The sequence below is a fragment of the Artemia sp. Qi Xiang Cuo genome, chromosome 2 (genome assembly GCF_049724085.1).
Source record: "Artemia sp. Qi Xiang Cuo chromosome 2, ASM4972408v1, whole genome shotgun sequence".
In the NCBI taxonomy this organism is placed as follows: Eukaryota; Metazoa; Arthropoda; class Branchiopoda; order Anostraca; family Artemiidae; genus Artemia; species Artemia sp. Qi Xiang Cuo.
In genome coordinates, this window is record NC_142795.1 from 92450213 (window position 1) to 92522301 (window position 72089).

General features: G+C 35.7%; 1 protein-coding gene across 3 annotated transcripts; it reads left to right on the plus strand.

Annotated features, from left to right (window-relative positions):
* Positions 1-19246: 19246 nt before the first annotated feature.
* Positions 19247-56199, plus strand: LOC148955809 (uncharacterized). Of its 3 annotated transcripts, none has more exons than XM_089104361.1 (7): positions 19247-19354; positions 22829-23109; positions 31472-31600; positions 42805-42966; positions 46929-47036; positions 53341-53424; positions 56047-56199. In XM_089104361.1, the coding sequence occupies exons 2-6, from the start codon at positions 22846-22848 to the stop codon at positions 53419-53421; spliced, it is 744 nt and encodes a 247-aa protein (XP_088960487.1). In that variant the 5' UTR covers positions 19247-19354; positions 22829-22845; the 3' UTR covers positions 53422-53424; positions 56047-56199. The 3 variants fall into 3 exon arrangements, with proteins under 3 accessions (XP_088960487.1, XP_088960502.1, XP_088960493.1); XM_089104367.1 differs by lacking the exon at positions 19247-19354 and adding an exon at positions 21685-21702; XM_089104376.1 differs by lacking the exon at positions 53341-53424.
* The last annotated feature ends 15890 nt before the right edge of the window (positions 56200-72089 follow it).

Consider the following 72089-nt stretch of genomic DNA (forward strand, 5'->3'; position numbering starts at 1 on the left):
ATCTAATAGTGTGATTTTCATTAAGATTCTATTACTTTTAGGGGTGTTTTCCACTTTTTTCGAAAATAAGGGAATTTTTTTAGGCTCATAACTTTTGATGGGTAAGAATAAACATAAAAATCTGATTTTTTTCATGTATCTGCTGGTATCAAAATTCCGTTTTTTAAAGTTTCGGTTACTATTGAGCCGGGTCGCTCCTTACTTACAGTTCTTTACCACGAACTGCTTGATTACTTGGCTATTTATAACGTTATTTACTATTCAACGTTATATGTTATTCAGTTATTTATTTATTATTATTCCTATTATTCCTTAATTATTATATTTATACTCCTATTTACAGCCTGATTATAATAACCAAAGTGATGATCAGTTTGGTCGTTCATATCAAACACTTCGTGGTAACGAACTGTAAGTAAGGAGCAACCCGGGTCAATAGTAGCCGAAACTCTAAAAAATGGAATTTGATACCAATAGCTATATAAAAAGAATTGACTTTTTATGCTGATTTGAAATACATAAATTTCATTAAGTTCATTCTTACCCATCAATGGTTACGAGCCTGAGAAAATTTTCCTGGTTTTCGAAAAAAGGGGGAAACAGCCCCTAAAAGTCAAGTGATCTCAATGAAAATCACATCATCAGATTCAGCGTTTTAGAGAATTTGAATGTATAGGTTTCAAGCTCCTATCTGCAAAAATGTGGAATTTTGTATTTTTTTTTACCAGAAGAAACATCCTGGATGTGTGTTAATTTATTTGTTTGTTTTTCTTTGATTTTTTTTTTCCCATGGGTGATTGTATTGACCGAGTGGTCCTAAAATATCGCGGGAGGGCTCATTCGAACGCAAATTAAAAGTTCTAGTGCACTTTTTAAATGACCAAAAACATTGGAGGGTAACTAGGATCCCTCGCTCTTTACGCTGAAGTTTAAAGCTAAAAAACCGGGACAGAGAGGTCAAAATTTAGCCTAAAGAGTGGGGTATTCAATAGGGGGCAACCCCTTTCAATTACAGAATAACTTCTGTTCGTTTTAAGTTTTAGTGTTGTTCCTTACTTTCAGTGGAAAAAACTTGTGTTTTTTTTTATTTAATTCACTAAAGCAGTGGTTTCCAACCCATTTTGAGCCGTACGTCACCTAAGAATTTCTAAAATCATGATGCCCCCATTGTGATTTTAAATTTTGTTATTCAAAATTTGACGTATATTAATTTGAAGGAAGATTAAAGGCCATTAACTTGGTATCTTTTTTCGGGTCGTCTTCTAGGCATATTTTATACTAAGAAGAAATATCTCCTCAATCCAACACCTTTTATCAAACAGTTCGTGGTAACGAATTGTAAGTAAGGAGCGACCCGGCTCAATGGTAATCGAAATTCTAAAAAACGCGAATTTGATACCAATAGATACATCAAAAGAATCATATTTTAATGCTGATTTCAAATATATAAGTTTGATCAAGTTTAGTCCTACCCATCAAAAGTTACGTGCCTGAAAATATTTGGCTGATTTTCGAAAAAAAGGGGAAAGACCCTTTAAAAGTTATAGAACCTTAATGAAAATTAAATAAAAAAAACAAGTTTTTTAAACTGAAAGTAAGGAGCGACATTAAAAATTAAAACGAACAGAAATTATTCCGTATATGAAAGGGGCTGTTCCCTCCTCAACGCCTCGCTCTTTACGCTATAGTTTTTTATTGTTTTAAAATAGATTTGTTAGAAATAGTAAAAATTTAGCGTAAAGAGTAAGGAGTTGAGGAGGGAACCGCCCCTTTCATATACGGAATAATTTCTGTAGCTCTTATGAAAGCACTAAAAAATCTTTGGCTTAAAGAGCGAGGCATTGACTATAAGGTGAACCCAATCATATAGCTAATATTGTTTTGTTCGTTTTAAGTTTTGATGTTGCTCCTTACTTTCAGTTGAAAAATTTGTTTTTTTCATTTATTTTCTGATTTTTTTTAAAATAATGATGGGAAATCCGGCGCCCCCTTCATATCAATGTCCCTTCCCCCGTGAAAACTTCCTTCATGAAAAGATCCTCCCATATAACTCCCGACCCACCCCCAAACCCCCACTACCAGAAAAATCCCCCCTGAAAACGTCTGTATACTTCCCAATAACCAATACTATATGTTGACATTAGTAGAGATGCCCCAATTGATCGTGACATTACCACGTGGTTTATGGTTTTCTCAGTGAGAATGAAAAAACAGGAATTTTCTCACTTGAAAAACCATGAATTTTCTCACATTTATAGATGTTTTCATGGATGGTTATGTATGTTGGTCGATTTATTTGATGTTTTTATCGGATGTCAACATCAAATTATGGATGTTTAATGGTTTTTGTCAGTGAGAATTTGAAAAACAGGAACATTCTCACATTTATGGATGTCAACAGTAATTCATGTCTGTTTTATGGTTTTCTCAATGAGAATGAAAAAACAGGAATTTGCCAAATGTTATGACTTTCCCGGAAACAGTTAGATCACGTGTTTCCTTCTCAGCCAATCAGCGAGTCGGATACATCCCCTTCTCAGTCAATCAGAGACGTGCTTACATATGATTTTCCCCGTTACATAACAATTCACCCTTGAGATTTCGTATATAATGGACATGCAATGTGATTCAATTATCAGAAAGTATTTTGACGCTGTGTAAACAACAATGGATAAATTTAACTCTTTAGAAGAATTGACAGCCGCGATTTGCAACGTAAGTAAATTTTTTATTTTCAAACGAATTTTCCTTGGACATCCTCCATTATATTCAGCTAAAACTTAAATATATTCCTTTAACCCAAATCCCCCCCCCCCAAACCATACAAACATCATTATAATCAATGGAAAAAATAAACTATATTCTTTTACCCTCAAAACCTAACCCTATCCACCTTTGTTTTACAACCAAAATTCTTGCAAAAAGAAATAATTTTCCTTTCGTTAAAGTTTGACTTTTCTCAATTGTAATCTTTTCTCTAACTGAGACATCCATCGCTCTGTTGTTATTAGCTCGCTCTGGTTTTGACACGAGACTCCAGTGCGTGGCTATAATTAGCTATCACCTTTTCCGGCTTACAAACGCGGTCAATGGAACTATTCTTCCGTCAAATTAAAACACAATGATGCAATAATTAAGCTAAGACCTACACAACCTGTGTGGAAGTAGAGAAACAACTTATTTTCGAATTAGGGTCTAACAATATCCCCCTCCCTCCCCCATTTTTTTACAACCCCAAATTCTCGCAAAAAGAAATAATACTCTTTTTATCGATATAATTCTTGCTTTCTCTATTTCTATCTAAAGTGACAACCCTTAGCTATTAATAAACCGTTTCTATTTAAGCCGCCGCTAGCTTGACTTAAACATTTCCGCTATGATTTAAACAGGTGATAATTACTGTCACCCTTTTAAAAGTACATCCGGCCTCATAATCCTTACGTTAGCGGCTTAACCAAAAGGTCTCACAGAAAAAAGGATAATTTTGATCAAATTAACATCATAGCTTCTTCATAGCAAATTTGACTTTTGCTTTACTGAAAAGGGCCCGGGATTTTTAAGAAAAAGATACATTGCTTTATTATGCGTAAATTGAATAGCATTTTTACCATATCTTTCGGTGTAGGAAGGGGGATATTTTCCCATGTCCTTTCTCAGGGATATTTTCTGTGGGGGTTATTTGCCGGGGGCTGTTTTTTTCTGGGGGTGTGATACATATATAAACTAGGCCGGCTTTTGAATGGCTAAGTGAGTCGTAATTCTTAGATTCAAAAGGACGCGATATCTTTCGGTGGGGGGGGGGGGATATTTTACCATGTCTTTTCTCAGGGATATTTGCCGTGGGGGTGATTGGCCGTGATCTTTTGGACGGGGTGTGTGATAAATATATAAGCTAGATCAGCTTTTGAGCGGTTCTGTGAGCCTTAATTCTTCTTTCTCAGATTCAAAAAAGGAGGCAATTAGTATATTTCACGAAATTTTTTTTATGTTGTGCTTTCTTAGTGATAAATGCCTTTTCTAGACAAAATTACATGGATGATGATACTAACTTTCTTTCTGTAAAAATGGGGGCAAATTGTTTAGATACTAATTTTTTCGCTTCCTTTTAAGGCAAATTGTGAAGAATGCGTGCCCCCTCCCTCCAAGAAAGCGAGGTTTAATAATGCGGGCCATACGAAGGCTACTGTCCGGCAATATGGTAGCTGGCCGAAGCCTCCAAAACAAGTGCAATCATCTGTACAAGAATGTAACGCCGCCGGCCCGTCCACCTTCCATCATACAGTGCCTGGGCCTTCAAGAGCTGCCCCACTTATGCAAGGTCAGGAAGTGGCCCTCCAGCATGCAATACCTGGTCCTTCGGGTGCCCAAGTGCAGCCGGGATATGCAAATGTAAGTATTTTTTCCTACCTTTCTATTTCTTCCAATTTTTTCAGGGATGCGCCACGAGTCAGGGGCGCATTGGGGGGATGCACCACGGGTCAGGAAAGTGCCACCGAGATGCGACACGAGTCAGGGAAGCGTTGGGGGAAGCACCACGGGTCAGGGAGGTGCCACAGGGGAGCGTTGGGGGAAGCGCCACGGGTCAGGGAAGTGACACAGGGATGCGCCACGAGTCAGGGGGAGCGCCGGGGGATGCGCCACGGGTCAGGGATGCGCTGTGGCTCCGAAAAGCGCCACGGTTGGTCCGGGAAGCGCGGTGGGGCAAGGTTTGGGGGGGCGGGGGGGGGCGCGCCGAAAAAAAAAAAATTTTAAAACTGAAAATAAACGAAAAAATTTTTGCCTTCTATGTCATATCTTATATTATCTTCAGTTGAATTAACCAAATTTTATTAACCAATAATAATCCAAATTTTAAAAACAGTAGGGGTGATTTGAACACTTTGAAAATAAGCTATTTTTTCACTTATAGATTGGGCGAGCATTGGTCCCCTACTCTCCGTCCAGTGAAGAAGGGGAAGAAGAGGAGGCACACGTGGAGCCCCCCAACAATTCACTATGGGATGATTTACATCAAATTCCAGATAATATTGACGACTTTTTAGGTGATTTTTTAAATGTAGATAATAGCACAGCTGAGCAGGGTAATGTAGATAATTCAGATTAGACTTAGCATTGCTAAGTCCAAATACTATGCAGCTTTTAGGTGATTTCGTCAGTGGATTGAGGGGAAACCCATCGCCCTCAGATAACATGAACATTTCCCCACTTCAATCAAATGAAGCGGCTCCCCATAGCCCTATTATTGAACATCTTGTGGGTGGGGATAATATGCAAGAGGAGAGGAGGATACAACTCTCCCAGACTTTCAGCTGTCCAACAGAATTTTAAATAATATAGTTGTTTTCACTGCAACGCTTGGGGATCCCTTTAATACACTTATGGCGGGAAAATTTGTTTTTGACCCTGTAGAAATTGTGCATGCATATGTAGACAAAATTCGTGCACTTCTGGAGAATCAGATTCAATTGTGGGGAGGTAGGGAATCAATTAAGGTTTCAATTGTTTTAAAAGTTTTTTATTTGAACGAGGGGAAAAGTGAGGTTTACTATCATTTTATACATTCCGAGATGCGTTTGGTTTATTCAAATTTTGAAAATTTTGAGGGAGCTTTCTTAGATTGGGTCGATCAAATTATAACGCATCTCGAGAACTATAACGAAAATGGAAGTGGCTCAGTAGTTTTATTTGTTGAAAATTTAAGCGTAAATATTTGTAAAATAAAGAAAGATTTTATTTTAAGAGGGGGGAGTGGGATGAAAGGGCAGTACAGTTTTAAAATATAATCCAGATCTAGTGGGTTGTCAAGGTGTCCAGCGGATCTGTTTTGAAACAGGTCAAAAGTGTTTCAGATATACTTTCCTCATATCAGCATTCGAGCCTCTAGCTCGGGACGCTACTAAGACGAATTTAGATTACTGGGCTATACATGGGAAGGAGGGGTCCGTTTTCCAGTTGTAGATTTTTCTTGTCTAGAGGGAAAATACCCAGTAACGCTTCGATCTATTGAAATTTTTGAAAGGGCTAATGCCCACTTAAATATTGGCGTTACTGTGATACAATACAAAACTGAATTTGAAGATGGGGTTCGCTCTAAAAAGAAGGGAGTGGTATTCCCCATAAGGGGTCCCTCAGTTCATTTGGTTAAACACTGGGTATGGTTGCTATACACACCACCTAGTCAACCGAACACAATCGGTCATTTTAACCCTATCACTGACATTAGTAGAGTTCTGGGGGAGGGTAAGAATACAGGGTGACCTGTTTCTACTGTCCAACATGCCTCTCTAGATTTTGGACTGAACTAAAGTTACAAAATCATATAAGGCATTGTAGACGGCATGGCTACCAGACAGTGGAAACGGTTTCAGGGGATAGGGCCATTCTATGCTTCAAAAATTTCCAGAATACACTTCTCCAATGCAACAAAATATCTTTGGACTGTGAGGCTAAGCTGGTGGAGGTGAACGATCCCCAATTTCCAAACCGAGTCAAAGAACACCAGGCTATTGCAGTGTCCTACGCCCACGCGCAAAGAGATAGTTCTAACACCATGCGGTTGTTAGAAATAGTAGAACCATTGGATGAGTGGGAGTGCATGGTCAAGGCACAGACTAAGCTACTGGTCACGAATAAGGATGACATTTATTGAGTTAGAAAGACCCATTATACAAGGGGGCTGTCCGCAGAGGATTATATTGTAATTAAAAATAAAAAAATAGGTTGTGGTGGCCAGTGAGGGTGTACAGAGGAGGGGACTAAAGGGAAACGTGGGGGGAGGGGGAATGTTAGACCTCATGACCATGTGGGGCAGTAAAGCGCCTCGGGGGCTAGTAATTTTAGAGGGGTTGCGCATCAATCGTGTAATTTAAATGTTAGCCAGCAGTTTTTTATCACCGTTTTTATTCATAATTCCAATTATGATTTAAAATTTATTTTACAGGCACTGGCACGTATGCAGAAGGAGGGAGGGGGAGTAGATTGTCCATGGGTAAATAGTTCATTTGCCTATAACATAATTCCCAAATCAGCTGAGAAGTTATTCCTTCTCAAACTGAAATGGCAGGCAGTGGATAATGGGCATACGTGCTGTAATAAAATCAGGTTTTTAGATTCTTTTAGTTTTTTCCCCAAGGCATTGAGTCAATTGATTCAAGTGCAAAAAAGCGACAATTTTGATAGCTTTCCCTTGCTTAAACAGCACTTTCCAGACAGTGAAATGTATGACCTGTTGACATGCAAAGGTATATACGCATACGATTATTACTGTTCTGGCGCACGCTTAAGTGAGGAGAAACTACCTCCAATTGAAGCTTTTTACAATTCACTGACCAACAGTGAATGCAAAGCCGCGGAGTATGAGTGTGCCAAAAAGGTGTGGTCTAAGGTGAGTTGTAAAAATGGATGGGATTATTGTAGTCTGTACTTGGCCAGTGACGTTCTAACTCTGTTGGATATATTCTGTAAGAAAACAGACCACATCTATTCAGAGTTCGGGTTAGATATAGGATATTATTTTTCTACACCCCATTTAGTAATGGATTTAATTTTAAAATATAGCTGGGAGGAAATAGGCCTAATCACCGACGTATATCAGCACCTTTTTGTGGAGCGTTCAATGAGGGGTGGGTATGTTTTTCATGGGGACCGCGTCTTATCAACCGATCCGAGCGGACAAAGCACCGGTGCAAAGTCAACTGCAGTGTTTTTGGACATGAACTCGTTGTAATCCTCGGCAATGTCACACTACTCTTTGCCGTGTGGGAACTATCAATGGCTTGATAATCCTTTTGAGTTCCCCGACATTACCACCGTCGAGGACAATGGGCCACAAGGATAGTTCTTTGAATTTGATGGTCACAGTCCACTGGCGCTTCACGACTCAGTCAAAGATTGTGTCTTTCCCTGTATCAATTAGTCGATGAGCTGGGACTCGCTGATCCCCAACAATCGTTCTTTGGGTGAATAGGTGAGGAGGCATTTGGCTCCCTCCCCACCAACACCTTTTTCATCGTTTGGCTCTCAGTAGGCTAGTGTTCTTCATTTTATGCTTTCGCATTGTATGTTGAGCAATGGCTTAAAAATAACCCAGATATGTCATGTCTTGCATTTTAATCAGCGACCCTATTTGAAAACTTTTTTCGACACCTTTGTCGATAAACGCTCTAGGGCAAATTCAATGGTGGAGAAGGAAATGTATAAGCTCATCCTAAATTCAGCGTTTGGCAAAATGTGTGACAGCGTACGTAATGGATCTCGCTGCGACGTCGTGACTGACCCTCTAGACTGTGCACGAATTATTGCCGACCCCAATTTTACATCATTCACTAGCATAGAGACTGGCATGGTTCTTCTACACAGGCGAAAGCGAAATGTAGTATTGATCAAGAATATCGCAGGCGGCAGTTCAGTACTAGAAATTTCAAAAAAGCTCATGTTGTCGTTCTTTTACAATGTGTGCAAGGTGCAATGGCCACGGGAGGGGAGGTTCAAGTTTACTATGGTGATACAGATTCTCTGCTGTTAAAGGTAAATGGGACTGAATTGGATTTATTGGGTGATTTGCAAAATGGGGTGCACATCAGCTCGTTGATGGATTTCACCAACTGGAATCCATCACTCTACCCCGAGTTGGTGAAACGTCAAGCCCCCAACCAACTATTAAAATTAAAATCAGAGACGGGGAGTGATTTGATATCCAGGGGGGTGGTCCCGGGTCCCAAAGTCTAGTGCGTGGAAACACATAGTGGGAATGAAAAGAAGGCGTGTAAAGCGGCGCCTATACATTTTGTAAAGAGTAATTTTAACATGAGCGTGTACAGAGAGTTCGTAGAAATTAGCCTAGTGCCGAGAGCACAATTGTTTGCAATTCGCTCTCTAAAGTATAAAAATTATACTGTGAGAGGAGATAAAACTTCAATATCATATATATCAGACAAGATCTATGTGCTCGAGACTGCTTTGACTGTTCTACCCCATGGCCACTATCGTATTTCAGATCGAGTTGAATTCATAGACTATCGCAATCAACTTGGTCTGGATAAACTACCCTAATCTGACTAACCACCAACCCAACCTATTCATAAATTAACCTAACTCAACACCCCCACCACTAACTCACCCACTAACCCATAGCAGTGACGACAACTATTCTTTTTCCACCACCGTTCCCGGGGGAGGGGGGGTCCCTTCCCGCGGTCGCCCAGGGGGGGGGTCCCGCCCGCGGCCGGCCAGCCGTTGGCCCCGCGGTCCCCGGGGGTGGGGGACATCACCTTTAAATTCATAATGTTCAACTGTGCTATTGTTCCCTGAGTGTGTGTATTTTCTGTTGTACAAAAAGTGTCAGGTATAGAAAAGTGTTTAAGTTGACATATAGTGTTGTACAGAAAAGTGTTGTTGATGATGGACAAAAAGTGTTGTTGTTGAACAGAAAAGTGTTTTTAAAGACAAAAAAGTGCTTATTTATAAAGTGTTATCATTGCAGTTCATGTTGAACAAATAGAGTTTTCATTTTGACCATGAAATTTTGTCAATTGTTCTTGTTGAGCAAATGTTATTATTTTTATCGTTGTTCATGTTGACTGCAAATATTCGTTTTCATGCTGTGCCGAAATAAATACTGTAATGAAATATTGTGTTTTTGTTGTTCTTGAATACATAGATTCATGGGGAAAATTATCGCTACTTATTCATTGAGCACATATGATTTACAGTTAGTTGTAGTCCGACTATTGTCAACAGCATGTATCAATTTAAAGCACGCTTCAGATCGATTCTGTGTGGTCCGTCAATGTCGGGGAAAACAACACTTTTAACTAAAATAATTCAAAATTGCGATAAAATGTTTTTGAAGAAGCCGAAAAAAATCTACTATTGCTATAGTATTTGGCAGGAGTCCTATGATAAAATAAAGGCTATTGCCACAATCATACCAATACAATTCATACGAGGACTTGATGTTTTCAATAGTATTGAATCGAACTCGTGGTTGATCATTGATGATTTGGCTGAATCCATTGAACAGTTCTCACAGGAAATGCTACAACTGTTCACCGTTCGCTCCCATCATGAACACATTTCCGTTACCCTAGTTCTACACAATCTGTTTCATCAGAGCAAATGTATGCGAACCCTTGCTTTGAATTGCACTGTCTATATTATCTATCGAGTCGTTCGTGATTATATCGCGCGCAAGAATCTAAAAAAGCAGATATAACCCCGCGCCCCTAAAAGTATGTTGTCAGCGTACACTCAGGCGACTAGCAAGCCCTACGGTTACATTTTGCTGGATCTTAATCAGAGCACGCCCGAGGATCTACGTGTAGTCACCGACATTTTCAACAATGAAATTACAGTATATCTTCCAGTGAACAGTAGAAAAGACTATTAGTCACCATTATGACACTGAAGAAATTACATGAACAAGAGCATCTGTTTTCCGTTTTAAGCACTTCAAAACGCTTGCTTAGGAAGGCTATACTTAAACATGGTGTTGACAATGATTTCATTAATCTAATATCTGAATTATGTTTAAATTTAACTGAGGGCAATGTTCAGCTGCCATAAGGTTTTAGACAACAGACAACGCAACATCGTTCCAGTGTCCGCGCATGGGATTTTAAAAAAACGGGAAAAAAATTTAAAAGAACACGGCTCCTTCAAGCAGGCGGTAGCTTTTTCACACTTTTACTACCGATAATTGCAGGACTTGTAAACAGTTCTCTCTAGTGAGAATGGCAAAACCCTATAAATTGACACCATTTGAACTTGTTCTCTTGCCCATCTAACATTTTGAGGACAATCTAAGCAAATTCATTAACGATGAGAATATTGCAGATGACAAAAAACTGCTTTTGCTTCAAGATGCATTGCGAAGTGTGGACAAAAATAAACCAGATCGTGAGAGACCCGTCGCCGATCCCTCTAAACAGGAAACATCTCCTCAAGATTCTGCAGTGCAATCAAAGGAGAAGGAATTGAATTCGATTGTATCGAAAATTGGAAACCTATTGCCATTGACATATCGAGAACAGAGTAAAAGAGTATTATCTTATCTCGTGTTGGAAACTGGCGATCAAGTTCAAGTCGAGAGCACAGGGAAACGAATTTTAATTCAGGGAAAAAGTTATAATCTAGTTGATTTAATTTGTGATATGGTGACGAATCGTAAAGGACTCTTATCCTTTGACGATAATCTATACACCTTTCTGTGTGTAACAAACTTTCCCAAAAGTCTTATTGGCAATAAGCAAATTCTAAAGAAACTAAGAGAATTTAGTCCTCCAACAACACCATTTAAAAAAGAAGAAGATTCAATATTTGAAGGTACTAGCAGCGTCACTGATTTTACAAAACCTGTGGCTGCTAGGCAAAAGCGAGGACGAATTGATTGGCCCGCCAGTGTGCAAGAGGGGAGTGGACATTACGCTACGTTTTTACGCTCAAAATGGATGAAGTTTTGAAAGGTGTCTATGAAAATATTGGTGAAGCGGGGAGTTTGAGTTCTCCCAAAACGCTTTCCAAAGCTGTCTCCGGCACCCCCACATTGAAAAATGCAAAAGAGTATCTAGAAAATGAATCGAGTTACACACTGCATCGAAATCACAGGCTTCGCAGTAAACAATATCGACAAACTAAAGCCTTTTTCCCTCTGCATATAATGCAAACGGATCTTTGAACTTTAGACGCACTTCAACAGCGTCACAATGTACCCTACAAATAGATTCGGCTTGCAATCGGTATTTTTAGTCGCTATGCTTCTGCCAGTCCGTTGGGATCGAAGAGATGTGTCGAAGTTGCACAGGGCATTGAAAGTATTCTCGAACATGATTCGGATAGAAAAATTCAACCGGATAACTTTAGTGAATTTTTTAATCCCCTAGTGCAAAGGGTTCTTTTGAAATTTAATAAAACACATTATCATAGTCACAGTCCGATAAAGGATGCATTGGCTGAACTATTAATAAGAACTATTCTTATTTTATTTTAAATATATTGAACATTGAAAAATACACCGGATTTTTTTAATTATTTATATAAAATCTTGTTGATTTATAATCAACGACCCCATCGATCTCTGTCCAACTCTACACCAACGGATGTTCACTACAATGAAAATACATTTGATGCTTTTCTAAAGCAATACTCCAAGGGTGAAAAAGAGAAAAAGAAGAAGAAATTGAATGTTGGTGATACTGTTCAAATTAATAGAACCACCAATATTTTTGAAAAGGGGAATTATTTATGGAGCACCGAACTTTTTAAAGTGTCCAAAATCCTATACACCATACCCATAACTTATCGACTGCGAGATACCAAAGATGATGAGATTCTCGGCAGTTTTTATGAATATGAACTGCAAAAAGTTAGAAACACTAGTGACAGTTATCAAATTGAAAAGATATTAAAGAGTCGTACACGCCATGGTAAGAAACAGTTGCTTGTTCGGTGGCTAGGATACAACTCAGATTTTGATTCTTGGGTCAGTGCTGAAGATATTAACAATGGCCAATGATTTCTATGTGACTTTCACGTCCAATTCTTCTGATCCTCTCTCCAATGAACTGAATAGAACAAGTGATTTTTGTTCGAAACTCTCACCCACCATTAATTTCGATGGAAAGTATGAAGTGGCTCTTTTTGACTGTATTCTCAAAAATACCTATGACATCCTGAGAAAGGATCGTAAATATGATATAAAAATTAGACCCTATGATTGGCCGCCACCTCCCGGGGATCAAGAACAAATTCAAAAAATCAATTGGATGGATTTTCCATATATTGAATTACCCTACGAGGAACTCATCTGTATGAATGATTTATGTCGTTCTATTAATAAAAGAATTTCCGCTCGTAAAAAGGGAGCTTTTCATTTCAGCTATTAAAAGAAGGAGTGCAAGATCTACATTAGTTCACCTATTGCCAACGAAAAAGTTATTCTCCATTATAACCTAAATGATTTTCTTGGCTTTAAGATAAATATAATCAATGGTAAAAGTGCAGGAAACACTAATTTCATTTTCGCTGACTACCCGCCTGCCTTCTCCACAGACACTTGTATATTTCTCTACGCTTCATTTGTGGAAACATCTCGAGTTGGTAATTCAAATGTTCCCCTCCTACGAGTTCTTGAACGAAAAACCAATCAAGAACATATTCATCACTACAATATAAAGCATCTTCAGTATATCCCCGTAAACACTTCCTATTTGGAGCTCTGTCAGTTAACACTAAGAACTGAATTGGGTGATCCCATAGCAATTTCAAAAGGTTTAGCTGTGATTATATGCCATTTTCATCCTATTGTTCAACAGCAAGAGTTGTAATAAAAAAGTTATATTCACGTGTACTGATAGTGACTACTATGTTAAAATCCTTTTCACAAGACACCAGGGTACTAAAACGGACTATAGCAAATCTCGTACTTCAATGTTTGGCTCCAATCGTGGCAGCTCATTGTCAAAGCTCTTTCGCTCTGCGCTACCATTGGCTCAACAATATCTTTTACCGGATGTGACGGATTTTGCATCCTCTACACTATACGATTGGGGCTCTGGCAAGGATTTTAAAGAACGTGCTTCGGGAAATCGTAGGTTCAGTGCGCGAACCCTTGGCGAGAGATTAAAACAAAATGGTAAAGGTTTAAAAAGGTCAAGAAACAACGCATCCCTCATCAGTCTCTACTCAGGAAGAAAACGAAATACATCCCTTTTGTCAAAGAAAAGAAGGAAAAAGCCGACACGTAGCGTAAACAGAAGCCCCAGGAAGAAAATTGTCAGATCGAAACTAGATTTCTTCTCCTAAAATGTCCTACCTACTGCATAAGGATTCCCAACCTTCAATCACCGCCTCATTGAATCTATTCAATGCCGAAAATGACGATGTGAGTGTCAAGCATGGATACTCTGAACAATTTTATCCACAACAACCTCTCTCTGACAATATCCACTTTCAAATTTATTCTAATGAAGACTACTTTATGTACTCGTCTACAACATTTATAGATTTGCAAATGAAAGTCCGGAAAACTAATAATTCAATGCCGATTTGGGGCAATGGGGTATCCTATGAAAATTATATACTATATAATTTATTTCGTCAAATTACTGTCTACATCAATGGCACGCTGGTGAGCACAAGCAACAATCTCTCCAATTATGCAAGCTATATGCAATTCATGCTGATGACACCCAAGTCATACAAGGAATTGAGAGGCACCTCCAATTGATATAAATATATTACTAATACTGATAGTACAGATGCACTTAAAAATGCTACAACTAGTGAATTACATCTAGTTGGAAAAATATATAATGAAATATTTAATATACCCCAATGGCTGCCGCCCAATGTTAAAGTGGATATAAAACTAACGCTTGCACCCTCCAATTTCATATTGAGAAAAGAACTTGCTGCCAATCCTGATGTAAGTCTCTCCCTCACCTCGGCAATACTTCATGTACGCAAACAACAGGTCATGAGTTCTGTTGCTTTGGCTGTGGAAAAACTGAGAGCCAATGGTAACAACATTAAACTACTTGTTCCACACCCAATCACCATTCCACGTCATATTGCCATGGGGTCACGCACCTTCACCGAGTCATCCTTTATCAATGGCGAAATTCCGTCGAAATTGGAGTTGGCCTTTGTAAAAAGTGCCAGTGCAATTGGATCATGGACTGAATGCCCACATAAATTCGAGATGTTTGAACTTTCATCTCTTGTGTGCAAAGTAAACGGTATCCCACTCTACAATCTATCTATTAATAGATCCTAGTGAACATTGTACGAGCTGACCATGCAAACCCTAGATCATGACTCTTAACTATTTGAAAATGGTATAACCGAAAATAGTTTTGCTAAAAAACGCGGTATCACTTTTTAGGATTTTTCGGTACACAGGATATGAGTATAGTACGTACAGGGAGTATGCGTTTAGAGTGTACATTTGCCGACTCATTGGCAGAGAGTATAGCACTAATATCGCTAAACCAATATGAAACCTATTGGGAAATCACTCCCGAAGGCAGTGTTCTACTAGACTTAGTGCCTTGAACACCAGTCAAATAATCGATGTATTTAATATGGACCCAAACATGTCCCAGTACAAATCCTATTGTCTGCCCTCGGACTTTCTTGGAAAAATTCAAAGTGTCAACAATACCTTGATTATTGTTAATAGCAGTCCGTCGACTGTGCTGACGGGTCATTGGTTATGCATCTTTCAAACAATGAAGACGATTGAATTTTTTGATCCTCTTGGCCTACCCTATACATTCTACACACCCCACCTCAGCAACTATATTGAGAGCAGTGGGAAAACTATTATTCAAAATCGGAAGAGGGTGCAGGATCTAAGGACTAAAAGCTGTGGCTTCCATGCACTACTATATGTTGTGTTCCGATGTCATGGATATACTTACAAGCAGTTTCTCCACATTTATTTTGACAATCCCCGTTTGAACGACTTTCTAGTGGAAAATATCCTCTCAGACCTATATAGTATTGATTTCAGTGCCCTAAGAGTAAAGTGCTTAAAAAATGTTTGTGGATTTGTTTATTAATAAAATGTATATATATACAACAATGTCTTTAAATCTTCACTTTAGATTTCTTCATCTTCAATGTATAGGAAACTATCATGAACCACTAATGCTGGTAAATCATTTGGATTCACTGTATATTGATCTTGATTGACTGCAAAGTCAGGGTTACATTTTCTGCGGCACAATGTAACTTCACTCTTGTCATATCTCTTTGTATAGTCAATGATACTATTTGCATTCATATTATGAAATTCAAGAGTTTCAATCTGTCTATTTGAAGCAATATCACATATAGTATTTTCAAGTGGTGAATCACATTCGGTAACTGCCAAATAAAAATCACTAGGTTTATAGTCATAGTAGGTGGTGTCATCACAACGATGACGTAGAAACCAAATTGTCTTGTTACCCCAACAGTTGAATCGTAGACCAGATTCCTCTTCCCAGAATAATTTAAATCCGCGACGATACCAATCTCGTAGAAATAAACTGAAAATCACGTTTGGGATTCTTTCCAATCATAGCGGGGTAAGTATTCTCCCACTGATCACATTTATCATAGTGACAATTGGAGCACAGGTGCCCTCTAGGATGAGAGTCACACACCTCCTCAAGACATGAATTACATCCTTTAATTTGTAGTGCATAGCCTCTATTCAATTTACAAGGATTATATAATTTACGCTTTTCACTATATTCATCAATGATTGTACAATGCTCACATTGATTCCAACTGCCAAGAGTGTACATGCACAGTGGACATATATAGAACATTTTTCGGTTTCCGATGTCAACTCACTCGCAGCTAAAACGAAACTGATCCTCTTCGTTCGATAAATTCAATGAGAGAAAATGGGGGAGAGAGGAGTAACTCTGTGACGTTAGCTCTTTCGAATGATGGGGGAGCCATATACATTGAATCCATTGGCAATGTTTTCAAAAGTATATCCACTATATGATTCTGCTTTGTTCCAATTAATATATCAATAAATTGGGTATAAGCATTTTAATAACATTTTAAAAGTTTCATAAAATAGTCCAATTGGGAAGAATCACTCCTCATTATATTGTCAATAGTTACCTAACAATAGGATATCCTACGTTTAAGAGATAACTTGAGGAAATCATCATCCAAAATCAAATATTTTTCTATATACTCTGGATTTGATCTAATACTCTCTTTCTCAAATCTATTCATTCTTCAAACCTTTCGCTCCGACTGTTGACTCTAGACTGACCTTGATTCGTCAGCTCTAACCAGAAAAGAAAGGGACATTTTCGATTTCGAAACAATTTTATTGAATAATTAGAACAACACATCAGAATGACTTAACGATACTGTTTATGTCTTCAATATGTTTCACTAATGCACTTAAAGCACATTGAAGTCTATTCACATGTGCTATATCAACTTTAGCAGCGAAACATAATTGATCCTCCATTTTAAATTTGCTCAAGGATATCACATATCTTGCATATACTGCATCCCATTCCAGACAAAGCCGCGATCCTTTCGTAATTTCCACCGCAATGTTTGGTGATATTGTACTATTATCATCAACTCCACTATCAACTTATTATAAGGTAAACATTCCACTCATCGACAATCAACACACACAAAAATAAATCCAAATGAGTAAAGTCAAAACTGTTCTTCTTCTCACTCCTTTGAATTCTAATCACAGACTAATAAAACTATAGCAAAAAAACCCGTTCCTTATATTCCCACCACCGCGAATATGTAACCAGCCCTCTGATTGGCTGAGAAGGAGGATGTATCCGACTCGCTGATTGGCTGAGAAGGAAACACGTGATCTAACTGTTTCCGGGAATGTCATAACATTTGGCAAATCCCTGTTTTTTCATTCTCTCTGAGAAAACCATATAACAGACATGAATTGCTGTTGACATCCATAAATGTGACAAAGTTCCTGTTTTTCAAATTCTCACTGACAAAAACCATAAAACTTCCATAATTTGATGTTGACATCCGAGAAAAACATCAAATAAATCGAACAACACACATAACCATCCATGAAAACAACCATAAATGTGACAAAATTCATGGTTTTTCAAGTGAGAAAATTCCTGTTTTTTCATTCTCACTGAGAAAACCATAAACCACGTGGTAATGTCACGATCAATAGGGGCATCTCTACTGACATTGGGTAAAGTTCATAACTTTTAACCCTCCCCCCGGGGACTTCGGGGGATTAAGTCATCCTGAAAGACATAGTTATCATATTTTCGACTATGCTGAACATCTCAAAATTATGATCGGATGACTTTGGAAAAAACATGAAAGTAGGAGGGAGCCTAGTTGCCCTCTATTTTTTGTCACTTTAAAAGGGCATTAGAACTTTTAATTTCCGTTCCAATGCGCCCTCCCACGATTTTCTCGGACCACTGGGTCGATACGATCACCCCTGGGAAAAAAACAAAAAACAAATAAACACGCATCCGTGATCTTTCTTCTGGCAAAAAATGCAAAATTCCACATTTTCGTAAATAGGAGCTTGAAAACTCTACAGTAGGGTTCTCTGATACGCTGAATATGATGGTGTGATTTTCATTAAGGTTCTATAATTTTTAAGGGGGTCTTTCCCCCTTTTTTCGAAAATCAGCCAAATTTTCTCAGGCGCTTAACTTTTGTTAGGTAGGATTCAACCTGATTAAACTTAAATATTTGAAATTAGAATTAAAATCTGATTCTTTTGATGTATGGATTGGTATCAAAATTCCGTTTTTTAAAGTTTCGGTTACCATTGAGCCGGGTCGCTCCTTACTTACAGTTCGTTACCACGAACTGTTTGATCACACCATCATGTTCAGCATATCAGAGGACCCTTCTGTAGAGGTTTCAAGTTCCCATTTACAAAAATGTGAAATTTTGTTTTTTTTTCCAGAATAAATATCACGGATGCGTGTTTATTTGTTTTTTTTTTTTTTTTTTTTTTTCCCAGGGGTGATCGTATCGACCCAGTGGTCCTAGAATATCATGGGAGGGCTCATTGGAACGGAAATTAAAAGTTCCAGTTCCCTTTTTAAGTGACCAAGAAAAATGGAGGGCAACTGTGCCCCCTTCCATGCTCATTTTTTTCCCAAAGTCATCCGATCAAAATTTTCAGATTGCCATTTTCTTCATCGTGGTTGAAAATATAATAAATATAGCTTTCAAGATGGCTTAATCCGCCTAAGTCTCTGGGAACAGGGCTGTGATTTTTGAACCTTGCCCAATGTTGACATATAGTATTGGTTCTTTGGACGCATACAGACGTTTTACTCGGTGATTTTTTCTGGTAGTGGGAGTAGGGGTCGGGGGTTATATGGGAGGATCTTTCTATGAAGGAAGTTTTCATGGGGGAAGGGATATTGATATGAAGGAGGCGCCAACCGTCTAGGGATAAACGGAAAGCAGGTCGTCCTTGTCTGGTGGGAGGACGTCATAAAGAAAGATTTAAAGGAAATGGGAATTGCGTGGCTGTGTTGCCCTCAGGCGGCTTGGCGCTGCGGTGGTAGTAGTAGTTTTGAATGATAATAACAAAAAGACTTTTTCAAAAACCTAGGGGAGCTATTGGCTACCCCTATCATCCTCCCTAATTAGTGCTCCTGTAAAATATGGAGGCTGCAAATGATCAAGAAGCAAGTAGTCCCTTATCATGGCTTCCTAGCGGTTTTTGTGTTATGAAAAGCCTAAGGTAGTGTTCCAGTGAAACTTGTGATTCAACTTTAGCTATTTACCTACCCGCAAATTGGTAATTTTGATCTTCGTCAGTAAGTCAAGTGCATCTAACGTCTTTACAGCTATTTCGGTGAGTGGTACCTTCTTACGGTTAGTGTTCACTGTCTTGAACGGGATTTTTTTTTTCCTGGTGGGGTATGATTCTTGGTCTGGTATCTTCTTTTGAAATAACTTAACAATTCAACTGAATCTGTTCACAAGTGCTTTCACAGGATTATGCAAAAGTGGTATAACGTTAAAACTGCACGTGTGAACGCTCTGAAAGACACAAGGGAAAGGGGTTAATTTAAACCTGTACGGTTAATTTATATATCTATATTTGAAACAAGCAATTTGGTCTCATTGGTAAATTGACAAATAAATTTTCATAAATGTTTTCTTTATGTCAAACTCATCTCCATTTCAAGAACTAGAAAAAAATATATTCAACTTATCACGTTTTCAAAATATATTCAAGTTTCTCAAAATATATTCATGTTTCAAAATATAATGTTAGATACCACATTTGCACCCCAGCCTTCTTCCCCCTGTTTGGACTAGATCAAGCTCTAAGCCAAATACAAATTGCTCCCTCCCCCAACAATTACACCCCAACCTCCTTTCCTCTATTGGGACTAATAGGGGGGAAAGCCAAACCATAAAGCTCTAAGTCAAACGCAAATATTAACGTGAAAGCACTTGTTATAAGGCAATAATATGCAAATAATTCCTATGAATTGCAGTCTTAGGATTATTTCTATTTAACTCCACGATTCTCCGGGTTTTGCAAGGGCTATATCCTGCCCCATTAGGGTGGAAGGAGTAGTCACATTTGTTGCGATATCAACCATTATATTTGAAAAGCATTTTTAATGGGGCACATAGTGGAATCACTCATTTTGTCACATTTTTCCCTTCTCAGGGGGATCCTTCGTGCAGGATTCTTGGAGTTGTAAAGTCTGTCAACTAGCCTTCAAAACAAGTTTATTTTCTATAAACTTTACGTTCCTGCTTTCTCCAAGTAGCCTCTTCAAAAGAAAGATTTTATTGCACAATTTCTGCCATTACTGAGAATTTGCGGACAAGTTTTATTCCCTTTTTAAAGTGGTAATATGCCTCAGCCAAAAAATATATTACTTTCCTTTTTCACCAAGTTTTTCCTTTTGTAGTTAACACTTATTAGTAAAAGAAAATGTGTAAATTAAGAAAAGGAAGAAAACTACCAATAAGGGGGGGGGATCTGTATGAAAATTAAACCATCCAATTCAGCATGTCCGAGAACCCTAAGTAAGAATTTACAAGATTTCATGCTTAGAAATAAGAAATGGTGCATTTTTTAGAAGACCATCATTCAGGGATATTCTTTTTTTTTTACAAGAGGTGACACACCGATCTAATGGTCGTGGGCTATCAGGAGAAGACTTTTTTGTGATCCGATAAATTATGATGTAAAAAATAAGTTTTGACATTTCCAACCTTCTCCCCCGCTTGAATGTTTTTTGGGAGTGTACTATTTCCAAGAGTGACTATAATTTATGAAACATTTTCTGTTTTGCAAAACTTCAAATTTAGCGTCAAAATCAAAGTGTTGAGGGAAACGGAAGCTTTCACCGTATTTAGGATAGCTTGAATCGGGCTTAGGGAAGGGAAGGAATTCTCCTCCTCCTAAGCCCTCACTCTTTAAAGTTTGAAAAGATAGATATTGAGGATATTTTCAATAGTTAATATTGAAGTTAAACTTTAATATAAAGAGTGTAGATCTTACTGGGTGGCAACCCCTTTCTTGTACAGGATAATTGCTGATTGTTTTATAATTAACCCTTTGCTCTCTTTTCTCATGTAAATGAGACTTTTATGTCTTTAATTCTCTGTAGAAACGTTCTAGTAATGGTCGTGGTGATCGAGAGTAACCGTCGGATAGTTCCGGTCGGGAACGGAAACTAATACCCAAAACGGGAGTTGTGATACGAGTTGTGATACAAGTTGTAGTCAGGGGCAGTCATGGTTACTTTCACTTTGGTGAAAATCAGACATGATTTTGGAAATAACTACTTCTTGTGTTTTGATTTTAGCTTCCTCATAACAGTATTATTCTCTGACTTGCAATCAAAATGCGAATTAAACATAATAGTTTAAAACGTCGCTATTGGTATGAGAGCTGAACCTAAGATTCTAACCTGAGCTTCTACCCAATTATTTTAGTAAATTATCTTTAATTACTGAATTAAAGCCATATGGTTGTTTGTGGCTATATGCATATCCTAGGGTCAATTATGCTTGCCGAATGTGCTGTGCTGATTGTTAGTTTATATATGTTCATATATTTATCTTTTTACCGTATAAAATGTATTGCGTTTATTAATTCATTTCAGTTACTTGTTATGTAATCAATTGGCTTAAGAAACCTTAATAGCAACTTTAGCAACATTTGTAAAACATGTAAACTACTCATTTTTTTTTTTATTTCGAACTATTTTACAATATTATTCGAAACGTGTAACCCATAAGCTTAGAAATCCTTGAATACCAACTTTGGTAAACATTAAGGGGATTCGATACCTTAAAGGAACATCGTATCTCGTTCATTATAAACTTTAGTACTTGTCTGTTAAACAGAACATCCTCGAAAAGCGAATTTAAATAATCATAATGAAATACTTTAGTTTATACAATGCTTAGTTTATAAAATGATATAATTTGGGTGTATGAATTTGCATATTAAGGGGGCGGGGGTAAATTAATCTAACTTAAACTAACCCAACATAACCTAACCTGATCTAACCCCCAACCCCTTCATATGTGTAAATATATAGCCCAAATTATACAAGTCTAATGCGTTCTGTGGCAAGTCATTTGTCTTTGTAGGCATGAAACCAGTTTTTCTGTTTAACAAAAAAAAACCTAAACTTTTTTAGTTTTTGCGGCCAAACCGTTTAAAATTGATTGGGTGGTCTTGCCACCGCTTGTACAGCTCGGGTAAGAGGTTTGAATAAATGACAGAATTAAAGCCAACACCCACTCTCCCAGAAAATTTCTGTTTTGTGCCAGAGATACGCCAGAGGGTATTTAGTTTTAAAGAAATTTATATCACTAGAAAGCGTCATCTTTTTTGGAATAAACGGAGCAGAATTTTCATTTTAAAAGTTCAAGAAAGGGCAGTCCCTAAAATATTAAAGCATGCCCGCAAAGAAAACACCAAAATTAGCAAAAAAAAATGTCACTTGATCAACTTTGCAGCTTTTTGAGTTCCATGTTGTGCTACCCACTTTAACTGAAAACCTTGCTGATACAGCATCACTGTATTTTCGATCTAAACACAGACTCTCAGCAGCTTTCAATTATAAATAGTCCCCTGGGAGAATTCACTAACGGACCCTTTGTCTTTGAGACGGTCAACCGACATTGAGGCTCACAGAATGATTTCTAAGCTATTCAATCCTCTTTAATAAAATTACAAAGGACCAGATAAATCTAGATCAGACAAATAAAAGGTGAATGAGAGAGACAGAGAAAGGGACCACACTGTTATCTCAAATAAAGTAATTGCTTTTCTTCATTTTTGCAGGTAAAAAGGCAGCAAATATGATGATAAAGACGTTGGCATTTTGCTTATTGATCGCTTTAGTAGCTTCTCGCCCCGCTGAGGAGAAGCCAGAGGCTACCAAAAAAGTTGCGGATGAAACTAAAAAGGTGGAAGATGCAAAAACAGATTTGAAAAAGGAAGCAGTAAAAGTTATCAAGAAGGATGTCGAAATTGATGACTCAAAAAATGAAATAACACCAGTTATTAAGGAGGAAACAAAAGTTGCAGATAAAACAAAGGATGTAAAAAAAGAAGTAACTAAGGTCTGTATTAACAGTTAAGTTTTATGAGCCTTAATGCCATTTTAGAATTTGAATTTATGTTGTGCTCAAGGCCATTTCCAGAGGATTACGGGGTTTAAACCCCTCTCCCCCGAAATTTTCGTCCGACTGGTAAAAACGTAACCTAACATATATACAAATTTTTCAATTTGTTCAAAACAGAATTTTATAACCCCACACTCCGAACACAATTCCAAGATACGCCCTTTTTTGTGCTCTTATAGTTTATTTCCTTGTTGCCAAGACATTATTTTACTCACAAAAATCTAATATAGCTTCAGGAGCATATTGGGCTATCTTAGTTAGCTTTTGTTTTCTATACATTATATTATTCGATTCATAGGGTTTACCAATATGGTTTGGTCAACTTGGACCACTTGTTTTGAACAAGAATTTTCTAATATCTAATTGTTTCCCATATTTCTTATATTTTTCATACCAGAAAAAATCCCTCCACATTTAAGACTCTAGAAACATTTGAAGCTCTGAAACTTTTCCCCATAAAAATTCACCAAAATAATGAGTGTTATGTCCACTATAAATCTATGTAAACCCGTGATTACCAACGTGGGGCGCATGCGCCACCAGTGGGGTATGGCAATGTTTTGGTGCACCCTTCGGCTGACTATACTTCAGAGCCTTTATTTTGAAAAAAAAATTCTGTGAATGACGTCACATTCATATGCATTTAAAAAGCAAAAAAGATACAATATAGCACTGACGTCATACATTTTATAAAAGGTGTTATATTCAGACAATATTTCTGTTCGGCACCCTTCGGCTGACTATACTTCAGAGCCTTTATTTTGAAACAAAAAAATTTCATGTGAATGACGTCATATCCAAATGCATTTAAAGAGCAAAAAAAAAAAAAAAATAAAGCACTGACGTCATACATCTTATAAAAGGTGTTATATTCAGACAACATTTTTCTTTAGTATAAAATATGCCCAGAGGACGACCCAAAAAATGATACCAAGTTAATAGGTTTTTAAGTTTCCTTCAAGTGAATAGACGTAAGATTTTGAACAACAAAATATAAATATCACGAGGGGGGCCTCAGGATTTTAGAAATGTCTTGGTGGGACATGGCCCAAAATCAGCTGGGAGCCACCGATGTAAACTATAATCGTTGTAAACTGTAATCGATGTAAACTGTAGTTGATGTAACCTGTTGTCGATGTAAACTGTAGTCGATGTAAACCGTCAACTGATAAAAAACGATGTGACCCAGACTCCATAATTTAGTGATTTTGTGATAAAAGTAGGATCCAAGTTCACTAAAACTCATTTAAGCTAAAACAAGATTCTCTAGTTCCGCTCAAGTCAAATTTGGCTCGAATTTTAATCGTCTCAACTCGAACCCATCCTTTCTAATGAAATGAAATTAATCATGGGTGTTATTATTATTAGACAACTATGGTGTCATATTGAAACTCATAATACAACAATGGAAACAAAACTTTCACTTTGGGCATGAATATCTGTCGGTTTTGTTAAATATAATTGTCATTTGTAGTGACACTGCAAATTTGGTGTAGCAATATCTATTAAGTTTCACCGTGAACTATAAAAGTCCTAGATACGGTTTCGAAGAGCTTGAAGTTGTAATAAATGAAGTTGATTGAGAACTGAAGCTAGAAATTGCTCTTCGGACAGGTGCGTGTTAGCTCTTTCGTTTCATACAGTTTATGGCTCAGTTTAAGAAATTATAAAGAGAAATCCTGCACATTAGTATCCATTATCCTTCTATGTCATTTAATGAAATCACATATATCGCTTCATTTTTTTAACTAGCCGCTAAAGCTGCAATAAATCAGAAATTACCTTTGGTACTTCCTTATTAACTAGCACACACTCGAGAATTTGGATCGCGAAGATCAGATAATAACCGATTTTTACTGTTTTTATACCATATTAGCTCGGTCAGAAAACTACATTGTAGCTATATTTTAATTAGATATTTAATTGGTATTTTGGTTTAGGTTAGGTTGAGGTTATTTCTGAGAGGCGAACGGCTTTCAGAAATCATGTATATCAGATGGCCCGTGCCAAGAGTGCCAAGCATAGCGAAACTGCGCTAAGTGCAGTGGAATACAGTTCCACCCCGCTTGGCACAGTTCCAGCACAGATTCGGCACGCTTGGCACAGTTCTATCATACTTCCTTATTAACTAGTACACACTCGAGAATTTGAATCGCGAAGATCAGACAATAACCGATTTTTACGGTCTTTATACCAGACAATTAGCTCGGCTCGGTAGAAAACTACATTGTAGCTATATTTTAATTAGATATTTAATTGCTATTTTGGGTTAGGTTAGGTTCTAGGTTAGGTTTATTTATTTCTGAGAGGTTAACGACTCTCAGAAATCATGTATATATGGTGGCCCATGCCAAAAGTGCCAATGGCGGAACTGCGCTAAGTGTAGTGGAAAACAGTTCCGCCCCGCTTGGCACAGTTCCACCACAGATTCGGCACGCTTGGCACCGTTCCGCCATGCTTGGCACAGTTCTATCATGCTTGGTGCAGCTCCGAGGCTTGCTTCGGTGTGCGGGAAGTCGGTCTTCCCACAAATGTATGTAAGCTTTTTCATTATTCCAAGGAAACACGGTTCAAGTTACTGAAGTTTTTTTTTGCCAATTTATTTGTTAAGCCATTGAGTCCTATTGCAACTCTTGTTGGCCTTCGGTTGCATAAGGCGCACAATGGTGGGCGTCTTTTAAACCATTTAAAATCAAACAAATTACAGACCGGCAATCGTAAAGTAGCATATATCCCTTCGATTCACTCTTTGGCTTCTCAGCCTTTGCCCACGTTCTGATCTTTTTATATTCAACTTTATAACCATGAAGAATAAGAAAGAAGATACGGGAAAATTGTCTTGCACATCTATCATAGAAATGAGTATAAAGTTAATATCAAACAGAAGGTTTTAAATTCCCCCCTTCCAACCTATTGATGTATCTTCCTACCCTATGAATCAGTCCATGACTGAACTGATGACCTATCTCAGAACCTCTCATTCGAGTAATTTGTCTTCTAAATTTCCCTTTATGATCCATTTCTTATTCTGTTCTTATAGAAAGGCAGGGTTATTTTCAGCATTTCCACAAAATTGGACAAATGACATTGCGTAAAGCTGAAATTTTTCCAGTCCAGACAAGGTAGCTCTGGAATAGTTCAGGGAAATCTTGGGAGGCTAGCAGGCCTGGTGATGGCTGAATTCTGCTGTTTCTTATCCTCTCCAACATTTTAGTGTGCATTAAAGGAAAATGAACAGTAGTTAAAAGTAGGCTAGAAAAAAGTGGTGAAATCGCAAGATAGCCGGTGTTTTTTCTTTTAACCCTTATCCCAGCTTCCACTCTTATACGCTTCACATACACAATAAGCTGAACAATGAAGATATGAAGCTGCCTGAGAAGGAATGGATAATTTGTGAGCTTAAATAAACTGCTTGATTTGTCACATTTGACCTACTTGTAATAAGAGAAAGCTGTTTATTTAAATCTCTTTTGTCCTCTCATGCTATAGCTGATCATGAATATTCATTGTTGTCCATTCTGGGAAAGGATAAACTTTCCATAAGCTATACCGTCATATTATTCTATCGTATGAAAAATACACCTCATTTCTTTGTTTCAAGTCAAATTGCATGAAACTCTTATCATGTGATTTACAGTATTTTAATAATCATAAGAGAAATTGATAGTTCTAAAGAGAAGAGAAGAGAAATTCTTCTCTTTCTAAAATAGAAAGAGAAGAGAAATTAATAGTTCAGTGAGCTGTTTCGTTCATGGACAGATTGAGATCACCCCTGTTTAGCTCTATGGAAATATGAAGAACGGCACAAAATTTTCCATGACTGTTTTTTATAAAAAAAAAAAATAGACCCCTCCATTATGGTCTTTTTGTGTCTATTTATGGTTCCGGGTATTCTGCTCCTAAGCCAATCTGTGAATCGCAGAACAGGTATGAAGTATGAGAGCTTATTCTTTTTAGCTGAAAATAGAGCCCAATCAAAGGCACTGCTCCTAGCTCACATCAGCAGGGATCACAGGGTATACTGGTCAAAGTTACCAGATGCCTGGTATTAGATAGTGTGGCCACAACGTGAAAACACACTGAAGGAGCCATTGCAAAGTCACCAGATGCCTAGTATAAGATTAAATAAAAAAAACAAGTTTTTTAAACTGAAAGTAAGGAGAGACTTTAAAACTTAAAACGAACAGAAATTATTCCGTATATGAAAGGGGCTGTCCCCTCCTCAACGCCTCGGTCTTTACGCTAAAGTTTTTTTATTGTTTAAAAAAATAAAGTTGTGAGACAGAGTCAAACTTTAGCTTAAAGAGCGAGGCGTTGAGGAAGGGACAACCCCTTTCATATACGGAATAATTTCTGTTTATCTTAAGTTTTAATGTCGCTCCTTACTTTCAGTTTAAAAAACTTGTTTTTTTTTATTTAATTTCTGATCGTTTTTTAGTTAATGCAGCTTTTATTTGCATAAAAATTTTACTTTTCTTTTGCTAAATGGGTGTCTTTACAAATTAACTTACGTAACTAACTTCTATATTCGTGTATTTTTCTTCTGGCAAAAAATACAAAGTTGCAGATTTTTGCAGATATAAGCTTGAAACCCATGTACTAGGGTTTTCTGATATGCTGAATCTGACGGCGTGATTTTCATTAAAATTCTTTCACTTGTAGGGGATGTTTCCCCCCACTTTAAAAAATCGAGTAAATTTTCCCAGGCTTGTAGCCTTTGATGAGTAATACTAAACTTAACAAAATTTATATATTTATATTCAGAATTATAATTAAATTCTTTTGATACATTTATTGACATCAAAACTCAGTTTTTAAAAGTTTCGATTAATATTGAGCCGTATCGCTTGTTTTTTTATTGTTTTTTTTTATTACGTATATGTTATTACGCATATGAGGGGGTTCTCCCCTTAGTCAATACCACGCTCTTTACGTTACAAGTTAAAAAAAATTTGATTCACAAACCCCTGAATCACAAAGGCCGTTTAATTATAATAGATAGCTCTTTTGAAAGAACTAAAAAAACTGTAGCTTAAAGAGCGAGGCATTGACTTGGGGGAGAACCCCCTCACATACTTTATAATTTATGCTCGTTTTAAGTTCTAATATTCCTTCTCACATTTCAGTTGAAAAAACTTGTTTTTTTTTTATTTAATTTCTGATCGTTTTTTAAATTATTCTTGGAAATCCGGCGCCCCCTTCATAGAAATTTCCCTTACCCCAAAGAAACTTTCTCCACGGAAAGATTCTCCAGAGTAACCCCTTCCTCTAGCCCCCCCGTCCAGAAAAAATCCTTCCTGAAAATGGTTGTATACTTCCCAATAACCAATAAATAATGCTGGCAAGTCCGGAGCCCCCTTCATGGCAATTTCCTTCCCCCATGAAAACTTCCTTCATTAACAGATCCTCCAACATAACCACCGACCCACCCTTCCCTCCCACTACGAGAAAAAAAAAAACCTCCTGAAAACTTCTGCATACTTCCCAATAACCAATACTATATGTTAACATTGGGTAAAGTTCATAACTTTTAGCCCTCCCTCTGGGAACTTCGGGGGATTAAGTCATCCTAAAAGACATATTTATCATATTTTCGACCATGCTGAACAAAATGGAATCTCAAAATTTTGATCAGGTGACTTTGGGAAAAAAATAAGCGTGGGAGGGGGCCTAGTTGCCCTCCATTTTTTTTGGTCACTTAAAAAGGGCACTAGAACTTTTAATTTCCGTTCCAATGAGCCCTTCCACGATATTCTAGGACCACTGGGTCGATGCGATCACCCCTGGGAAAAAAAACAACAAAACAAACAAATAAGCACGAATCCGTGATCTTTTTTCTGGCAAAAAATACCAAATTCCACAATTTTGTAGATAGGAGATTGAAACCTCGACAGTTAGGTTCTCTGATACGCTGAATATGATGGTGTGATTTTTATTAAGGTTCTATAACTTAGGGGGCGTTTCCCCCTTTTTTTGGAAATCAGCCAAATTTTCTCAGGCGCGTAACTTTTGATGGGTAGCACTAAACTTGATGAAAATTATATATTTGAAATAAACATTAAAATCTGATTCTTTTTATATATCTATTGGTATCAAAAACCCGTTTTCTAGAGTTTCGGTTACCATTGAGCCGGGTCGCTCCTTACTTACAGTTCGTTACCACGAACTGTTTGATAGTGTGGCCACAAAGTGAAAACACACTGAAGGAGCCATTACAAAGTCACCAGATGCCTAGTATAAGATAGTGTGGCCACAAAGTGAAAACACACTGAAGGAGCCATTTTTTGAGCGAAATTGTGCAGAAGGTGCAACATCTCAAAAAGTGACGCATCTCGTGAAAATACACCTTAAATGGCAGTGGTAATACTGGGATGCCAAATCTGCTGGCGTACATAACAACTAGAAGGCATAATCTCTCACCCTCTCGGCTAGTTCATGAATGTGCTTCTATGTGCACCCTATACACTTGGATTGTTTTCATAAGCTCCTCACGATTTTAAATTCTCTAAAAATGTTCTATCTGTTTTCTAAACTGTGCTTTTGATATTCAAACCAAAGCAAGAAATTATACTCAACTTTGTTGATTAGGCATGATTTTTGTAGTGTAAATCAGCTATTTACAAAGTCCACTTAACATTAAAACATAAAACGAACAGAAAATATTACGTATATAAGGGGGGTTGCCTCTCCTAAATAGCTCACTCTTACACTAAGGTTTTTCTAACTTTTAAAAGAGCTTATTATTCTATTAAACAACCTTTGTGATTCCGGAGTCACTCCTAAATAAATAGAACAAAAATCAAAGTTTAGGTTATTATAAGGTTATTATTAGTTAAAAAAAGTAAAATAATATGCAAATTTCATTTTAATTATTCATGCCAAAATCAAAACCTGCATTAATTCAAAAATATTCAGAAATTGAATGAAAAAAAACGAATTATTTTAACTGAAAGTAAGGAGTGACATTAAAACGAACAGAAATTATTCCGTATATGAAAGGGGCTGTCCCCTCTTCAAAACCCCGCTCTTTACGCTAAAGTGTTTTGTTGTTTTAAAAAGTAGAGTGGTGAGAAAAAGTCAAACTTTAGCGTAAAGAGTGGGGTGTTGACGAGGGGACAGCCCTTTCATATACGGAATAATTTCTGTTTGTTTCAAGTTTTAATGTCGCTCCTTACTTTCAGTTAAAAAAACTTGTTTTTTTTATTTAATTACTTAAGAGAGAACCAAAGAAAACCAAACAAGTAAAAGGAAAAATGAAGATAAGTTTACAAAAAGAGCATTTATCTGATAAAAAGTGACTAACAACGCTCAATGAAAATTAGTACTAATTGAAAAGCGACGCAACTTCTAAAAAACGCAAAACGAAACGACGCAAAGCGAGGTATTGGTGTAGTTTTGATGAGAAACGACAGCAATACCACTCGCCAGCATTACGCCTGAGAATGGGAGGCTACATAGATATTCTTTCAATAGTTTTTAGAATTTTTGCTCTTTAGCATTTGCGTTCTGTTTAGGCCAAAATGGCTCTTTGGGCCAAGGTTGCTGAAATTGCTCTTTAGCAGGACAAAGCGCCTGTTTGATCCTGTTTAGTCCAGACAACTTTTTGATTCAGGGCTTTCTTAAATGGAGAGGGGCCGTATCCCCTCTCCCTTCAAGCCAGTTTTTCTAAGCTCAAGTTTAAAATCCAAAACTTTGAAATTACGTTCTCATTAATAGCTGAATTTTATGGCGTATTTTTCATAAAGATTATTTACTTTTTTTAGTCATTTTTGCTCATTTTCTAAAACTAGGTAAAGTTTCTTACGCTTGCAACTTTTAATCGGTAATTTCAAACTTAAGAGGCTATCAATTTTTCGAAGTGACCGTAAAAAGCAAATGGTTTTGATATATGTTGTTATAAAAATTCATTTATTTACTGATTTGTTTACTATTAGCATGAGTCGATCGATCTCACTCTCTAATGCTATATTAAAAGAAATGCTAAAATGGTTAGGTTTACGATGGAGGATGTCAGATTGTCAAAGATTGTGCTTTTCGGCTGTCCATCTTGGGCCAGCCGAAAAACAGGTCATCCCGAACGGGATGGGAAGCTGTTATGAATTCAAAAGAAATCGGAACTTGAAAGAGTGAAGCTAGGAATAAATTAGGGTAGAGGAGCGTCCTGTGCAGTTCTGCTGTACTTAGGTAACTTGGTGTTCCAGTGAGTTTTTACTAATAGTTGTAGTATTAATTCTTAATTTGCAGCTCGTTACGCCAAACTGTCTGATTTTAATAATTCTATGATTATATTTTATTTAAGGAGGCTAAGCCGGAGAAACAAATTGATGACGCAAAGGCCAGTGACGACAAAGCAGATGATCCTAAAGAAGAAGATGCGTCAGAGACTACTACCGAAAATTCAGACACCACTGCTGCTCCCACAACAACAGTAAGTTCAAATTTTATTAAAAAAAAAATCAAAAGAGACAGCATAAAAGAGAGCAAGAGAGAGAGAGAAAAAAAAAGAATGGGAGGCCTAGAGGTATTAAGAGAAGGGAAAAGTGGAATATGAAAAACCGGAAAGAATAGTAGTTATTGCAAGGCTTTGTCAGCACGGCGACTCCACACAGCCACTGGGATTTTCTCCTCAGTGCACGAAAGGATAGTTCTGATTTTGATCCTGAATTTATTCCAAGTTTCAGTGTCGGTCTGTTCCAGCTTTATATGCTATCGAATGCAAACGTTGGTTAGTCTTTTTAAGACTAACCAACTTATTAAAATTAAGACTTATTAAGACTATTAGTCTTATAAACGTTGGAAAAGCATATCCAGCTTTATATGCTATTGAATGCAAACGTTGGTTAGTCTTATTAAGACTAACCAACTTATTAAAATTAAGACTTATTAAGACTATTAGTCTTATAAACGTTGGAAACGCATATCCAGCTTTATATGCTATCGAATGCAAACATTGGTTAGTCTTATTAAAGCCTTTAACTTCAAACGCAATAGTAATACGTGATTTGATTTAAGTACTTCCACCTTTTTTATCGTAAAATTGTAAAGACCCTCGCAGAATGCTATAAATTATTGAGAATCCCATGTTTGACATGGTGGGGTACTAATTAATAAAGAACACAATTATGTATAACTTTAGCATGATTTATTCACTTGTAATCGCCACTGAAAAGATATAAATATTTTTTCAGGTATTTTGTATTTTACTCTCCTAGCTCAGAAAGCTAGAGTTTTTTTTTCTGAGAACACAAATCAACTGTTCACTAGAAAGTAGCTTACTTAATTGGGGAAAACATTTTAAAAATCAACTCTTTCATATGTCGTGACTTTATTTTCTACATTTACCTTAAAAGGGTGTCAATTGGTGCTATAGTTGTGCTAAAATGTGAATCTTTAGAGGGGTTGCCCTAATGAGAGGTTCATTCCTCTTCCAAGAGTTTGTATCTGTATGCAGAATAAATCATAAAAATGATCATAATGGGGAAGCAACTATTACATATAACAGACCCAATTTTAAGTTTCAGTCCAGAACCATACTTCCTCTGGAGAAAGCTGACATTATGACATTGTCGATTTTATGCTAAACAACAATATTTATTTGCCATTTTTAGTTTTGATACAAAAAATAAGCTAGTAAAACCTATTTCAATTCATAGCTCTTATTGTAGGTTCAATAAATGGAAAAAAGGACATGGCACCAAGCTCCACAGTCAAAACTAGTATTGCTAACCTCTGCTTCAACCCTTCGGTCTTCATGGCCGAAGTTTAATTTTTAAGCTTTGCTCAAATTGGACTGCAACCTGTCACCTCTTTAAAACCTCGTGATCCCAAGGCTTCATTGGGGTATTCCAAATCCTCTAAGCTCAATAAGACTGATGAAAACAGAAGATAAAGACAATTATTAGTGGTAGGCTTCATAAGAAAAAGTAGATGCTTATCATACCACCCCGTCATAGGAAGGGGGGGGGAAATTATGAAGTTCAATTCCTTCTCTATTCCTCAAACTGGTTTCACCCTTGTTGAAAACTGAAATACTTATTTTCCATTTTCAGCGCTGAAGCAAAGAATGACTTTTACTTAGTAATTTCTGTTTCAACTAACAGCACTTATTTATTAGTATTTACAATAACTGTAAGAACTATAAATATTTATTGAAGATTTTTATTCTCTCTCTCCATGAGATTAGATGACAATCAGTTATCCTTCAAATTGGCATGCGTCCAAAGCTTCTCAAAGCTATCCCACATCTTCTAGACTCAAAAAGTTTGAAGGAAACCGAATGTCAAAATAATATTTCGATAACATTCGTTGCGAAAGATCTCAGAGGGAAAATTCTATGCTTATTATCATATTTGGTAACAGAGTGGGAATTTAATTTCTTCCCCTTTCTCCCGCAGGTTACAATTAATGATGGACAAACAAACGGGAGTATGGCGAGTGGAAAGAAAAGATAAAAACTAAAACGAAGCGGATGTTTCGTCTGTATGAAAACAAGGCGTCTTCAACGCTGATAAAACAAAGATAAGAAACTAAAATAACCAAAAACAAATAAAATCCAAAACAAAAAAATGAAAACAACCAATATTAATATCTACAATTGTCGCAACTGTTCTTATAGGTCATAGAAAAAAATAGAGTTGCTTCGATGAGAACCGTTCTCCCCTTTGTTTGTTCATCGTTGATATTCTCTCTTTTCTATTCTTGGTTATGGCTGGCCAGTTCGGCTTAAGATCTTTCATTGGAAAATTACAATGTACATTTGCCCTTTTAGTACTGAAGAAATAAATGTCTTTAGCTTAGTAAACGTGTTTGAAATTTGCACTTCTTCTGCTCGTCGAGATTCAGATTTCTCTGCTCCAAGATCTCCCTTTCTTTTATGGAATTTACTCGTCCTACAAGGCACTCTTCCAAGTAAAAAAAATACAGTTAAGTCACGCTTGTTAATCTTACTAGCGTGCGTATTCACAAATTCACAGATGATGATCTGATCCATCGTGAGCAGCTGTCTGACAGTTCCGTTACTTAATAATGATTGAAAAATAGGATTTACTATCTTTTTTGTGCGGATTGAAAAACTGGATTGTAGTTTCCTTTAAGTACTCAAGGACATGTTGATGGATCAAATAAAGAGTGTGTCAGACCTACCTTAAGGCTTTAATCAATATTGTCTATGGATGAGCTTGACCCACTTATTTTTATGGTCAACTGTGGGTGCAGCTATGCTTTGGAAGGCATGATTTTAAATTGGTGGCTCAAAGGCAGTAGGCCTATTGTTAACTACAAGCCAACAAGCAAGCACATCGGGGCCATTATTAATGAAAGGTGATGGACGAAATCCTATATATTTTATTATTTGATAAGTTTAAGAATGATTCTGAAATGCCTAAAACAGGATAAAACAGGAAAATCCTACACAGGATTTTGTACAGATTTTTACCCTGAATTAAACTACTGTTTCTATTAAATCATTTGATATTGAGCTAAATTATTATTGTTTTTATTGTTTAGATTAATGTTTTGTGAGAGAAGAAATCTACTGTGAAGGCGTTTCATTTGTGATAGGTATTGACAAGTATTTGATAGGTATTTGATAGGTATTGATAGGTATTTCATATTGTGATAGGTAGTGACAGAGCTGGATTTAGTAACGCCTCCTTGCTGTCTAAAAAACTGTAGTACTTCACCTAATCTGAAAATGTTAAACTGCACATGGAAGAATAGCACCAACATTTTGCTTACACAATTCTTCAAAGTTAGATCGTGACGGAGGGGGGGAGGAGAGTTCCGGATAAACATCCATAAGTAAAATTTCGTTAAAATTTATTATATATGATAAGAATTATGATTTTACAACTTTAAAAGGCGCATTTTTGCAATTTTTGAGTTTCCTTTGCTCAGCTGATCTCTACGCTCTCTTCCCTATGTCCTTATGACTGCTGCATCAAGGCAGAGCTTGGATATGACTTAACTACTGATTTGGCTTTTCTAAATTGGTAACGATATCTTTAAATAGGATAATTCACGCCCCATTAATTTTATCTAAAGTGCTGAAGCCTATGTAGGCATGTCGTATCATTTTGGTGAGCCCTTATTGATAAAATGTTATCACTTTTTCCTCAGCAGAATTTCTTTTGCATAGGTGTTACATATAAACATATATGTTCTTGTTAAGAACATATGTTTTCTCGAACCTAAGCTGTTCTACCACTACTACTACTACTACTACTAACAAATCACCGCAGCACCAAGCCGCCTGAGGCGAACAAAGCTACGCCCGTTCCTCCTCCACCCCAATCTATTCAAAGCCTCCCTTTTTACATCCGCCCACGAAGTTCCCATTTCCTTTAAATCTTTCTTTATGACGTCTCCCACCCCAGACGGGGTGGGAGACGTAGAAGTAGGAATAAAACGAAAATGGAAGGACAATTGAATAAAGACTGCGTTGTGAGTTTAGAGTGGCTAAAAACAGTTCCAGTGCCCAACACTTTGCTAATTTAAACAGTGTGTAAGAACAGTTCTAACGCCCAGTCCATAGGTGTCCAGTGCCTTGCTAATTTACACTGTGCTTAAAGGCGGTTTTGGGGGGCGGTCCATTTTTCCCGTACGACTAAAATTTGAGCAGCATTGCAGTAACCAACAGGAAGAAGTGATGGGAACCCTAGGAAAGATTAAAAATACATATTTATGTAATATTTGAAAATGACTTCGATTATTTTTAGACAGACTATTTATGTTCTCGAGGAGATGTTTACCCCTATTGTTTGTTTTAAAAAAAATAGAGTTGTGAGAAAGTCAAACTTTAGCGTAAAGAGCGAGGCGGACAGCCCCTTTCATATACGGAATAATTTCTGTTCGTTTTAAGTTTTAACGTCGTTCCTTACTTTCAGTTAAAGAAAACTTGTTTTTTATATTTAATTTTTGAACGTTTTTAAATTAATGCAGGTTTTGATTTTGGCTCACCGTACATGAATAATTAAAAAAAATTGCATATTAATTTTACTTTTATTTGGTTAAATGGCTTTCTCGAAACTTGTTTAATTTTATTTACGAACGTTTTTATTAGTAATAAATATACGTAACTTACGAATTAACTTACGTAACGAACCTCTATATTCTTATATTTTTAATACGTATATTAGGGGGCTCACCTTCTAGCAAATACCTCGCTCTTTAAGCTAAAGTTCGAATTTTGTTCCAATTCTTTAAAAATGACCACTTAATCACAAATGCCGTTAATTAGAATAAATAGCTCTTATGAAAGTACTGAAAAATCTTTTGGCTTAAAGAGCCAGGTACTGACTAGGGGGTGAACCCAATCATATACGTAATATTTTCTGTTCGCTTTAAGTTTTGATGTTGCTCATTTCTTTCAGTTAAAAAACTTGTTTTTTTTTATATATAATTTCTGATCTTTATTTAAATAATGCTGGGAAATCCGTCACCCCTACATAGCAATGTCTTTTCTCCCATGAAAACTTCCTTCATGGTAAGATCCTCCCACATAACCCCTGATCCACTCCCCCCCACAACCAGAAAAAATCAGCTCTGAAAACGTATGTATACTTCCCAATAACCAATACTATATGTTAACATTGGGTAAAGTTCATAACTTTCAGCCCTCCCCCTGGGGACTTTGGGAGATTAAGTCATCCTAAAAGACATATTTATCATATTTTCAACCATGCTAAACAAAATGGCCATCTCAAAATTTTGATCGGGTGACTTTGAAAAAAAATGAGCGTGGGAGGGGGCCTAGTTGCCCTCCATTTTTTTGGTCACTTAAAAAGGGCACTAGAACTTTTAATTTTCGTTCGAATGAGCCCTCCCACGATATTCTAGGACCACTGGGTCGATACGATCACCCCTGGGGAAAAAAAACAAACAAACAAACAAACAAATAAACACGCATCCGTGATCTTTCTTCTGGCAAAAAAAGCAAAATTCCACATTTTTGCAGATAGGTGCTTGAAAACCCCGAGGTGAGATTCTCTGATACGCTGAATATGATGGTGTGATTTCCATTAAGTTTCTATAGTTTTTAAGGGGTCTTTCCCCCTTTTTTTCTACAATTAGCAAAATTTTCTCAGGCGCGTAACTTTTGATAAGTAAGGCTAAACTTGATGAAACTTATATATTTGAAATCAGCATTAAAATCTGATTCTTTTGATGTATCTATTGGTATCAAAATTCCATCTTTTAGAGTTTCGGTTACCATTGAGCCGGGTCGCTCCTTACTTACAGTTCGTTACCACGAACTGTTTGATGGAATTATCAAATTATTAAAGTCCCTTGCTTTATTGTATGGACCAATTTGTTGAAGTATTAAATCCCCCTCTTGTCTTCAAGAATAAATTATTGATCATTTTTATGAAGCGTTTTTGGTTGTTAAGCTTTATCCATTATTTAAAAGTGAAAATATTTCACGAGGCTAAGCTAATCCTTTTTTTTTCTTTTTTTTTTTTTTAGTGCAAAAGCATATTTTTGTGCAAGCTAAATTTCTAAACTGCCTAGTCGGGTGATTTATTATTTTCGACGAAGTAGGCTCACCGCATCAATATCCGGTTCTTTTTGCGAAAGTGAAATTAATTGAGCAGAGTCGACCTAATTTCTTAACCGTACTGGCTTATCTTTGTGCAAATCAAGCAAATTTTTCCCCTGGATTTATTACCTGAATGGGTACCAGACAAAATAGAATAAGTATTGGCATATGCGATTAGGCAAGGCGTATCCAGGGGGAAGGGGGCTATTGTGTTTGACCCCCCCCCCTCTCATAAGGAAACTTGTTTTAATAGGAAGAAAGGAACAGAAATACGTATAGACAAGTTTTTGTGTGTTTTGCAAATTATGTTTTATCCCCCCTCCCAGAAAAAAAAATCCAGTATATGCCCATGTGAGGAAGTTAACAACAACTAGGCATCCAATAAGATTGGTTGCAATAAAAAGCAGACATAAATAACTGTTTGTGCCTGCTTCGAACACCTTAGAAAATATTCAATGGTGGCATGGGACAAAAGCTGAAGTGTCAGGGTTTTTTTTTTGGAAAAGGGTGGGGTTGCAATCTAGGTTATTAATTGTATCTTATTGCAGGTAGGATCCTTGGTCCTATCAAAGAAGAAAAATTAATACTCCACTGCATGCAGGCTCATTTTCCCCTAAGTATCAAACATTTCTTGGTAACGAACTGTAAATAAGAAGTGACGCGGCTTCAATAGCAACCGAAACTCTAAAAAACGGAATTTTGATATCAATATATATAATATATATGTAAATATATATATATATATATATATATATATATATATATATATATATATATATATATATATATATATATATATATATATATATATATATATATATATATATATATATAAAATTATCTTATCCTACTGATATATAAGATTCATAAAGTTTTGTGTTTCTCATCAAAGGCTATGAACCTGAGAAAATTTGCTTGATTTTTTAAAAAGGGGTAAGTCACCCCTTAGCAGTCATAGAATCTTAATGAAAATCACACCATCAGATTCAGCGTATCAGAGAAGCATACTGTAGAGGTTTTAAGCTCCTATATGCAAAAATGTGGAATTTGTATTTTTTACCAGACGAAAGATCCCGGATTCGCGTTTATTTGTTTTTTGTTCAGTGATCTTATCGAACCCAAGGTCCTACAAAATTGAAAGAGGGCTCATTTGAACGAAAGTTAAATGTTCTAATGCTATTTTTAAGTGACCATAAGAATTGGAGGGCAACTAACCCCCCTCATACAGTCTTTTTTTAAAAGAGCCTGAAATCCCTCGAAAATACCGTAACAGCGAAACTGACGTCATTTTTGAGGGGTTTCCGGCTCTATTACCGCAAGTTTGTTTTCATACTAAAATTTCACTGTTATAACTAATGAAAATAAGAAGTGAAGGTGAAAAGGTGATGTTGGGTAGCGAGAAGATCGATCACCTTGACAGCGTTACTTACCTAGATGATATTATTAGCAAAGACGGTGAATGCAGTGTAGATGTTGAAAGTAGAATAACCCAGGCTCAGAGTGTTTTTTCACAGTCAAAAAAAGTTTGGAAGGATAGGTTGATAAATTTGCGAACGAAGGTTTAAGCTATTGGAAGCTACAGTGATGACGGTGGTCAAGCATGGCTCTAAAGCGTGGGTGCTCAGAAAAACGAAGGAAGATTTGCTAGATGTTTTCTAGGGAAATTGTTTTGGTTTTCTAGGGGATAGTTTTGGGTACACGACTGCCTGACCACATCTCATACAGTTGGGTGAGAAAAAAATTGTTGTTTAATCCCGGTTTCTAGGGTTATTATGAGAGAAATATTGAGATGGCTAAGACACTTCCTTCGGATGAAGGATGACAGATTGCCAAAGATTGTCCTTATCGGCCAGCCTTCTAGAGCCAAACAGAAGGCAAGTCGCCCCTAGTTGGGGCTGGAGGATTTCATAGGGGAGGATTTAAGAGAAATAAGAACTTCTTGGGAGGGCGTAAAGAGGGAGGCTTTGAATGTGTGCAGTCGTGTTGCCCTCAGGTGGCTTGGCTCTGTAGTGAATTATTAGTAGTAGTATGGGTAGTATTCCTGAATCAGATGCAAATGACAATTTTTCCCATTAGATATTTTTTTAGAAACATATTCTTCAAAATTCTGGTTACTGTAGGCTGTTTTGAACCCTTTTGGCCCTTTAAGGGCTCGGAACATAGTTTTAATCCAAAGCGATTATTAAATTATGAAAGGAAACGAAAAAAAGTATCAAGCGATGTATTTATTTTCATCCTTACTAAATTATGTTGCACGATTAAAATGTTATTTTTTCAGCTGAAAACAAAATTTGAAAGTGAAATAATTTTAGGTGAAGAGTTTTCTCCTAAATTAAGATATGATAGATTCTTAGGGAAAACCTGAAGAAAAAACTATGTCAAGATAGATGGTACTACTTGTTTTCTGTCTCCCACCGTCTTAAGTGTTTTCATTGTCCTAACGAAATTGCTACTAACAAATTTATTTACAGCCTTGTTTCTGCAAGCTATTAAAGAGCTTGCAAAACAAATTAATAAACAGTTAATACTTATTTCCTCCAAACAATAAATTATTGTTCCTGAGCGCAAAACTAAAGTTTTTTTTTTTTAAGTACAAATTAAATATAATTCAAAACTACTTTAATTATAAACTTAATTCTTATGCGTGCATGAAGTTTTCGATTCTTCTTTATATATTTGCCTTTACTTGACAATTTACCGTTTTTGAAATTCGTTTTTCCATACACTTCTGGTAAAAAAAAAAAAAAAAAAAAAAAAATTAAATCGTCAGTCAACTCATGTGCTTTTATCTATTTACAAATTTCTTACTATTACTTTTAAGCAGAAATTTGAACGGTGGCCGAATTTTGGCCAGATTCCAGAATAGTGACAAAAACTCAAACTGTTGAGCATTTTGATAATTTTTGGCACATTTTGTGATATATCTTGTATATTTTCTGATTTGGGGAGGAGGGGGTTGGTATATGTGACTCATCTCTTAGAGTAAATTCTATGCCTGGATCTTTAGCTCCAATTGATAAGCTATTCGTTCTTGCACTTGAAATAGAAATAGAACTTGATTTAATGAATATTTTCCCTTATCAGTCGTCATTGATGGTAAATATTTTACCAACAATCTCAAAATTTTTGCCTCATTTGCAAACCATATTATTTTTTTCCAACCTTAGGGCTATGGTTACAAAGCAAATAACAGAAGGATTTGGTTTAGTTCTTTTCTGCTTCTGTAGGTTAGAGGGTCATCAGCTATAACGGGTATTGAACTTAAGAAATTCAAGTTTGAGTGTAAATCTGAGCTGTCGTGTTTTTATAGCAATTCAATTTTTTTAGACATTAACGATTAAAATGGATTCAATTACCAGCTTTATTTTTATTTATTTATATTTTAATGCATACACTGATTTTATATAACATACTAAAGATCGATTTTCAGAACACTGATTTTTATTCTTTTATTTTTGGGATTGGCTGATTGCCAGTAATGAAAACCAAAACTAAACTTTTATGAATGAAGTTGGTTTTTCTTGTGAAGTTGTTTTATGAATGAAGATGTATTTTATAAATGCATATTTTTTTTGACTATTTTATTATTGCTTAATTGCTTAAGTCTTCCCTCACCAAATGCTGCATAAGGCGACAATAACGCCTCTCTACAATGCTGGATACCCAGTATTTTTCTAAACCTCTGAAAGATCTTAACTGAACACTGAAAAACATGGAAAGTGGCCTTTTAAAACGAACCATCTGATACTGGATACCCAGCAACAAACATAGTGAGGAAGACGACCACGGGCATCCTTCGTTGTTTGAGTTGTTTTGTTAATGCCCAACGTTCACATACGTACTTTATTACTGAGAGGATGTTACGGATAAAGCTTCAAAAAGTAGACTGTGTTCTTCCATTTCTGTTTTCAGTGCACTTATTGACAGACCGACTCACACTGTAATGTTCAAGAGCTCAGTTGTGCTCTGTTCTAGCTTCTCTCTTAAATCAGACAAGAAGGCTGTGTCGTCAGCAAAATCACTATCACACAGAGTGAGGCTCAGTTTCTGTAGGATGCGACATGTGAAGTTGAATCTTCAAAGGATATTACCAAGGTTTGAGATAATCAAACCTTGAGATAACATTGAAATAATCATCTCAATTTTTTCAATAACAAAAAAAATGATCATCGTGATTTCTTTGCTTTCTAATTATCTTTGAAAATAACACAGACCATGGAGAAATTCAAATTACAGATGTATCATATGTATAGTTAAAACTATTTTACATCCTCCGATTTTCGGTTTAGGGTATCACATTGTCTGAAGCCTCCATAAAAACCATAGCAAGGAATCAGGCCTAAATGAGAAATAATCAGTGTGGCATTGGGTTTGGTCAGTTGATTTTCCCGTAATGGTAAAAATTTTCAAGTATTTCTACACATATACCCTATTTACTTTAGTTCCTCAGATCTCTAGTCCTTAAACCAGACCAAGCTTGGTTTTATCTGGAATTGTCTGTGAAAAATCTGAAGGCGGAACCATTTTTGGGCTTCTAGTCTCTTTAAATTTTGTATTTACAGAACCCTCAACCCAGGCAATACAGAATCCTCTTGACGGTGGTTATGATGACAATGTTAACAATGATGACAATGAGCAATTGTTTAAAATCAATCAGCAAGAACTGGCACGCAACCTATTTGGTAATGCAAATATCACAAAACAGATTATGTCAAAAGTCTAAGATGACAACTTTGTTTCTTCTACTCCAGTTTCCAAATGTCCTTTAGGTGACCATTTTTAGTGGTCAATGAATGATTGGATTAATACATAAATAAATTAAATAGTCTGTCATTAACTGATAAATGAATGGCCAAATGATCGATGACGAATGATTGATGAATTTGGTCTTGGTTTTCAATATCATTTGCTTCTGTACACAATAAAAGTTTGCTGTATATTTCAAGCTGTATATTTTAAGCACCTCTAATCCTCTTCGCTTGATGAGGAAATCTAATTATTTTGGAAATTATGCCCCGATCATCATTTTCAAAATAAGTTAAGTTAAATAAAAGATTCAAAACTCTACTCGACTTAGAAGTGTATTTATATTTTAGGCTAAACCAACTCGTCGTATTTCTGGTTTGATCTCTGGCATTCGCAAGAATGCTGCCAACTTACGTAACAGAATAAAGATAAACCCATTCAACAGAAGAAGAGGAACTCCAAAAAAACAGACCGATTCCAAAACTGCCCCCGCTGAAACCAAGGATAATCAGGTGAGTCCTCACTAGAACTTATATATATATATATATATATATATATATATATATATATATATATATATATATATATATATATATATATATATATATATATATATATATATATATATATATATATATATATATATATATATATATGTTAGCTCCAGCATTTTGATTGGAGGGGGGAGAGTCAAGGTGCATGGGCTATATAATGAATTTTTTTTCCAAAGTATGGGGGACAAATGCCCTTTAAATACTAGAAATCATTATGTAAAGAAAAGCTTCAGTTCTAGAATAATACGCACATATCCCCGCATTTATTCCCCATCGTCAGTAATTGCAAAATTATACAATAAATGTTTTACTCTATTGTTTTTCTAAAGTTTGATCGATGAAATTTATTTCTTGTTAAGTGTATTAATAACAAAATCAATATAACAGGTGCTGAAGGTGATGAAAAGAAGCTATAATGCATCCTTATATCAGGTTGCGTTCACTCAATTTGATCTCTAATCCCGGATTTGCTTCTCCTACATAGAAATTAATTATTACAAATTTCTTGAAATCTATGTAAATTAATTGAATAGAAATATAAAGAGAATAGATTTATGTAAATGAATCTACAGAAATAGAATGGATGTATATAAATTTATTGGTGGGTAGATACAGAATCAGAAAAGAAAAACAGTTTGTGGTAACAAACTTTAAGTAAGGAACGACTCAGCCAATAGTAACCGAAACTCCAAATAACAGAATTTTAATAACAATTAATGCATCAAAATATTGTTTTGTTTATGGTGATTCCAAGTATATGAAATTTTTAAGTTAAGTTTTAGTCATCAAAAGCTACGAGTGTGGGAAAATCAGAGAACCTTTTGCAAAATGTTTAAGCTCCTATTTACAAAAATATGGAATATTGCATTTTTACCCAAATGAAAGGTAAAGGATGCAAGTTCTTTTTTTGTTTCTCCGGGTGATCTGATCAAGCCAATAGTCCTAAAAGATCGAGAAAGTGCTCTTTTAATGCAAATTAAATGTTCTAGTGCCCTTCTTGAGTTACTACAGAGATTGTGCGAGTGGAATGTGCCATTTTCTGATATTTTGAGGCACCAAACTACGATTTTCTTCAAATGGGGACAAATTAGATATTGATTGAAACTTCTGAGACAGCCAATCATTTTGAAAGCATCAAAAACTTTATATAATGAAACTTCCAAGTTGCACAGGATGGTGATGCATTCGTTCCAGAATAGTTCATACTAAAACAATGGTCCATAAAATAGTCCATAAAACAACAGTCACATAGTCCATATTGAAACAAGATAAATGGTTGTTAATAAGGATGTTAATCATAATGCTTGATTTAACGTGGTTGATTCAATTGATTTTTCCTGAAAAATGTGTATAGTTGCGCATCAATTATTATGAAGTCGGAACGAAGGGTGGTAATGTGGGAAAGGGGGGGGGGGGCAGTTGCCTCAAAGAGTGTATTTGAATGCCCAAATTATCTAATTTCCCATCGGTATTCATATAGATATGAAAACAATATGAGAGGATAGGAATTAATCTCAGTCATTTGAACATTTTGCCCCAATTCTTTAGTAAAGACTGCTGAAACAAAAGGTTTTGAACTAGAACAAGAAGCTTCTTTAAAGCACTAAAACTTCTGTGCAGAGGGCAAGAGGCTAAGAAGCAGAAAACACCCTCAAATACGGAATAATTTCTGTTTCCTTTAAGTTTTAATGTTACGCCTTGCTTTACTACTACTATTACTACTACTAACAACTCATAGATGCACCAAGCTGCCTAATGTCAGCGCAGCTACACCCGCTGCTCCTCCATCTTAATCTATTCAAAGCCTCTTTCTTTACAACCTCCCAAAAAGAAATTCCTATTTTCTATTTCCCTGAAATCTTTACTATTTTCTATTTCCTATTCCTATTTCCCTGAAATCTTTAATTACATCCTCCCACCCCAACCAAAAGCGACTTGCTTTCCGTTTAACCTTATACAGTTGACCAAAATGGTCAATCTACCAATCTGTCATCTTTCATCCGCGGAACGTGCCCTAGCATGGGCGTAGGAAGGAGGGAAGGGGGGGGCAGCGGCCCCCCCTAGACCTTCAAATTCACATTAGATATGGCTGAAAAAGCAGATGGTTTGGAAAAAGCAGTTGATAAAACTCCATCACACTATCGACTGCCCCCCCCCCCTAGAGAATATGCTGCCTAATCCTGCCTACGCCCATGTGCCCTAGCCCTCTCAACCTTTCTTTCATTATAGCCCTAGAAAGCAAGATTGAGCCGCATTTTTTGCACAGCTTACTGTTTAAAATATAATCAGGAAGTCGGATACCCAAAACAATCCGAAGGTGAAAACCATAGCCTTTTTATTATTTAATTATTATAAAGATCAGAATGTTCCTCAAACACCTTGACTGGTGATCTTCATTTGAGCCTCACTGATTGAGTAATCAGTATAATGTTTATAATAGCACCAAAAAGTTTTTTGTTATGGTTGCATTATTCTCTTTATTTGTTTAAATCAAGAAATATTTTTATGGATTCTTACGATAACAATTGGTTTATGCATGTTTTATAATTATGCCATAGGTTTACCACTTGGTATTGTAACAGTCAGTACTGATAATTAGGTAAAATTGCAGGATAATGGCTGTCCTGAAGTATACATGCTAAAGCAAAAGGAGAGGCGTTTTTAAATTGTTAATTTTATGCTCTTTTTTATGGTTAAGATTGTGTTTAAAGGTACAAGCACAATTGGGGTGCACTATAGGGTGCAACTGGTGTGCCACACTTCCATCATACAGCCTCATGGTCAATCTCAGTGTTAGTTTAGGTAGATGAAGGGGATGTTCAATGCATACTAGATTCCGATTTTTTTTTTCCTCGAAAATCGTTTTTTTTTCCTAAAAATAACTCATAAGAATAGCAATAGCCTTTTCTAGAAAAGTTAATATCAAATTATATAAATACCAATAACAGAAACCAACAAGAAAAACAACACTATAGTACCAATTTATTTAATTAAGGTAATAAAAACTAGAAAGTTTAGGTTGGATTGGATTTTAAAAATGAACTTGGGGTGACATATTGCGTCTTTATGCTAAAATTGGTTTCGACAGAAAAGCCATGTCATTTTTGTCCTAAATTTCAGAGGGATGAGAGGTGGTTTAGTTTATAGATCTACGGAAATTTAAAAATAAAATTTTTTCTTCCCTAAAGCTTTTTTTAGATGGAGCTCTTTTCCACCTCCTTTAAGGTGTAGTTAGTTTATTTAAACTATATTTAAACTAAATACCTCGATTTTTTGTAGTTAGTAATTGGCTTTTTGAATATTCGTGTTCTCCCCAGTGATAATTTGAGAATCAAGTTTATGCATGCTTTCCTATGTCCTCAGGCTGAAAAAAAAACTCGAATGATTGCTCATAAATTACAATTAAAAAACAATTTTATTTTCAGTTTCTATTTCTTCCATTAGAATAAATAGCTTGATAAATAACACCATTAAATTAGCGCAAACGAATAGGGGCTGTACGAGGGGGCTTTTTCTGTTCTCTCTTTCCAAAAACTACTAGAACACAAAATCTTAAGAAATTCTTGCTACATCTAGATGTACGTTGACAATTTGTTGGATCATGATGTTGCAGTCAAGGGTGTATCCTGAATTTTACTTCCGGAGCGGAGGGAATTGTTTCTTGCACTTTTTGGGGGGAGGGGATAGGAGAGGTGTTTTATCGGGGGGGGGGGTGTAAAAACAAATTTAAACACACATTCAATATTTGCTTATGTGCATATTTGATACGTTTTCAGTCATACGAAACTTTTGAGGGAGGGGAGAGGGATTTCAAATTCAGAGGCCTTCCCCTAGACGCGGCATTGGTTGCATTTTAAAAGATCCATGCTTTGTATTTTGTATACTTCATTATAATTTTTAAATTTTTGTTTTGTTTACAGCCCGAAACGAAAGAGAAAGTAGCTGAAAACGACGAAGAAAAAGAAATGCCAGTATTGCCACCTAAAGAAAGTAGAAACGTCCGCGAGAGTATTACTGGAGTAGCAAAGGTAATGGAAAGAATCATATAGAGATATCAAATACTTCACCTGAGGTATTTCAAATGTGTTACGGAACAGACATTAAGATAGGTGTCATGATATGTGTCACATCGCCAAATCTAAAAGGAAATAGCAAATTTGTACATTTAACTGGCTAAAATAGAACTGAAAAACCTCTTTTACCTTTTCGAAAAACCTGTTAGCAAAACTGAAAAACCTGCTTGTTCAAAAGATTTACCATTATTCTGTACACACTATGTTATGTAACATAACAACTTTTCAATTGACGAGCAATTCTAACCCACTGAATGTTGAATGGTGACAAATTAAATAAAAACTGTCTGCTTTGTACTTACGTCTTGCAAAAAATTATGTGTGTATTACCGTAAATAGTATAACGCTTAATGATACACTAACAATTTAACATTTAGAATTGTAAGCGCAATAAAGTACAAATATGAGCAAATACGATTTGTTCCAGAATTTTATTCGGCTCGGATCGACATTAATATTTTTTAATATTTTAATGTTTTCAATATTAAATATTGAATATAATATTAATATTGTTAACTTTATAATATTAACATAATATAATACTAGTATAGTAATATTATTAGTATTAATATTAACATGAATATTGCTGAATTAAATATTACTATTTTCAATATTAAAATTTAATATAAAAAGACTTAAACGAGTATTAATGCAGTCTGTACTACAATTTTAGTTTCCTTGCACTAAGAAACTACTTTCGTGAATGACACAATTAGAAATTTTTATTTTAATTGTTTTGCTAATCACTTCTTAGAATAAGTAATTTGTTTAACTACCGCTCTGTAGTTTGGTTGCTTGAAGTAGTTTGAGTAGCTTAAATCAAAAATCAAATATATTTCTGGTAAAAGGGTCAGATAAAGTACATACCAGTATCACCACCATCTATTGGTCAGATAAAGAACATACCCAAGGGTCTGAGTAACCTATGAGAGTGGAAACTAGTGCTATAAGAGTGGAAACTGGTGCTAGTGTTAACACCATCTATTGGTCAGATAAAGAACATACACAAGGGTCTGAGTAACCTATGAGAGTGGAAACTAGTGCTAGTATCAACACCATCTATTGGTCAGATAAAGAACATACCAAAGGGTCTGAGTAACCTATAAGAATGGAAACTGGTGCCAGTGTCGACAAAAAATTTCAACACCATCTATTGTTGGGCTACACTTGGCATTTTTTCAAGCTTTGTAATATTTTTTTTTTTGTCAGGAACTGAGATCAGACGCTGATTATTACCCTAATTTTACCAATTGCACTAACTAAATTAATTAATTTTATTATTATACTGGAAATAAGTGTCAAACATCGCCAAGCATTAGATGGCGTCCATAGATTTTTCGTTGACACTAGCACCAGCTCCCACTCGTATAAGTTGCCCATGTTTTCTGGAATATGCATAATGAGATAGTACACTAATATAAATTAGCGTAGGATACTAATATAATTAAAATTAGGCATCACAGAATATTCAATGCGTTACCCAAGGAAAAAATAGTAAAAATGTTGAAGCCAAGGATGTTTTATTATCCTTTAACTTTACCAGATAAAAATAAGTTTTGTAGATATTTTGATTGTAACATACAGCTCAAACTTGCATTTGATTCCACTATTACCATACACTGGCACCAAAAATTGTCCATTCAAAAGATAAAAATTAATGTCAGTGAGACAAACTCAGTTTTGGATTCTGAATTTTATAACAAATCTTATTACGTAGTTATTGAAAATTAGTATCCGTGTATTTTTCATGGAGATTCTGGCTAATTTTAGAAGTATATATTGTGACTATGCTGGCAAAAAGCTTTAAAACTCCATCAGAATGGTGGCTGGTATTTTTGTTATTTTCAACATAGAAACAAAATTAATTATGTCTGTGAATACATAAAAGGCCTATTCCCGTCTCCGAAATCGTTGCCAACAGTTGAATGTCTGCTAACAGACATAAAGTCCCTACTAAGACACACAATAATATTGATAAATAGTAATAATATTATATAAATAACAATGATAAACAATAATGAATAATAGCAATAATAAAACCAAGTCGCTATATAATTGTACTTTGTCACGACGGTAGAGAAGGGCTTATAATTTCAAGTATATATTTGTCTTGTTTTTTCTTTAGTTTGTCTTCTCCTAATTTTGTTTTGAAGCTATTTAATCTTTAGTTATAGTTTGATTCATTCTAACTTTTTGGCAATTCCTAGCTAACTTACTTTGACTAATGCAATCTAATTCTCATATGCCTTTGGCCAGAGGCGTCGTTTGGGGGTGGAAGTTGCCCCCTAATAATGTGGAGCAAAAATTATTATGCATCCTATGCCCTTTGACTATCCGGATTTGGACCTCTCTTGCCTTTCAATAAAAATGCTGGAGATTCCCCCCTGCCTTTGGCCTATAATAAGGCATATGTCTGGCCTATATATAAGTGTAGGGTCAATTCTGGTCTATAAAAAGCACAACACTGGTAATCAAATGTATGGTTTCTACTAGTGGGAATTCTGGACAGTGGCTGTTTATCACTACGCTTTAGATTATCAACTTGCTTTATTACAAAGCCTATTTAACTGGTAATGTTAATGACGTAAATAAATCTTGATAGTATGGCATCTCAAGAAATATTGTAAAAAAATATGCATAATAAACCAAAACCGTATAATCAGAATTTTCACTTAGTTGACAGCTTAAAATTTATGCTACCTGTGAGGAAACTTCGTGCGTTTGATGGTATACTATTTTTTTAATTCTGCATTTTTAATATTTTAATATAAAATGACAATTTTATAGTCATCTAATATTGCCATCTACGTATTTGCATCTGCATATCATCTACAGTAGACTACAATGAAATCGGTTTTATTTAGGGTTGACAACTAATCCACTGCTATGATAGAAGGCATATGAAAGGGTTTATTTTTCAAAAAAAAGAAAAACTCCATGCTCTTCGTAAGACATTTAATTTTATTTATATAACCACTCATGGTTAAACAATTCTAAAAGAATAAAAATCAATATAAAAATAAAGAAAAGTAATCATGCGTTATATAGCAAAGCAATTTCTTGCACACTTTAACTGCTCATCAAATGATTTTATTGTTATAATTTAGTTTCTTGTAGCTAGGGCAAACATCCCAAAAAATTTCTAGGATAAATCACATGTTTGGAGAAATAATTCCTTGGGGCTTACTCCTTCTTTTAAAAATCTTTATTTTTTTAAACAGTTTTATTTTGTATACTTAACAAATTTTTTATAAAGATGCACATCCATTTATCTGTCAATTCATCTATTTTTATTGTCTCCAAATTTGTCAATAACATTACAATTTAATTTTTTTTTTCTTAGAATAGCAGAAAAAGGCGTATAATCTTATAGTACAACTTTTGTTTTGTTTTTCCTTTAAATGTTTTCTCTTGTTTTTGTGTTATTTCACTTTAGTTTAAATTTGAACTTAGCTTCTTAAGTCCCATTCCTACTCGACTTACTCACTTGACTGAAGGCTCCTGCCGAGGGTTTGGCGTAGAGAACAATGAGACCAGGTGCCTCCAGGTTGACCTATCGCTTGCCATGCTCGCAGCTTCTTCCACCAGGATGTGGGCTTGGGCGAGGAATTTATCGGCTTTGTCTTTTTACCTAGGGGGGGGGCGTCCTCCGGGTCGCTTCCATCCGTGTAGCGAGGATTCGAACTCGAATACGACCCGTGCTGGGGCGTCGCGTGACACGCGAAGGAAGTGTCCGTACACCAAACAGTTCGCTCGGCGAGCTGCGTCGAGAAAGGAGTTTGTGCCGTACGTGACAGGAGGGTGTGGTTGCTAACGAAGTCAGTCTAGTGAAGTCCCTTGATTCTTCGGAGATAATTTCCTACCCTAAATAAAATTTGACTATTTAAAATTCATGTTAAAAATTCATAAAAACACAAAGAATGACAAAAAGATGAGTTGCATGGCCTACAAGTATTTATAGGGGAAACCTCAGTAATAAATAGAAACTTTCGTATATGAGAAACCTCAAAGATTTATCAGAATATTCGTAGAAAGCTCATGATTTCTGATAGAGACCCTGGGACCATCAAGCCAGAAACAAAATATACTAGTTGATTGGTGGTTGTGCACCAATAATTTGGAGGAAAGAGAGTATACCTTCATTTTGTTACAAGGAGGTTCATGCGTTTAGATTATGACACTGAAGTGATTAGAAGACACAATAAAATTGTGTTTACTATCAATCACCAAATAACTGAAAGAATCAATATTTGGAAATATTTAATCTCTAAGCTCAATTTTTATTTGAACCTCCTATTCCGACCTGTTTCAGCATCCTCTGTATCTTCCATACATGCATAGATAATTAAAGGACCAAGTCCAATTCATAGCATATGGTGTATTTGTATTGGATTTTTCTGTAAATTTTTCTAAAGGGGGGGGGGGGTTCATATCTAGCAGTTTCTGTGTGTTCTACGAAACCCATTTTTATTAGTATAAATTGAATATTCAAACACAACAAAACTAATTCATATAATTCAATATGGAATTATAACTTGATATATATGATATATTATTCATTATTGAATTATAATGACAATATATTAATTAGTCGTCAATATTGACAAATAATTCATATATTGTCAATATTGAGGGAACTGTTCATTTTTTTTTATATTAACCCATTTATGGAGAATTTGGAGACTTCACCAAGCCAAGTTTATTTAATATTACCCTTGCTATATTTGTGTGAATGATAATTTTAATATTGGGCTTAAAATGGCTATTAGTGTAGAAACACAGAATGGTGGATTTTTTTTATAGGCAAATAATATATATTAATAAAGAACCGGCAATATTCAGGAGAATCAATAGGGCCAAATTCTAGCACCTATTGGGCATTTTAACAAACTCTATTTGAGAGATTGGATTCATCAAAATTAGTGCTTTAGTAGCACCTCTGCTACCCCTCCCCATACAACGAACATTTTTACAAACTTTATTTCAGAAATTGGATTCAGTTGCAATTGGCAATTTACAAATGCATCCACTTTGGAAAGGCTAATTCTACTTGTTTCACCGCTTATCCATCCAATCTGACAAACGTGCACTAACACAGTGCGACCTGATTACTAGCAAAAAGAGACACCCCACACTGAGTATTAGAAGAACAGCTTTGTAAGAAGCAGCAGCTCTATTTAGAATTATGATGTAGCATCTGAGTATATTCTTAAGGAGGACCTAGACAGCCAACAATTTTTATCATGACTTTCCTTCAATCGATTGACTCAAGCCTGGTTGACTGCTGAGGCGCCTTTATCGCGCTGGATTCAATCGATTGGTGGTGATTCATAGAAAATCCAAATGGCTCAGGCAGTTGACGGGGTTGACTGACCGTCCTTTTACATTTTGATCGTCAGTCTATTGCCAGCAACCATGGAAACATCTTGAAACTTGGAAATCAAAACTCGAGTTTATTTGATTAACGATATAATTATTCGACTCGTTTAACGATACTCAGTATTTGAAATGATTACGATCTGATAAGAAAATACTAGATATGAAATGGTATCTTAATTATTATCACTCCATAGACCAACGATGTTTCCTACAACATTTTTTCTGCTGAAGGACAACCAGAGTCGAGGCAAGAAAGGCCAAGTCTTTGTTAGAACGTATTTCCAGATTTCACATTAAACACCTTCACACAACCAGAATCGAAAACTAAATTAAACATAAGTTTTCATAAAGATTGAAGGGTTGATTGAAGCATCAATAAAGCTTACATGAACCGATTTACAGAATTGATTGATCAAGCCGCTAGATCTTCTGGTGACTGCTTAGTATATTTTGAGAGAATGTGTCCTTGGAAACACGTTAATAAATCCTTTTACATGGCAGTTCAACAGTCATAAGTTGGAAAGAAAACGTAGTTCACAGGCCCATGAAAATTATAATAATGAAAAAATGAGGAAAATACAAAGAATATGACACTTTTCTAATCCTATAATAGACGAACCAACGCAAGACAAAATCAACGCAACACAAGATGAAATCAGAACTTCAGCTTCCCCCCCCCCCTATTCTGAAACAGTAAAAAATAATAAAAGGATTTTTTTATGAGCCAGAAGCAGCTATCGATAGGAAAATGACACTAAGCCAAGACCGCTAATCGCTTCCCCCCTAAACCCCTGTAAAAAATTATGTAGGAGTACATGTCTTAAAAATTCATGTAAATACGTAAAATATAGAAAATTCTTATTTACGTGTTTTGTTCCAGAATGTTGCTAAGGAGCTTCTGCCTATCGTTGGTCAGGCTTTTGAAGCTTACGTTGCAGGCCAACAATCAAATGACCAATGAAAGGTAAGATAAATATAATCTAATAGCAGCAAATAAAAAAGAGTGCATGATGTTCAGTCCTGCTACTTATATTTACCCTCTTACTTCACGAAATAAAATAACAACTTATAAAACATGTAAAGGTGTGGTGAAAAGGTCTTTGAATATATTTACATTTATGGAATTCAGGTTTATGGCCTTTTTTCTCGGTGGTCATATTATTCATTTTTTTGTAATTCAATGTCCTGGCTCTCACTCATGTCCTGGCTTCACGTAGGGAGGCTGCTAGAGTACGGGCGAGATGAGGTTTCGGTGAGGAGTTTGGTAGAGCATGAGCATGTAAGCTAATAGTGCATGAGAGTGAAGTTTTGTCCCAAAACTATAAACATAAAATAAAAGTATACAAAGTATAAACAAGTACAAAAAGCGTAAAAGTATGGAAAAACTTTATTTACTTTTTTTGCTTTGGGTTTTATTTGGGCCAAAGCTAAAAAGACTTTTAACGCAAATTAGAAATTTTTATGATTCTGCCTCTTTTTGCTTTTATTTTCTACTCTGTTTCATTCTTTTGTTTTCACTTTTGGACTAAAATTAAATTCATGTTTTTTTTACTTGTTTTGGACTTTTTTACTTTTGCTATGTAATGATGCACTGTCAATTAGGCGTAAGTAGTTTTAAAAGCACCAAAGGTCAGTTTCTTTCTAGCCTCTCACTTTCTTTGCTTTGGAGGTGATGGTGTTTTAACCTTAAATTACGGTGCTAAAATTTATATGAAAATATTGTAAAAATCACGCCGGATACCCTTGCTACTGTTTTTTTGAATGACAAGTAGCCTTAGTTTAATTTAATAATAAAAATAAGTAATAAGTGCCCTCCCTACAAATGGATTGACTGTGTAAAGACATTGTCATGTGAATCACACGATGAATTATTCAGCGTATTAGAATGCACACTTCACTTGTCGATCTTTGTAGCTATTAAATAATTTTTTTTCTAACTGAAAGTAACGAGTAACACTGAAATTTAAAAGTAACAAACATTATTTTATATATGAGAGGGGTTACTTCCTTCCGAAATCAAGCTCTACCCTAAAGTTTCACTTTTGTCTCAACTATGTAAGAACCACTACTCATAAATAACCTTACACTATACAGCGAAGTAAAACTTTAACGTGGAGAGTTCAGAATTGGGCAGACATGAAACGACGAATCATTTATAGTGGTAATTATATATATATATATATATATATATATATATATATATATATATATATATATATATATATATATATATATATATAAAAATATATATATATATATATATATATATATATATATATATATATATATATATATATATATATATATATATATATATATATATATATATATATATATATATATATATATGTATATTCTGTATTAAAGGCCCTTGTGTTTAAGTAGTAGTTCTAAAAAATTGAGCAAATCCGTAAGATTTTTTGAGTCTAGAAGTTTTCTATGGGTAACATTACAGCTAATGAATTTAATATATTTTGAAAACCAATTCTTTTGACGTATAAATGCTATCAAAATCCCTTCTTTAGGGGAATTTGGGCTATTATTGTGCTGAGATGCTCTTTACTTACTGTCCAATATGGCCTGTGCCACAGTAACATGTGCCTTAACGTAGAAGGAGAAGAATATGTCGAACCGAGATCTTTATTATAAAAGGCTTTTTATCGGGCCCTAAAGTCTCCAATATAGGAAAACTTAACAGATAGAACTACAGAAAAAACTAAGAACTGAACAAACCAGATAAAAGTGAAAAATACTTAAAAGCATTTTTAGAGCATCAGCGCTGGCTAACGTCTCAAAGACAAAGGGTCCATTAGCACATTCTCCCAGGAAACTAGTTGGAAATCAGTAAAATTTTATTTCCTATGTCTCCGTAAGGCTTTCAGTCAAAGCAGGTAGCATCATTGGGAATTCCCAAGTCTGCCAGATTTATCAAATGATATTTCCTTTGAGCTGAATTTGGGTGTACTCCTAGCAGGTATAACATAAAATTTCAGGGACTGTTATTTCTTGAACTTTAAAAAGTATATTCAGCTTCGTTTAATCGCAAAAACCAACTTGACACTTTATAATAAAACAAGTCTCATTAAAACTGAATACATGTACCTCGGGCACAAAGAAAGAAGCTAAATGTCTTTTCCAAGATTTCCGGGAATGTAGTTGTCGACTATTAGTTCTTGGTCGTTTCTTCGGATCTCTTATCCAAGCTCTACCAGTTATGGCAAGACCGTCCAATCAATTCTAAATAGTTGTTCTTTTTTAATTTCTAAAAAAAAAATGGGTTAGATAGATTGACCCTTAAGGTATTGGATCTCTTTAACGAAATTTTGAAACGGCTCTCTACTTCGAGCCCATCTTATAGAGGGTACCCTCTATAAGTTTTAACTTCTCTTAATCACACATACAGCTTAATCAGTGTCACATCTTGCCTCGTGTATTGCCTTTTTTAGTCGTTGGTGTTGAATTGATCGAAGTGAATCGAGGTGAACGGAAATATGTTAAATTTACCTATGGGCTAATATTGGATGTCTTGTGTTTATTTTCGTGTCTCAGACTCGAACAAAATAAAATGAATTATTTTATTTTTCAGGAAAGCTCGAACCAGTAAGCTAAGAAGTAATTCAAGTCCCTTCATCCCACGTGTAAATAGTGCTTTGGTATTTATTATATTTATTAACATTTAAAAAGTGCTCAAACGTTTATAATAAAATATTGTCTATTCAAATAAAACAATTTTGTTGTATTGTAAGGTTGTTAGGCTATCTTTAGTTTCAATAAGCCAAGTGACTAGGTGATTACTATATTAGCCCTATAGGTCTAGGACACAAATTGGGTTGCTTAATCTGGGGTTTTGCGCTACCAATATCAACTTGTAACTATTAGGGGCCGGAATGGATTTTGAAAATGTGCATTTTAAGGTCCATGACAGCCCAATCGCACCAATGCGGAGAGGATTATTCTTGCCCTAAACTCTTTCCGTTTGTAGAAATGTACATGCACTAAGCAGAAAATTTGTGCACTGATGTTTGAAAACCCTCTCTTAAACCAGACACAGTAGCATTGCCAAATTCCCCCTTTGGGGTAGCATAATGTAAAAAGGGATTTAGTATTTTGTTCTTAAGTCAATAAAAGACATGAGGCTGAAAGCTTAAAATGCTGAGGGAATAGCAACACTAATGGTGTAGGGATCACTGAAAATCATTTGTACAAATCAACACAAATAAAGATAAAATTTCAACTAATGACAATATTAAGAACGATGGTAAACAAGACAGGCATCACCCTGCGTAAAATGACTCTGTGCTCAACATTTTGAGATTGAATATTCTACTCGACTTACATAACTTATATCTCCTGTCGGGCGCTGCTTGGAGTAGCGAGTAACGTCTGCTCCTTCATCCACTTCGGTCCATGGTGAGCATTTGTGTGTCGCTTAATCTAGTGTTTACCATCATTAGGAACTCGGAGAGGCTGTGGAACCACCGTTTTTTCGGTCGGCTGTGGGGTCGCTTCCAAATGATTTTGGTAGGGTTGAAGTCATAGATGTCTGTGTGGGTAGATGTGGTGTTTTTTGCACCCTATATCCAAGCCATCGTAAGGTGAACTCAGATCCTTGATGAGTTTTCTTGCAGCAGGAAAAGTAAAAAAGAGTTTATTTTTGTCTTGTCACAATGCTAGACTCATACGACTCGTTTAGTTCTTTTTTTTAGATCATTTAGTGCTTTTTTGGTGTTCAATTATTTCTAAAAGCAATTGGTAAATAGAATTTTTGGCTGTATAGTATGCTTTCAGAAAAGCACTAATGTTAAAAATGGAGAGCTGTTAGAATTGGAGGACGATATTTCTCTCAGGATAGTATTTGTCTGTTGTTTTTTTTCCAAACGAAATGTCACGGATACTTGTTTATTTTCTTTTTTAATTAAAAAAAATTTTTACCACAAAACAAATTTTTCAGAAAAAAGTAAGCTCCATGCGCATAAGTTATTCTTAAGATATTACTTTGTAACCTTTTTGAGAGTCCACATGTTCAAAGCTGTGTTGATTTAGTTCAACATCCGCCTAAATATCATAGGTAGCGCAATAGTGCTGCCTAAATAAAGAGTGATGTAGGTACAATGTATTATTATTATTTTTTTTTTTTTTAGACCAGGACATTTCGTATCGAAAGAGTTGTCGTAGAAACTTCAAAAAGAGCTTATTCGATTTGAAATTGAAATGGCTAGTGCCCCTTTTAATAGTCAAAAATATTGGAAGGCAAGTAACCCCCTTACTACGCTCACTATTTCCCCGAAAACATCTAATCAAAACTTCGAGATTTTCATTTCGTTCAGCGTTGTTAAAAAGTGTGGAAATTATTTTTTTGAGGATGATACCTCACCTCTTCACAGCCCTCAGGGCAAGGGTTGTAAGTTATGCTAACTTACATGTAAGGTTTTTATGCAAAGAGTGGTCGTATAAACTACGGAGGGGGCTCATTGAATTGGAAATAAGATGTTCTAACGCTCTTTTTAAGAGTAAAAATGATCGGGGGGGGGGGGGTAGCCATACCCCCCATGTCGTAATTCCACAAATACATCTCATAAAAATGTTTTTAGGGTGGACACAATCCCCCAGAACCCTTGGACAAGGGTTGTAAGTTATGCCCAGGGATATATAAGGTTTATATGGAACGGGTGGTCGTATAAACTTTGGATTGGATGGAGTTCATTTGAATGAAATTTGTAAGTTTTAGTGCCCTTTTTAAGAGACAAAAGTGAATGGACGGCAATCAGTCCCCCCTCAAGGGAATTCAGGTGAACCTTTCAGAGAATGTTGAGGTGAGTGTTGAACTATATCAAAACACGTTATGTGTATACGGATTGTTAAAAGGGTGTAACGCAGAATTAAAAGGCAATATTTGCATGCTACCAATACTACCACAACTACCCCCACTACTACTACGACGCTATTCCATTTAAAATATTGAGGGGAAATTCTAACGAAATCAAAAGACGCTATGTGCATGCACACTCAAAATAGCGTATCTCAAGAATTGATTTGGGAATTAAGTTGAACTTTCAGAGATGATAATTGCACCAAAAGGCAGTATGTGCACACTACTGCCAATACAACTGGTACTGCTACATTTACTACTATTACTACTTCTATTAGAAATATTTGTAAGGCTAAGGAAAATTTCATGTTGATACTACGGCTGCTAGTCGTACTACCGCTATTCAATACTATTACTAGTAATATCTGTACAACTACTGTGACTACTATGAAAACTATGCATAAGGGTATGGTGAAGGGTATGAAGGGTATAGGTTTCAAGGAATGTGGAGGGGGAGTTGACTGAATCACAACACGCCGTCTGTATGAAGGTTGTAAAAAGGGTGTAATTTCAATATCTTAGGAACAGTTTGGTGTGTGAAGTTGAAACTAACAGGGCTTGTTGAGGGGGCTGTTGAATTAGCCAAAAGAAAATATTTGCATCCTAATGGTACAGCTTCTACTCATACTACTACTGCTGCTATTATTATTACTACTCTTATTACTACTACTGCCACAAAAGCTTAGGCTACTAAAATTAATTCTACTGCTACTATTACTACTACTGCTACTATTAGAACTAAGTATATAAAGGCAAAAAATTACTACTACTGCTGCTATTAGAACTAAGTATATAAAGGCGAAAAATTTGGGATATATAGAAACTGTACGGAATTAATTCAAAACATACTATGCCCATACAGGTTGTCAAGCGGACGCATCAGGAATGCTTCAGGAACGGTTCATGGTATTGAACTAAAACTTTTAGCGTGTGTTGAAGAAGATGTTGAAGAAACCAAAGGTACTATGCACTTACTGCTAATATTGCTGCTACAACTATTGCTACTGCGCAAGCTAAAGATATTAAAGTGAAGCTTTTAAGGAATATTTAAGCCGATGTTGAATTAAATAAGAACGAACTATGAAAATGTAGATTTCAAAAAGGTGACAAAGCAATATTGGAAGAACAGCTTATATTATTAAGTTAGATCTTTAAGGGTAAGTTGTGGGGTATTTTGCACTAGCTAGAAGGCACTATGTGTATATTTTTAATGCTACCACTACAGCTACTGTAACTAATGACGCTAAGGTACTAAGATGAAACTTTTAGGGAACGTTTAGGAGGAGTTTCAATTAAATGACAGTTCTGTGCATGCAGGTTTTCAAAAGGGCATATAAGCAACAGCATAGGCAGCACCACTCTATAATAACTAGAAATATCATTGAAACTTTTAAAGGAGCTAATTTGAATCAAAATTAAAAGTTCTAATGCCCTATTTAGGAATAAAAAGAGATTGAAAGGCAAGCAGCCCTTTTCTCAAGCCCATTCATTTTCCAAACGCATTCAGTAAAAATTTTGCGACAGTCATTTTGTTCAACAACTATGTCTTTAGAGAAATTAGGTATATGAACCCCAAAAATTATACAATTGGTCCATTATGCTTTAAAACTTAATGTTGCTTTAAATTAAATCAAAATGTATTGTGTTAATGGTTGCCAATAAGAAACCTGAGCAATATATCTAGAACGATTGGGGGTATTAAGTTGAAACTTTTGGTGTTACTACTATTAATACTTCTGCTCTTACAATTTAAATAAATAAAAAGAGTGTAAGTGTATCTAGGTTATCAAAGAGTATACATAGAATCTTTTGGGAGTGATATTAAGTTTTATTTTTCAGGTCAATTTCGAGAGTTATAAAATTACATTAAAAATTACTGTTAGTGTCAGGATTAAAAAGTTTTGAAAAAGTTTCTCCAACGTACAAATAGCAACCCAAACTATGGATCCTTATAGAAAAAAACTGAAAAGATATAACATATTATTGTTATTTCCATGAAAAAGACTATGCCAATAAAAACGAACAGAAACTAATTCAAAAACCATTTTCCAAAAGACAAGATTTTCAAAGAAAAGTAAAGAGCTCCATTAAGCCAAAAATGAGCCGAAATAAAGTCAGATGATTTTCCAAGCGTAAAACTACCACAAATCACAATCAATAAATAAATGAAACTTAAAACGAACAGATATTACAATAAATATCCGAGTCAAATTCAAAACGAGCAGAAATTATCATGAGTATCCCCCTGCGACGTCCATCATATCCCCAAGCATATCCAGTGGAAATTATAAGATAACCACTTTTTTCAGCGTAGTTGATAGGTCTCAAAATTATGGCTTTGAGGATGATAACCCACCACAGCTCTCACCGCAAGGGTTCTAAGTTATGTCCTGAGGGCATATAAGGTTTTCATGGAAAGGGTGATTGTATAAACTTCGGAGGGGGATCATTGGATTCGAAATCAGAAGTACTAGTGCCCTTTTTAAGAGTCAAAGTGATCCGTGGGCAGCCATCACCTCCCCACGTCGTATTTTCCCTGAATGCTTCCGATAGAAATTTGGTATGACCAATTATTGTCGTAGAAACTTTGGAAAGTGCTTATTCGACTGGAAATTGAAAGGGATAGTGCCCTTTTTAATAGTCAAAAGTGATTGGAGGGCAACAAGTCCCCTCCCCACCCTACCGCACGGCACCATTTCTCCAAACACATCCAATAAAAATTTTTAGATACCCATTTTATTCAGCGTAGTTGAAAGGTCTGTAAATTATGTCTTTGTGGATGACACATCCCCCCCACGGCCCTCAGCACAGGGGTTGTAATTCATGCTCCGAGGGCAAAAGAAATTTTATGGAAAGGGTGCTCGTATAAACTTTGGAGGGAGCTCATTCGATTGGAAATCAGAAGGTCTAGTGCCCTTTTAAGAGTCAAAGTGATCGGAAGTAGGCACCCCCCACACGTCGTATTTTTTCCAAATACATCAGATAGAAACATTGAGCTATCCATTTTTTCAAAATAGTCAAAATCTTACATAACAAGGCCTTTGGGGTTGACAGAATCCCCCACTGTCTGAGGTAAGGGTTGTAAGTTATGCCCCAAGGGCATATAAAGTTTTTATAGAAGGGATGGTTGTGTGAACTTCAGAAGAAGCTCCTTTGATCGGAAATGCATAGTTCTAGGTCGCTTTTTAGAGTAAAAAAGGATGGAGAGTAACTAGCCCCCCCTCTCCCCGACGTCCTCTTTTCCAGGAACACATTTAATTTTAATTGTGAGATAGTCATTTTGTTGAGGCAGGCGTTTTGAGGCAGGGGTCTTAAGTTATGTCCATATAAGGTTCTTATGGAATGGGTGGTTGTAGAAAGTTTGGACCGGATGGAGCTCATTTGACTTTACACGTCTTTTGTCCTCCCGCATCTCGAATATGCTTGTCCAGTTTGGCACCCTGATATCTCTCGCGAAGAATCGGAAAATATTGCATCAATCCAAATAAGAGCATTGCGAATAATTTTCAAGGAAGGCAAGGTGCCATACTCTCTGCTCCTAAGAAAAGATAGTTTGGAAACCCTTGAGGAAAGGAGGGTTTCGTTGTGCCTCCGTTTTGCAAGAAATGCAATAACTAACCCTCGGACGGCAAGTATTTTCCCCAAACTTCGCTCCCAATCCAGATTACGGCCCTCTCAAGCTGTTTCCCCCGTCCCTATTTTGGCCCCATTCGCTGCGTTACTTCCAGATATGGGAAAAATACTTTTGTCCCCTTCATTACAGAAAAAATGAATAAAATATCCCACTAGTTTCTCCCTTTCTTTTTTTGTCTCTTTTTTTTATTAGCTGATGGTGCTGCCTTGGTTATTGCACTTATTTGTTTGTCCCCCCCCCTCTTTTTTTAGTTCCCCTTGTAATTTTTGTATATTTTATATTTCATTCTCTTATCTTGTGTTTATTCATTTATTTTTGTCCCTCCATCCTTTTTTTGATCAGTTTTTATCTTTTTAACTCGTTATTGACTTTATGCAGTTAAATTATTGACACTTTTTTAGTGTCCCTTTTAATTCATGTATTTTTTATCTTGTTATTTTTTGTGTTTATTTGCTTATTTTGCCCCCCCCCTTTTTTTAATTTTCAGTTTTAATTCTTTTTTTTTATTTGTATTCGTTTAAGTTTAGTTTGACCAGTTTTTATCTTTTTAACTTTTTAATTGACTGTTTACAGTTTAATTATTGACTAATAAATGATTATTCATTATTAGTTTTCTTTTTCGTTGTTTTTTTTTTTGCATTTTTGCCAGTTTTAGTGCATCCATATGATTTGTCGATCCGAAGTCCGAATTCGGCCCTTTGTGGGCTTGTGATAGGGATTTTTGTTTAAAATATATATCTTATCTTATATCTCTTAAGTCGGAAGTTTTATTGCCCTTTTTAAAAGTCAAAAGTAAATGGAGGGCAATCAACCCCCTCCCCCAAGGCCTATCATTCCCCAAAACGCATTAGGTTAAAATTTTAAGAGAGCTATTTGTTCAGTATTGTTAAATGGTCCAGTACTTATGTCTTAAAGGATGTGAACCTCCTCACAGTCCTCAGGGCAAGGGCTGTAAGTTAGGCAATTTGTTCATTGTGTACATATAATAGCGTGTATTATTGAGAAAGGTATGCTTGTTCAAACTTTAATTTCCAAGAAGAGGAAGGGCATTCAGATGAGCCTTTCAGAGAATGTTGAGGGGAGTGTTGAACAAAATCAAAACACACTATGTGTATACGGATTTTCAAAAGGGTGTAACTCAGGAACAACTGAGTATACTAATTTTAAAAATTCAGGAAATGATAAGGTAGATGATCAAAAGGTATTATTTGCTTGCTACCAATACTACTACAACTACCACCACTACCACTACCACACTGCTCCATTTTCAATATTTGAGGGGAAAGTCGAACTAAATGAAAAGACGCTATGTGCATGCCTATTATCAAAAAAGCGTGTCTCAAGAATTGATTTGGGTATTAAGTTGGAACTTTCAGAGAATGCTTCAAGGGAAGATCATCTGATCAAAAGGCAATATATGCACATTACTGCTAATACTACTGTTACTGCTAAATTTACTACTACTACTACTACTACTACTACTTCTATTGCAACTACTTGTAAGCCTATGGACATTGAGATGGAAATTTCAAGAAGCATATGCACATACAGGTTATCGAAGGGGCATATTGCAATTTCATAGCAATAGCTAATTGTACTAAGTGGGAACTTCTATTCCCAGGACTTGATTAGAGGGATGTTCTACTGACCAATAGGCAATATGGTAATATTACTGCTGCTACTATTACTACCGCTATTGCCATTAACAGCTACTAGCAATATCAATACTACTGCTCTGACTACCATTACAACTATGCCTATCGGTATGAAAGTGAAAAATTGAAAGGGTTTTGAGGGGGGAAAGTAAACTGAATTACAATACGCCGTCTGTATGCAGGTTGTCAAAAGCGTGTCACAGCAATGGTGTGTCAAGTTGAAATTAAGCTTGAAACTTTTGGCTTTCTTTTTTAAGGTTTTTGAATTGTTTTATTTCCTTGTCAAAATGTCGAATTATCAATTGTAATAATTGCAAGTTTTCGTTTTTTGGGTCTTCATACTGAAATTATATAATTGGTGGCGTTCAAACCTGTGAGCTTATTCACGTAGTGAGTGGATTCTATCTAACAAAAAAACAAAATGATTTTTAAATTTTCAGGCATTTTCTAGTTTGAATTAAAGCATTAAGATTGTTGCTCACACACCGCAAATGTTTTTGCAGTTTAAGTAATAACTTTAGCGATTCTGAACTGAAATAAATAAATTTTCAACTTATTTTTATGCCTTAAAAAGACAGTGATTATACTTATAAGAAAAGAAATTCGGTAATGATTTTTTCTAACAACGACTTCTACTAATCTTCAAACTTTTGGTTTTCTTTTTTAAGGTTTTTGAATTGTTGTAATCCCTCGTTAAAATAAATCTTTTTACAGCTACCAGTTTTTCGCTCTTTATGCAATTTAATGTGTTTTCATATTGCGGCTATGGTATATGATTATTACCGCAAGTCCGATTTCTAACCATAATATCTCCTAAGCTTCAAACTTTTTGTTTTCTTTTCTAGGGTTTTTGGAATTTGGCAGCCTTTCGTAAAAATGTATGCAAATATTTTCGTAGGTACTTGTTTTTCGCTTTTTATGCAATTTAAAGTCACATTGTCCTTACACAAAAATCCTCAATTTTTCTATTAAAGTGTGACAACGACACAGCAGTACTGATGTATACAAAAAGAAAGTCACTCATACAATTTTTTTTTTTTAAGATTGAGGCTCTTAATGACTTTTCTCAAACTTCTGACCCATCTAGATCTTTTTCTAAATATCAGGATGCCAATTTTCTCGAAAAAATATGGGGCCGTTTTCGAGAAAAAATACATACTTACATACATTAATATACAATTATTGCTCGTCTATAAAGATAGTATCTCAGTTCCTTTTAAGTTTTAATATCGTTAGTAAAGTTAGTAAAGATATTCATAATTTAGTAAAGATAGATTGATAAATAGTAAGGACTTGTTAAAGTAGAAAGTCATCGTAGAACAGTTTTCTTTTTTTTTATACATCTTTTTTGTTCGCCGACATTTTTAGCTCTTTTCAGTAATAATACTAATATACACACCCTCCAAAGGCCATATATGTCCTTTTATAAGAGTTCCTATGTATTATAGTTATACTTAATCTTCGCAATCTCACTCTAGCAATCTCATGATTCTCACAGACAACTAAATCACAGGCAGAGCAATAGCCTGCCAAAGTAGAGAGCGAAATGGGCACAATGTACCTTTTTTTTCACTAAGGCACTTCATATGAAAGGATTTGTTGTAAAAATTGCGGAAGAGGTCATTCGATTGCAAATTGAGGGTTTTAATACCTTTTTCAAAAGTCAAAAGTGATTGGAAGGCAACCGGCCCCCCAAGCAAACCCTCTTTGCCTTCAAAGATATCCAATAAAATTTTGAGATGGCTGTTTGTTCAGTATAGTTGAAGGCTTTCAGAGAATATTGAGGGGACCAAAGAAGTAAATCAAAACACATGCAACCATGCAGGTGGTTAAAAGGGCGTATCTCAGGAATGGCTTGGGTATTAAGTTGAAACTTTAAGAGAAAGATGGGTAGAAAATCAATTGACCAAAATCGCCACTACTACTACTACTTCTACTACTACTACTATTACTACCACTACAGCTACTCAAAACACAAGGTATTATGTTGGACCTTCAGAGTAGGTTATTGGGGATGTTAAACTAAACTAAAAGACACTATATACGTCTAGTTTTGTCCAAAGGGCATATCTGTGAGATCTCGGGAACGACTAAGGGTATTAAGTTAAATTTTTCAGGACATGGAAAGTCTGAAATTGAACTAAATAAAAAATTTAGTATATGCATCCAAGGTTGTCAAAAGGATGTTTCTGCGATATCTCAGATGAAGTTAAGGGAATTCAGTTGAAAGTTTCAGGGTATGTGGAGGGGGATAGCTGATTAATTTTTGCCTATACTCGAGATTGTAACATGATGCAGGTCAGAATTCCCTGAGCCCTATAGAACCCCAATGACTATACAGATTTTCAACCCATTTAATTGAATGTTTCCCTGTACCCATCAATCCAAAGCATTATAGTATAACTATAATATTGGGCTTAATCTTCGAAGAAAAACCAATATTATTTTGGGAAAATCAGTCAACTGACCATAATACACCGTCAAATTTTACTATAATACGGATTCAACTTCCGTTCATTTCAACTAAAAACCTTGTAACTTGCTTCTTAATAGCAAAGGTGTGGGAGTGCCGGGAAACGTCACTCCCACAATGTTTTTTTGGCAGTTAACGCTTTGAAAGTCATAAATGATAATATTTGTAATTGTTTTTTAAGCTGGTGTGCCAAAGTCGTCACCGACACTTGTCAATAGAAGTGGTAACCTTGAGAAAAGAAGCTTTGGTTTTAATATATGCAAAAAAAAAAATTATTTTGTTTCTTAATATGCAAAATTCAGAAATTTTTAAGTACCTCCTCAAAAGCTATTAGCCGAAAAAAAAGCATCACTTCAAAAGTAGGAGTTATTTTTTCAAGAATGGCGAAATCTTGATGAAATTTATAAAATGATATTCAAAGTGTATGAAAATACTAGAAACCCCTATTTACAAGACAAAAAATTCCTTTTTTTTCACTGAAGATGGTCACACATGCGTGTTTGTTTTTTCCCAAGGAGTGATTATATTGATCTAGTAACCGTAAATTATTGAAAGAGGGTTCATTCGAATAAACACTTAGAGATCTAGCACCGTTTTTATGGAATATAAGAGATCGTACCACAAGAAAAATGCCAAATTCTAGCATTTCGACCTGAACACGACCAAAATTTTACAACTCCAATTTTTTGACAGATACTGAAAGTATGCTTATATGGCCTCCTAGCCACAGAGGTTATATGAATATGTAGTATACTATTCTTTCCTAAATATGGTTGCAATCCATGGTATTTCAAACAAGAAATACACTAAATGAGCCATTTTTCTCAAAGCACTGTTTTGAAAAGTTAAACTTTGATTAAAGAGTCCAGAGCCTAAAGGGTGGAATGAGAGGGATTTAAGGAAAGAGTAACCCCCCTAATTGAGGAAATGGTTTCTGTTCGTTTTAAAGTTATTGTGTAACTCTTTACTTTCGTTTGGGAATCGTTTTTTATTTAATGATTTTAATGAATAAACGTTTAGGGTATTCTTTGCTCTTTTAAAGGAGAAACCCCTTTCACTCAACAAAGTACCAATTTAGTAGTTAAATCAAATGGTTCTCAAGATGAGAACCTCAGTTTCATCAAGATGAAACTGAAAAATGTATCACAATTTGATCTTGAATGATTGAAATTACAGAAAGGCCACCTATAGCAAAATCTAATCCATTTTTGTTTTTAAAGCTCTGTTCAGACCTTATATTTACTTATTTCAAGATATGTTTTTTACGCCAAATATCTTACAGTATACAATACACATTTTTAAATTATTAAATAAAATTATTTTCAAAACAATTTGTATTTAAACAAAATTTATATTTGATTGCTTAGTTTTCTCAAAATTCGATTTAAATTTTCACGAAAACACATACAGCTGAAGAAGAAGAATGTTCATCTTTATGTTTTCCGTAAACAATTTTTGAAGGGTCTAACTTTAATATGGTGGACCCTGAAACGCTAAACGTACTCTCTCGGCATAAAAAGGACTGCCTCCCAAAAATCTACAGGCCTGTTACGCTATGAAGAACACCTCTTAAAGAGCACATCTTTTTTGAACATCTTAGTTACTCTTAGACATTATAATGTATGTCAGAGTTAATTTTTTATTTCTCTATGGCTAGTTCTCTTCAACCGACTTCTAACATGACAGAGAATAATAACTTATATAGGATGCAACTATATGTAAAAACATCTCATTTGTAGATTTTCACTTTCAAAGGCCCATGATTCCTTAGTTTTGTTCACTCGGACTATATATTTTCTTGAAAAACGGTATAAAAAACTGGAACCACTAAAAGCCCTACATTTTACTACATCAATAGGATACATATAATTTGAGCAATATATTTGCATATTAGGGGGGGAGGGAGGTTAGGGGTTAAGTATATCAGGGCTGCATGTAAAATGTAATTTAACCTCACCTTACCAAAATACCAACTAAATATTTATTGAAATATAGCTACAATGTAGTTTTCCACTGAACCGAAGCTAATTGTCTCCGTATACAAACAGCAATAAACCGGTTATCGTCTGATTTTATAGATCAAATTCTCGAGTGAGTACTGGATAACAGATAAGTACCAATTTACCAATTTGATTTTTTCACTGAATATACAAAAAGATTTTTCAATGAAGTATCCCTCAAAAAGTTTTCTTTCAAAATCTAAGCGGACAAAGAATCAAAAAAGTTGGGTAGCCCATTTTCCAATTTAAACCATTGAAACCTGAATAATGACGCCTGGTTTTCTATAATCGAAAATTAACTCATTTTGACAGCTTCTACCATTTTCTTTAGTTAGAATATTTCTAACTAGCAGCTGCTCATAATTCCAATGAAAAACAACACTCTTTTGCTTGTAATCATAGATTATGTTCTAGCCTTAAGATAGGGAAGGGGATAAACAGCTAAAATGGATGGGCTTTGAAAAATCTGATAAAACAATAACGTCGAGAAAAACATTTCCTGAATGTAGGGCATTAATAATTTTATCAAACGTTTCTGGTTAAATAATGTTCAAAACATTTTGTAAAATATTCATCAACAAAAAAACAGCTGTACCCTATATAACTACTGGTTTTAAGATCTTTGATTTTAGAGCGTTTTTTTTAGTCTAGGATTTAAGGAAGAGGGTGGGCTCCGAAGCCCCCACTTCTAGTACTTTCATAATAGAGTGCCTATATTATAATGTTTGATTTCAAAATAACTTCTTGCAATCTTTACCAAATATCCTTTTCAAAAACATCCTTTTCCGTTACAGGAATGCTTGTAAAACAACAGAAGTCGTTCCTTTTTTGCGTAAAAACAGATAGCTAATGAGCAAGTTTATTTTTTGAAACTAAATTTTAAAAAGGCACTACTTTTACCAAAAAGTACTACTTTTAACAAAAAGCGTCGAAAAAGTACTACTTTCGCAGAAAGTAAACAAAAAGTACTCCTTTGATTAAGAAGTATTAAAATAGTACTTTGGTACTCCCCGCGGCAACTCTGCTCGGTCTATAAGACATGTCAAAATATGAAGGACTTAATAGGACCATAACATGCGAGATTCCCTAGGTTAGTCAGATTGTCAGTAGTATGGTATTGATAGATCCCAAGACAGCCCTATCCAACCATTCCCAAGACGGCCCTAACCCACTATTCCCGAGACAGCTCTGTCACACCATACAAGCGGTGCCTATCCAATGTGCTATTGAAGTTGCTATTCCCTCTACGAGATTTATTATTTTTTCAGAAAAATTTGTTCTAAGAAAGCCATTACTCCGAGCGCCCAGTACCTCTATCATTCCAAGCGCACATATACTCTTATGTGAACTTCAGGGGTGATAAGAATTTCTTCAAATTACATTTTTTCTGCAACAATGCCATGATTTCAAAGCGGACCTAATGTATTATCTCAAGAAAATATTTTGATAAAAGAGAATGCTTGCCCCGATTAAAGTAAGTTTTTCAATAATAGAATTGAGGTTGAAACGACATGTTTTATAATAAACGATGTTTTGATATCGATTCTAATATACAATTGGTAGAGATCTTTTTGTACAATAATGGTATCGAGCCAACTATTGATTATTGATTATTGATAATTGCTTATGTCATATCTGAGTTTTATTTGACAAGTATGTTTTTCAATAGTAGAATTGGATTTGAAGTGACATGTTGTCTAATAAACGAAGTTTTGATATGGAGTCTAATAAACAATAGGTAGAGATCTTTTTGTACTCGAATGGTATTGACCTGATTATTGATTATTGATATTTGCTTATGACATATCTGAGTTTCGTTTGACAAGTATGTTGTTCAATAATAAAATTGAGTTTTAAGTGACATTGTGTCTTATAAACGAAGTTTTAATATGGATTTTAATAAACAATTGGTACAGGTCTTTTTGTACTTTTATGGTATCGACTCGTTGACTATTTATAATTGATTATGACTACAACAAGGCAGGTATCATTATTATACTGCAATGACCCTTTGAAAATCGGTCTTCCATTACAGAAATTGCACATGAATGGGCCCACACATTCTCATCCATGGCGCTGAGTACACATCCAGGGCCCCTATCCCTCCTCCAGGGCTCACCCCCCCCCCCAATTTTTCACTCCTTCCCCTTTTTTTACTTAAATCTTTTCAACTGAGGTTTATTAACTTTTATTTTCAATGTCTTAAAATCACATTAGATATACTTATACAATGATAAGTATTAAGATCATTAAGAAAAGTATTAAGATAATACTTATCTAATGGTTCGGTCTTGATTTCCATGTGTGGTAAAGTGAGGTTATAGTTGATACCTTATTACTCCCTTTATAGGAGATATAATTATGGTTCCAAGGTAAATAAACTTGGTAGCGTGCCTTAGGCTTTGACCTGACTAATTTGGCGAACCGACTGGGATAATTCTAGACATTTAATTTAGATTGTAGAGAGGTTGGATATAACATCATACTTTTATTCATGCAACACATCATACAATATCTGGCAGTAGAAAACCGCTGGGACTAGTTGTCCCAGAGAATCAATAAGTATAAGATTACTATAATAATATAATAAGACACTTAAACACTTACGATTTTTCCAGGGTATTAATTACCTTGGAAAAAGGGCCATTTCATAATTCTGACCAGAGGTCAGTCCGACATAAAATTAGTACCAGGCTCCCCAAGCCCATAAGCCACATCTTATCGGGCCCACTGATGCACATAGCAAGGAAGTGGTGATTTATCAATTTCCTATTCAAGTCTACACATAGATTTGAATCGGATCGGGATAAATTTCTTACGGACTCTGTGAAGATCTATTACGAAAAACTGCCCACTGAAGAATTCCGTTTCTTACCCCGTCGTTGCTACTCGTGCCACAACCTAGGTCACCTAGCTGCCGAATAAACCAATAGCCCTCCCTGCTCCCGATGTGGCGCGTCTGACCACATCTCCAAAAACAACGATGTAGAAAAGTATACTCGTGCTATAATTTGGCGTTTCGTGTAAGAAAGCGCGTCATACCTGCTATAGCGTGAATGTCCGGAAAACCAGCAAGAGCCAACTCATCAACATGCTGAATAACGAAATATCTACCATTTTACTACTCTCTTGGAATATAAACGGAAATTTTTCTGAGTGGTTTCTTGTGTTTGACCAGTTTGTGAATAAATATAATGTGATATGCCTGCAAGAACATTTCATCACAGAAACTGGCCTAAACCTACTAAATCTCTGGCCGTCCTACTCTGTTTTCTCCGTGCCTGCAAAACTTTCATCCCCGCGAGGCCATCCATCTGGCGGTATTGACAAGTTGGTTAGCAATCGTCTTGCGTGCGAAGTATACGATAACAGTGACAATTTTCTTGCAACTAGACTACATAACCTACTTGTTATAAATATTTACCTTCCAACTGATTACCCAGACGACAAATCTGATAGTGCTTTTGCTATAAGTGCTGCCAAAATAGCCCGTTGCCTTAAGAAAGCCGAGCGCGAGTCCCTTCTGTGCACGATCGTGGTTGACTTTAACTGTAATTTAGAAGTTGATATTAGTGCCCAAAACAGTCTGTGTTGCATTCTAAGAGGGATACTTGAGAACCGCTTTACTATTCACCTGGGAAACTAGGATAGATATCCACCAATCTGGTTCTACGTCCAATCTAGACCATATTGTTAGCTCTAGTTCTTTGGCAGTACGTGAGGTTCTTGTCCTTCCGAATAGTTTTACTTCGTATCATTGCCCAGTTCAGTGTATTATCAGTAGGACTACCTCGTTTTCCGCTGCGAATAATTCATTGGCATTAACTCGGAAGTGGCATGAGGTTCTGGCTTGGCGTAAAATTGATAAAGAAAAGTTTGAAGTTTCTTGTGATCTTGTTCTGTCAAAAATTCGCGTACCGGTTGACCTACTTATGAAATTCTCTCATTGTGATGAAAGAGATGCTCGGGTAAGTCTTAATATTTATTACGCCGAACTG

What these genes read in the sequence shown, in the direction of transcription:
- LOC148955809 (XM_089104361.1), top strand. Translation starts at nt 22,846, where the DNA reads ATGATGATAAAGACGTTGGCATTTTGCTTATTGATCGCTTTAGTAGCT. An exon ending in TAAAAAAAGAAGTAACTAAG is followed by an intron (nt 23,110 to 31,471) that starts GTCTGTATTAAC and finishes ATTTTATTTAAG; the next exon opens with GAGGCTAAGCCGGAGAAACA. An exon ending in CTGAAACCAAGGATAATCAG is followed by an intron (nt 42,967 to 46,928) that starts GTGAGTCCTCAC and finishes TTTTGTTTACAG; the next exon opens with CCCGAAACGAAAGAGAAAGT.